This window comes from Lipomyces doorenjongii, assembly GCF_038497915.1.
Source record: "Lipomyces doorenjongii strain NRRL Y-27504 unplaced genomic scaffold V1508scaffold_73, whole genome shotgun sequence".
Taxonomy (NCBI): domain Eukaryota; kingdom Fungi; phylum Ascomycota; class Lipomycetes; order Lipomycetales; family Lipomycetaceae; genus Lipomyces; species Lipomyces doorenjongii.
Window position 1 is genome coordinate 1 of NW_027118140.1, and position 65938 is coordinate 65938.

The 65938-nt window shown below is 47.4% G+C and overlaps 24 protein-coding genes across 24 annotated transcripts in view; 14 read left to right on the forward strand and 10 right to left on the reverse strand.

The window, feature by feature from the left end:
- Positions 1–1908: 1908 nt before the first annotated feature.
- On the reverse strand, positions 1909–2591 carry V1508DRAFT_441743 (uncharacterized protein; the record flags this gene model as incomplete). The annotated part of the gene is made up of 1 exon (XM_066942301.1): positions 1909–2591. The coding sequence occupies one exon, from the start codon at positions 2589–2591 to the stop codon at positions 2031–2033; it is 561 nt and encodes a 186-aa protein (XP_066793384.1). The 3' UTR covers positions 1909–2030.
- Positions 2592–4118: 1527 nt separating this feature from the next.
- Positions 4119–5054, forward strand: V1508DRAFT_360003 (uncharacterized protein; the record flags this gene model as incomplete). Its single annotated transcript, XM_066937128.1, has 1 exon — positions 4119–5054. One exon carries the CDS (start codon positions 4119–4121, stop codon positions 5052–5054), a length of 936 nt encoding a protein of 311 aa, XP_066793385.1.
- Positions 5055–9890: 4836 nt separating this feature from the next.
- On the forward strand, positions 9891–10196 carry V1508DRAFT_424779 (uncharacterized protein; the record flags this gene model as incomplete). The annotated part of the gene is made up of 2 exons (XM_066941339.1): positions 9891–10027; positions 10085–10196. Coding segments are annotated over exons 1-2 (220 nt in total), but the record flags the coding sequence as incomplete, so codon positions are not given.
- An 8-nt stretch (positions 10197–10204) lies between these two features.
- V1508DRAFT_451725 (uncharacterized protein) lies at positions 10205–11065 on the forward strand (the record flags this gene model as incomplete). The annotated part of the gene is made up of 1 exon (XM_066942511.1): positions 10205–11065. Exon 1 carries the CDS (start codon positions 10382–10384, stop codon positions 11063–11065), a length of 684 nt encoding a protein of 227 aa, XP_066793387.1. The 5' UTR covers positions 10205–10381.
- A 982-nt stretch (positions 11066–12047) lies between these two features.
- Positions 12048–13210, reverse strand: V1508DRAFT_424780 (HNH endonuclease-domain-containing protein). The gene is made up of 3 exons (XM_066941340.1): positions 12908–13210; positions 12503–12855; positions 12048–12439 (listed from the first exon to the last, which is right to left on the reverse strand). The coding sequence occupies exons 1-3, from the start codon at positions 13146–13148 to the stop codon at positions 12113–12115; spliced, it is 921 nt and encodes a 306-aa protein (XP_066793388.1). The 5' UTR covers positions 13149–13210; the 3' UTR covers positions 12048–12112.
- Positions 13211–14158: 948 nt separating this feature from the next.
- Positions 14159–14607, forward strand: V1508DRAFT_268627 (uncharacterized protein). Its single transcript, XM_066936471.1, has one exon. The coding sequence runs from the start codon at positions 14269–14271 to the stop codon at positions 14494–14496; it is 228 nt and encodes a 75-aa protein (XP_066793389.1). The 5' UTR covers positions 14159–14268; the 3' UTR covers positions 14497–14607.
- Positions 14608–16890: 2283 nt separating this feature from the next.
- Positions 16891–17833, reverse strand: V1508DRAFT_406324 (HNH endonuclease-domain-containing protein; the record flags this gene model as incomplete). Its single annotated transcript, XM_066938768.1, has 2 exons — positions 16891–17534; positions 17587–17833. 2 exons carry the CDS (start codon positions 17831–17833, stop codon positions 16891–16893), a joined length of 891 nt encoding a protein of 296 aa, XP_066793390.1.
- Positions 17834–18926: 1093 nt separating this feature from the next.
- V1508DRAFT_424790 (uncharacterized protein) lies at positions 18927–19537 on the forward strand (the record flags this gene model as incomplete). The annotated part of the gene is made up of 4 exons (XM_066941341.1): positions 18927–19124; positions 19160–19399; positions 19422–19467; positions 19501–19537. Coding segments are annotated over exons 1-4 (385 nt in total), but the record flags the coding sequence as incomplete, so codon positions are not given.
- A 2592-nt stretch (positions 19538–22129) lies between these two features.
- On the forward strand, positions 22130–24343 carry V1508DRAFT_424797 (Metallo-dependent phosphatase-like protein). Its single transcript, XM_066941342.1, has 4 exons — positions 22130–23014; positions 23062–23226; positions 23281–23371; positions 23440–24343. The coding sequence occupies exons 1-4, from the start codon at positions 22477–22479 to the stop codon at positions 24083–24085; spliced, it is 1440 nt and encodes a 479-aa protein (XP_066793392.1). The 5' UTR covers positions 22130–22476; the 3' UTR covers positions 24086–24343.
- A 911-nt stretch (positions 24344–25254) lies between these two features.
- V1508DRAFT_399857 (uncharacterized protein) lies at positions 25255–25735 on the forward strand (the record flags this gene model as incomplete). The annotated part of the gene is made up of 2 exons (XM_066938287.1): positions 25255–25315; positions 25368–25735. The coding sequence occupies 2 exons, from the start codon at positions 25255–25257 to the stop codon at positions 25733–25735; spliced, it is 429 nt and encodes a 142-aa protein (XP_066793393.1).
- Positions 25736–27983: 2248 nt separating this feature from the next.
- On the forward strand, positions 27984–28754 carry V1508DRAFT_360006 (uncharacterized protein; the record flags this gene model as incomplete). Its single annotated transcript, XM_066937129.1, has 1 exon — positions 27984–28754. A coding segment is annotated over one exon (771 nt), but the record flags the coding sequence as incomplete, so codon positions are not given.
- A 161-nt stretch (positions 28755–28915) lies between these two features.
- On the forward strand, positions 28916–31836 carry V1508DRAFT_406327 (P-loop containing nucleoside triphosphate hydrolase protein; the record flags this gene model as incomplete). The annotated part of the gene is made up of 8 exons (XM_066938769.1): positions 28916–29130; positions 29256–29291; positions 29339–29757; positions 30103–30134; positions 30164–30683; positions 30755–30823; positions 30905–30931; positions 31019–31836. 8 exons carry the CDS (start codon positions 28916–28918, stop codon positions 31834–31836), a joined length of 2136 nt encoding a protein of 711 aa, XP_066793395.1.
- A 2398-nt stretch (positions 31837–34234) lies between these two features.
- Positions 34235–34648, forward strand: V1508DRAFT_434858 (uncharacterized protein; the record flags this gene model as incomplete). Its single annotated transcript, XM_066942046.1, has 1 exon — positions 34235–34648. One exon carries the CDS (start codon positions 34235–34237, stop codon positions 34646–34648), a length of 414 nt encoding a protein of 137 aa, XP_066793396.1.
- A 719-nt stretch (positions 34649–35367) lies between these two features.
- Positions 35368–38687, reverse strand: V1508DRAFT_457775 (uncharacterized protein; the record flags this gene model as incomplete). Its single annotated transcript, XM_066942693.1, has 11 exons — positions 38606–38687; positions 38469–38521; positions 38293–38356; positions 38124–38237; positions 37938–37972; positions 37760–37915; positions 37464–37501; positions 36409–36622; positions 35875–36256; positions 35704–35768; positions 35368–35628 (listed from the first exon to the last, which is right to left on the reverse strand). The coding sequence occupies exons 1-11, from the start codon at positions 38652–38654 to the stop codon at positions 35368–35370; spliced, it is 1431 nt and encodes a 476-aa protein (XP_066793397.1). The 5' UTR covers positions 38655–38687.
- On the reverse strand, positions 38638–40519 carry V1508DRAFT_441753 (general substrate transporter; the record flags this gene model as incomplete). Its single annotated transcript, XM_066942302.1, has 2 exons — positions 38638–40248; positions 40302–40519. 2 exons carry the CDS (start codon positions 40517–40519, stop codon positions 38898–38900), a joined length of 1569 nt encoding a protein of 522 aa, XP_066793398.1. The 3' UTR covers positions 38638–38897.
- Positions 40520–41945: 1426 nt separating this feature from the next.
- On the forward strand, positions 41946–43129 carry V1508DRAFT_457777 (uncharacterized protein). Its single transcript, XM_066942694.1, has 4 exons — positions 41946–42126; positions 42154–42337; positions 42360–42547; positions 42632–43129. The coding sequence occupies exons 1-4, from the start codon at positions 42076–42078 to the stop codon at positions 42860–42862; spliced, it is 654 nt and encodes a 217-aa protein (XP_066793399.1). The 5' UTR covers positions 41946–42075; the 3' UTR covers positions 42863–43129.
- Positions 43130–45756: 2627 nt separating this feature from the next.
- On the forward strand, positions 45757–46456 carry V1508DRAFT_451745 (uncharacterized protein; the record flags this gene model as incomplete). The annotated part of the gene is made up of 2 exons (XM_066942512.1): positions 45757–45987; positions 46048–46456. The coding sequence occupies exons 1-2, from the start codon at positions 45935–45937 to the stop codon at positions 46454–46456; spliced, it is 462 nt and encodes a 153-aa protein (XP_066793400.1). The 5' UTR covers positions 45757–45934.
- A 2788-nt stretch (positions 46457–49244) lies between these two features.
- On the reverse strand, positions 49245–51398 carry V1508DRAFT_375926 (uncharacterized protein). The gene is made up of 2 exons (XM_066937588.1): positions 51352–51398; positions 49245–51284 (listed from the first exon to the last, which is right to left on the reverse strand). The coding sequence occupies exon 2, from the start codon at positions 50905–50907 to the stop codon at positions 49399–49401; it is 1509 nt and encodes a 502-aa protein (XP_066793401.1). The 5' UTR covers positions 50908–51284; positions 51352–51398; the 3' UTR covers positions 49245–49398.
- A 156-nt stretch (positions 51399–51554) lies between these two features.
- Positions 51555–53677, forward strand: V1508DRAFT_441755 (MFS general substrate transporter). Its single transcript, XM_066942303.1, has 3 exons — positions 51555–53184; positions 53233–53277; positions 53329–53677. The coding sequence occupies exons 1-3, from the start codon at positions 51717–51719 to the stop codon at positions 53523–53525; spliced, it is 1710 nt and encodes a 569-aa protein (XP_066793402.1). The 5' UTR covers positions 51555–51716; the 3' UTR covers positions 53526–53677.
- Positions 53678–55996: 2319 nt separating this feature from the next.
- V1508DRAFT_434865 (general substrate transporter) lies at positions 55997–57570 on the reverse strand (the record flags this gene model as incomplete). The annotated part of the gene is made up of 4 exons (XM_066942047.1): positions 55997–56871; positions 56916–56997; positions 57023–57299; positions 57353–57570. The coding sequence occupies 4 exons, from the start codon at positions 57568–57570 to the stop codon at positions 55997–55999; spliced, it is 1452 nt and encodes a 483-aa protein (XP_066793403.1).
- A 1143-nt stretch (positions 57571–58713) lies between these two features.
- V1508DRAFT_399868 (fungal-specific transcription factor domain-containing protein) lies at positions 58714–60989 on the reverse strand (the record flags this gene model as incomplete). The annotated part of the gene is made up of 3 exons (XM_066938288.1): positions 58714–60724; positions 60776–60846; positions 60906–60989. The coding sequence occupies 3 exons, from the start codon at positions 60987–60989 to the stop codon at positions 58714–58716; spliced, it is 2166 nt and encodes a 721-aa protein (XP_066793404.1).
- A 1186-nt stretch (positions 60990–62175) lies between these two features.
- On the reverse strand, positions 62176–63211 carry V1508DRAFT_441759 (uncharacterized protein; the record flags this gene model as incomplete). The annotated part of the gene is made up of 2 exons (XM_066942304.1): positions 62176–62801; positions 62860–63211. 2 exons carry the CDS (start codon positions 63209–63211, stop codon positions 62389–62391), a joined length of 765 nt encoding a protein of 254 aa, XP_066793405.1. The 3' UTR covers positions 62176–62388.
- Positions 63212–64063: 852 nt separating this feature from the next.
- Positions 64064–64240, reverse strand: V1508DRAFT_359999 (uncharacterized protein; the record flags this gene model as incomplete). The annotated part of the gene is made up of 1 exon (XM_066937127.1): positions 64064–64240. The coding sequence occupies one exon, from the start codon at positions 64238–64240 to the stop codon at positions 64064–64066; it is 177 nt and encodes a 58-aa protein (XP_066793406.1).
- Positions 64241–64772: 532 nt separating this feature from the next.
- The window catches only part of V1508DRAFT_464067 (uncharacterized protein), a 2401-nt gene continuing 1235 nt past the window's right edge, over positions 64773–65938 (forward strand). The window contains exons 1-2 of the mRNA XM_066942888.1: positions 64773–65045; positions 65095–65938. The exon at positions 65095–65938 is cut by the window's right edge and continues 277 nt beyond it. Of these exons, the coding sequence (XP_066793407.1) occupies positions 64990–65045; positions 65095–65938 (900 nt within the window). The 5' untranslated portion in view covers positions 64773–64989. The remainder of the gene's footprint in view (positions 65046–65094) is intronic.

The window sequence follows — 65938 nt, forward strand, 5'->3', positions numbered from 1 at the left end:
AGGCCGTTAGAATTCACAGAGCTGCATGGACCGCATAGCGGCGAGAACTTAGCGGCGGCAGTTAAAAATATGCTCAGAGAGCTGGATCTAGAGCGCAAGCTACTTACAATTACGGGTGACAACGCCAGTAACAACGAACGCATGGCTCTGCAACTATATCACGACTTACAGCAAAATCTGGATGATGAGCCTCTCTTCCGTGGTCCAGATAGTTATATTCGTTGCCTCGCCCATATTCTTAATCTGATTGTTAAGGATATTCTCGAGCGTTGCAGTCCGGCACGGTGGAGGATGCCAATAATGTATGCGATAGGTTTATGGACGGAGAGCCGTGATCTGTGGTAGCTCAAGAACCTCTGGCTAAACTTCGTATCCTAGCTCTATGGATTCATCGCAGCCCGCAAAGGAAGCAAAAGTGGAACGACGTATGCAAAATTAACAACCTCCCGGACAAATTCACCGAGTATGATGTTGACACTCGGTGGAATTCAACACAGAGGTGAGGCGCATACGGCCGGAATTACTTCTACAGTGTAAGATCGTGCAGCACTAATCTCAGTCTGGCTTCAAGGGCGGGAGGCTGGTATTAAAAATGCCGAGCAAATCGGACAACTAATGCTATAACTGGCGAATAATATTCGATATTCGTATCCGACGCCGGGGGATTGGCCGAGATCGTATTCGACGCCGATAATCGGTCGAATAATATTCGTCAAGTCGAATATCGTCACCAGCCCTACTTACTGCGAATAAATTGGTAATGCGACGATGCTACTACTGACGATTTGTTCATTCATTATATAACAAAGCGGTCTTTCCAAACTTGAGACCCAATAGAAGATTCGTCGACATTAACAGCCCTATACAGAAACATCTTGGCGGGGCCCTTAGAGTCACCCTTACGTTCACGTGAGTTTGGTGGTCTGGTTGGGAAGGCTACGGGAACTAGTCAGTTCTTGGTTTGCGAGTCTGGGTTTTAGGCGCTACCATTTTACTCCTGAACGAGTTGCAGAGGGTTAACACATCCTCCAAGGATATGCTGGCCGATATGTTGACAAAAGCTCTGCCTCATGCTACATTTGAGCACTTACGAAACAATTTATGTCTCCGGAATGAGAGTCACGCTTGAGGGAAAATCTTCAACCGTGACTTCCGAGAGAGGTTAGGTGCCGCTACATCTTTTGCCTGTCTCATTCATTTGTTGTTTACTGTTAGTTCTTCCTTTTGCATTGTGTGTTACATTAATTGTTTTATGCCAACAAAACTTTTTACACGTCCATTTCGCCAGCAAGCAGTTGATACGGAGAGGAACCGGTGCAGAATATCTCGCTCGCCAGTGGTTCACAGTCAACTATTGTGAGCTCTCTTGAACTAGTACCAGAGGATAGATTGCCGGATCGCCTCTCAACCATTGTCTAGGACATTGACTGAGGAGGGTCAATGGCTTGACATCTCGTCACCAGTCCTGACAGGAATTTTTGTCAATGTCACGAAGGCCTTCGAATCACTGGCTTTGTGAACTGTCTGAAGTTACACTCTAAACCAACAGTGGAGGCCTAAGCGATCCAAGAAGCTCAGGAACGATCAGCTGATAACTTGTAAGCACCGTCAGAATTGGTAAATGAAAGACTGTTAGTTCAACATTTCTATTTACCCCAACCAATATGTCCGGGTGTTAGGGTTTACACAGAAAGCTCATAGTTTGAGTGCAAGCAATGATAGAGAGAGTGGTACTCAGCCAGCAATCACGACAATGTGGAAACAAAAGGAGACCGTAAATTTCAGGGTTATTGAGCAGGGCGATGGCGGATGCGGATCGGCCTTTTTGAAGTTGGGAGATATATATCCGCATGTGTGTCCGCGTGTCGACAGTATGTTTTTATATGCTTCTAGAATTTCTTATTCGTTTTAGGGGCACACCCATTACTTACAAATATCAAGCGTAGAAATTACATAGAAATTATTGATTTGGGCGGGGCCTGGAATGTCGAAATCGACACCCATAAAAGAACATCTTTTTCATGCGTAATTTAGCTGTCCGCAGGATTAGCACGGCTGGTGCATGTGAACGGCTCGTCCTTCCAGTAGGTGTCGTGCTGCTCGTCGTAGATGATCGGGTAGTTGGTTGTCGGATCGCAGAGCGCGTCAATCTGGGCTTGGTCTGCAGAGCTGATGGTGAACCAGTACATGTTGGTGTCTGGGAGGACCCTCTGGCACTTGTAGAAGAACCCCTTTACACCAGGACCAAACACATCACTCCGGAAGTCGGCGGCCAGCTTACTGTTGAGGTTGATATTGTCGCAGTCAGCCTTCATACCCTCGATGCTGGTGGTATCACCCGCCACTGTCGTATATCCCTTGGCTGTGTGCGTACCAAACGCCGTCCAGGTCAACGCCGGCAGGGCGATATGCTCAGCAACATCAGAAAGTAACGGGCAGCAGGGTGCGGCTGCCGCCGTCTGTGTCGTAGTGTTGGTGTTCGCACAGCATCCCTCGATGGCGACACTGATACCCAAAGTCACCAGCAAAAGGGGCACGCCCTTTTTAAAGGACGAGGATGTCACGCTGCGCTTCATTCCGGGAAGGCCCATGGCCGACTGCCAGATTGCAAGGAAATGCTTACTGATCCTTGAAGACTACGACCACGGTATCCCGCTCACCAGCACGCAATAGCTACCAGCACTGATCAAGGACGCCTCCGGTCTGATCTGGGTCCGGAGCTTGGACGAATGAGGTTAAAAGTGTAAATACAAAAGCTGGTTTTGGCAGCTTTAAGGACTGAGAGATAGTGGTGATATATATGAAAGCCTCAAGGATCTCCGGCAGTTTTGTAATCTCTCAAAACATTACAGGGTGTTGGAGTATATTCATCCTTCACTTCCATATTACGTCGGAGTATATGATCCGGAGTATATGATCAACCTTCGTTTTCATATCACATAGCTACGTCATTATGCCGATCTACGAATGTCATGAGTTCTCCTCATAGGTAATGACGTCGTTACTAGACAAATGTGGTTTATCACATTTGTCATGAGTGATGAGAGTGCGGGGAGTGTGACGGATTACGACCCTAAAATTCTTCTCATTTGAGATGCTCATTCAAGTATCAATAAGCTGAAATTTCCTCGAGACTGGTTATTCATATTCAACGAGATCGTCAGCCTCATTTATCATTGTTCCATTCATTCTACTCATTGGTTTCTCATTCTTCCATGGCAGTTGACTGCTGCTACATTTCCATCGTCGCCCATACTTCCAAATCTAATAATTTCCGCGCTTACATTCTGGTGGCGGTGCAATTATGCCTGGACCGAAATACTCCAATTTCAAGATGTTCGTTGTCCGTCATTTGCTACTATTCAGATTGGAGCCTGAAACAGGCCCTACGTTTGCCTCACACCGTGCGGCTCATTACTATGCGATGTCCTGCCGTCGGGCCTGTGACACTCATGTTACATATATACGTGTTGGTCCTGACTGCCAGGCAAGGAAAAAGAATGTTGTGTTCTTGTTCTCTACCTTCTCAGCTTTTTTGTTTAACGTATATCTGGCCCTTCATACACCCAACCTAAGGCTTAAACAGCCCTGTGACACCGCCATACGCGGAACGTAATTGTCACGGGTTAGAATGTTGGGGCGCTCGGTGGCGCATGCCGCTTCGGGTAAGGAATGACACATCTCTCTCTGATTTAACGGCACATGCGTGCTCGGAGCAACCTCATGCAACACGAGCCATCGCTTGCTTCGTTATCACACACTCGTGGCCATCACGTCTTCGTCCAGCGCTCCATTCAACGGCTGCATGAATTAGACCAGGGTCGGGCGGGGATTATGCAGACAAGCTCTGCGATGCGAAGGGCTGGCGTATACGGGACGGCCCGCGATCTCTCGTTGGTATTCTGCTTATACTTTGTTTTGTTCTGGTGAGTGCGATGGGCTTGCAGATACCCGTTTATGCATCCATATAGGTACGACGGCAAAGTTCCAGCTAGGCGGGCATAAAAGATCGGAGCCATCTGCTGGTCGAACGCTTAATCTTCGCTCTTCGCTCTTGATTTCGTGGTCTTGCCTTACAACAGTGTTTTGATAATACCAATACAATGAAGTCGAAGTATATGCTACTATCACAGCCAAGGTCTACTATCGCGGTCCTGGCACTGGTTCTGGCTACAAATATCGTGTGCGCTCCGTGCACCTCGGACGATATTACAAATATGGATGTGAGTGGCTGTGATTGCCCTTCCCAGTTCCCTTCCCCTGTTACAGATTTGACATGTATCGGGCCGGCACAAGTTTGCTCGCAGACTTGTGGCAATCCTCAGATGACTGTACAATCTCGTTCACGGCTCATTCAATGTGGCCAAGGTTGCATAAATGCAAATTCGGCGTGTAATGGCTGCTATATATGGTTCCATAGCTTATGCTCCTGCATACGTGATTTGCAGCATTCATCAACAACAGGGTGTATTCCTAGTGACAACCTAAATCCAGGACATCCCAATCAGCCGGTATGGATGTTGCTGGATGCTGGAGATTTGATCACCACTACACAGCTATTGCCGGGAATCATACAATTGAACAACGCACGTGATCCAGATGGAGGTTGGCGACTGGGACAACGAGTGCTTCAACAAGGGCATTCGGGGCAGACGTATAATAGGCGGAGAGGATCCCTTGCTATGAACTCGGTTTCGACGAGATCTGAGGAGCAAGTTCACATACATGTGTGTGATAATCCAGCAAGTAATATTCGCAACAAGCTATCTTCCCTGTGGCGAGACAACTATAGAACCCTACAACCCGTGCCCCTGACAGCGGCCGAGGGCTTCAGACCGGGTTCTGAAATGTCTTGCCGCGTGTCACCTAATAGCGGTGCAGTGATTGATGTGGCACGTGATATAATTGGCTATCTAGGAAGTCTTGTCCCTCCTCCAGCAAGCTGCGCAGCATATTATGTGGGAGCTGGTGTTATCACTGACGCCAATGATTACACTTGGGCATGTGTTACCACAGGCACTAGATCTGCCGAGGAGCTTTTCTGTCATACATAAGAATGAGTGTGCCAATGATGGAGGAATAGTCAGTAACGATTGTTCATATTTTAGTGTGTTGTTTGAGCCTCGTGTGACTCAAAAATGTTCTATGTATTATTGTTACTTTAATTATTATCATATCTATTTCAACTCATGGTGTCGGCTCTAACGGCCGAGAACCATGGAATGGAGTCAGTGTTGAAGTAAAATCAAACCCTGAGGACACCCTGTAACTTTCCCTCGAAGTTTGTAGAATTGTTCACAAAAACGGATACGAATGATTGAGGATTTCTGGTCTAGTAATGCGAATAAGATAAAAGTATGTTATTCGTTGTACTATTACATAACCCTTCCCGGCGTGGCCCTCGTAAAAGCGTTTCCATCAATAACATCAATTTGCTCATGATATCAGGACTCAACGAGTGCCTCCACAAACCAAGAAGAACTCTGTCGCTGTTTTAGACAGTCTTCGACTGCCACATCAAAAAGTAATCCCTCCGTGGGAGCTCACTTTATTGCATGTCATTCTACCTGCGTCCTCGTCACTGCCGTCATTCACTGGGTAGTCGATTTTGTGAGAGGGGCGCCGAGAGCGTTGGAAACGTTAACGTAGAATTCAATCGTCAGCTTTTATAGATAAAAATAATTTCCTGTCATCCATCCCTGCGCTCACCAAACTACACAAACTGGTTCTCATTCGAACTGTCGACACTAAGCGCAGATGTGGAGAGGTTGTTCTCATCTTGCGGTGGAACGTGATGAAATTCGAAATGTAAATAGGCAAGGCACAGCGGAAGTAAGTTCGACTAGAACTTAGTGAAAGGGTTGCTGGATATCCGTAGACTGATTCCTTGAATCAACTATCGTATCCAACGTAATTACTACCTCTATATATACACTAGAATATCGTACGATAGTTTGAACTGAGTCTAATCCTTAATAAGAAGTGATTCTTTATACGAGGTAAGTATTCACATCTCGTATGAAGATAGTCTACTCAATATGGGTAAAATACCTCAGAATATCATTCTTTTGTAAGGATCAGCTCTTATGACATATTTCATAGTAATCTCATACGAGAATTACTCATGTGTCGTACGACAACCCTTAATGAAGTAGAGTGAGTAGAACTGAAAAAACGTCAAGTTTCTCTTTGGTACGGGCTATTATCTCAATATTGATAATGCATTTGATTGTACCTGAGTGACGTGTGCATAAGCTATAATAAGCTTTGGTGGCTGAGCTCAAAAAGCCACTTCCGCACTTCGCACTCTTATGATGACTGTTATACCTGTCATCATCAACTCTCATGACGTGTCCTTCTCTTTTGAATTACTTCATATACCTTAGCATAAACTTTATTCAAGACACACTTTACCTAGCTATTCTTGAGTCATAGTTGTCATTTCAACAGGAACGTTAGACTCTTTGCGTAATCGTGTGTAGGCTAATAAAATAGATATTGTGCAGACTTTGCGCTCCTGACAAAAGGCTTGTCTTATTCAAAGTAACGAGCACCTTTCACAGCTGCCCGAGTCGCATGAGAAGTCGCTGAAGGAGTGAAAGCAGTGGCTAGGTGGTCAGGAAGGAGAAGAGGAGTTACAGGTTTTAGGGGCTAACAGGAAAAATGCACTAGACGGCGCTGGGCTAGTCATCGAGGTGTAGATAGCTTCAACGTATCCATTCCACTGTCCATCCACTCCACTAATACTCCTCGTGGATCCATTCCATAGCGAAGTTGACCCTTAGCATCCACATCCATTCCACGGAACCCCTCGGCGGAATGGATGGAATGGAACGCCACACTGATGCAGCTGTTGGTAAGGATTATTTAGCGATTGCAGTTTCGGCGGTTGCTGTCGAGCGATGTTCAACCGAGGGAGAGACCTTCTTGGGTTGCGGAGGCACTCCTTGAATGGCGAGACAATGAGAAAGTTGATGCTATTGAGGGATTCTTATAGAAGAGAACTTGCCGATACTGAGTAATTTTTATTGTACTAGTATTTAATTTTACGAATATTACGAATAATCTACGAATAAAATTATTTTATTTGTATTCGATTGATAAGCAAGATTTTCAATTATTCGTATTCGTGCGAATATATTCGTTGTTCGTGGACAGCGCTAACGACACAACGAATGGAGCGGCAAAAGCACAGAAGAACACATCAACAAGCCCACCTAGGGTTCACCATCTTCCACAGGTACAACAGTCCTTCGCGGCAGTTTTTGGTTTCGCAGACAACTCACTTTTGACCACCCCATGTATTGCAAATGCCGACAAGCAACAGGGTGACATATAAATTAGAATCCTGGGCACGGGAATGCTGCCCTGAAGCCATTGCACCCAACGTTATCGGCGGTGCAGTCCCACGTAAAACTGCCAGTGAGGTCAAGCCCATATCCTCCGCCTGCATAATAAAACTGTGCGCCAAAGCCCTAAATTGGATCATTAATACTTGTGATGTCGACTGTATAAGGCAACTGTGAATCCATTGCTGCCAACCGAGACCTCTGGCATATACCCAATCACACTGCACTCATGTCGTACAATGCAGCTTCATATTGCAATATGCCTTCGGGGTTCGAGTTTAACGCCCGAGCATGGTAAACTGACAGGAACCTGGTCCCTGTCCAATGCAATTATTTGGGGGTGTCGTAACTACTAAATTGAGCAATTGCAAGCCCCAAGAGTGACATAATCAAAATGATTGACGTCAGCTATTACAAAATGTTGACGTACGAGGCATTTGCCGATCCAACCTAGGTTCGATCAGCCATCAAGTGAGGCTGCACGACGCGGACCTTCATGGGCAGATGAAGCCAAGCGCACAGATGTGTTTGGATACTCCGAGCGCCTCACGTAGCCGCACACGAAGCGGCTGAAGCGGCATATTTTTGGAGACTTCTTGCTAGACCCCTGAGCGTAGCCCTTAGCAAACTTGCCACATCGGGACAGAAGTGCGAGTAACCGCGGTCCTGGCTCACCTGCGTTCTTTTCATCATGTTGAGTTCAGACGAGACCCGTGTTCTTGTAGTATACGCAAACCTCCTGAGCGAATAAAATTTACTTTATAAATAACTATTCGTAAAACCGTCCAACCCGTTACGCCCCTCTGCGCGTCATCGGTCACGTAATCTTAATAATTTTTATATACTTAGACTAAGCCTGATTACTAGTGCTTGTGAATAGAAATAACTCAACGTAGTCGGGATGATGCGGTTGACTACGTCACCCGACCCCCGCATTTGTAATATTCTAGTGTGCAATAGCCCGGAAATGAGTGTCAAGTGCCAGAATTAGGGTTCAGGGTGCTTATATAACATGCGTACAAACAAAATTTGCATTATTCGCAATTATTCGTATTATTTCGGCTCTCAGGATATGTCAAGGGATTTATACTTTCGAGAGGGTGTCCTGATGGTCGTCAACAAGTTGAGAAGGATCCATGAGTCGTTGAGCTGTCTTAGTTTCCGGAATCTTCCACGTCTTACATAGGATAATCTAAAGTACAGACTGTCGATCTCCATTTCCATTGTCCCGACAATCCTGTGCAGGTGCATGATCGTCACACTACTCCGGGGCCTTGTTACAGAATACAGATCTCTGATCATTTCTAATTTGCTACAAATTTATAAATACCGTGTATATTGATAATGTCTGATTGATTTAACTGATATTTTCTTTAAATATCCATCTAACCATATGTCATTACATACTGTATCAGTAGAGCCATAACACTATGAAATACAATGCTCGGTTTCCTGTGGATGGCAAGAGACTCCAGTAGTTTCGTTTTAATTCATAATTGTCATGTTGTCTGTAGAGCCTGAAGTATGAAAATAGTGCAGACGATCGTTTTACATTGATCAGATCTACAGGAAATGACCTCAGTCTCGGAGTCCTTTATTTCCATCTTCACAGTAACGAACGGCTCTCGCACACGATGGACAATCTTAGCCTCTAGGGGCTTCAAGAACATGGGTTCCGTGATTGAAAAATACCCTGAAACCCTGAACCCTGAACTCTTTGTAATACTCTTTCTTGATTTGAACCTAATACCCCATAGTCAGTAAAGTGTTGCACCTCTGCGTTCCATTTCTCTCGGAATCATACCTGCAGCAGCCATTCCGCCATTTTGGACCTATTTTTGCTATACATTAGCGTTTTCAATGAAAATACATTTCAGGAATATATACCAGTTCTCCACCCACGATATAACACCGGGATTTATAAAAGGGTACATTCCGGCTCTGCCGTTACCGCATCATAAATGGTTTTGAAAGCCTCAAAATATTTTGGCACATTTTCCGGAGCGATAGTGATGGTTACTTGCAGGCTTATGCCCTTGAACGAGGAAGACATTTTGGGAATATTATCAGAAGTATTTTTTCTACTCCAATAATAATGGAAATGAAAGGGGGAAATTGAACTCTCGCGATTGATCATGGGCACATTTATTCACCGGCAGTCTGCCCTACGGCTGATAGGTTTTAGCACTTTGTGGATGGTTCAGCCCCCCTATCCGTGCCTTTGGGCACTGCAAATCCTGACGGACATAGGGGTTAACGGACTTTGCATAGCTCAGGTAGGTACGTAGTGGCGTACCTAATGAGGCAGGCACGCTAAGCGTCAGAGGATGAAACTCTAAACAGGCCATAGTTAAGCGCCGCATTACCCTGATTTACCGTGCCGATTCCAAGTGAAGTTCAGGGGGCTGAACCAAGACGCGAGATCCATGTCGGATAGTACCGGGACTTTTACGGCAATCCACTGGGGGCAACGGCAGAGTGCCATCACGGGTGCAATGGCTGCGGGACCATTTGTTAGTGCACTGTTTGCTGTAGTCTCGTTGGTGCAATCTACGTCGAATGGCGTTGCGATGCTGGTTGCTGGACGCGTTATATCTGGTCTCTGCATCGGGCTGACGGCCTCGCTCATACCCACATATGAGTCCGAAATCGCGCCGCACAAGATCCGTGGACGCATTGTCTTGTTTTAGCCATTGGCTGGGGCCATGGGAATCATGATTCAATATTTTATCCAGTACGGGTGCTCATTTATTAATTCGGCGGCCGCATACCGCGTACCGTGGGCGATCCAGGCAGGCCCCGCTGTTATCTTGTCTGTCGGCCTCTTCTGGTTCCCTCGCTCTCCACGTTGGCTCGCGAGCAAGGGCCGATGATGGGAGGAGGTTTTAAGGGTCCTTGCACGCTTGCGCACGGCAAACAATGGTGTCAACAACGCGTTTGTGTTAGCAGAATACAAGGAGATCGAGGACCGGGTCCGGCTCGACTTGTTGGACGTACCGTCCAATTCGATCCGTGACCTGTTCTCGGGGAAGATGCGCAGGCGCGTCTTTCTGGGGATGGCGATCCAAATATGGAGTCAGCTGACGGGAATCAACATAATGATGTATTATATTGTGTACATCCTCGAGTCCGCAGGCATTAGAAACGTGTTGCTCGCGTCGTCGGCCCAGTACATCATCAACGTCGCCATGACGATCCCTGCCATCCTGTGGGTCGACAAGTGGGGTCGCCGGCCCAGCCTCCTAGTTGGTGCGGTATCGATGGCTTTCTGGCTGTTTCTCATCGGCGGCCTGCTCAAGGCGTACAGTGAACCCAACCCCATCCCAAACCCGCCCACTACCTGGATAGTAGTCGACCATCCTGCCGTGAGCCGCGCCATTCTCGCCGGTTCCTGCATCACTGTGGGCTCCTTCGCCATATCTTGGGGCCCTGTATCCTGGATATACCAAGCCGAAGTTGTCCCACTGCACGTCCGTGCGAGATCTGTCGCTCTGTCGACCGCATCCAACTGGGCTTTCAATTTCGTTAGATTCATCCACAAATTCGTGAATTCCTGTCAGCGATGTCAGCAGCCGAAGGTTCCTCGACGCCTGCCTTTCGGAACGTTGCAGTCCCTACCGGTTCCAGAACGCTCGTGGACCTCGCTATCAATGCATAACGGACCTTACCGATATCTGATGGGTACGACTCCATTCTCGTGGTGGTTGATCGATTGACGTAAATGGCACAATTTATTGCGGTTACGAAGACAACCAAGACTTAGCCGATGTCTTTCTCAAGCACATCTTCGCGAATCATGGCGTTCCAACGGATATTATATCGGATTGGGGATCAGTATTCTTGTCGCGGTCAGTGTGTGCAGTAGTATGAGTCATACTGTAATACATATTACGGCTGTTGGCGGATGGCGGATATGGATGTTGAATAAATGAATTGGCGGATAATTGTCAAGGAATCAAGTAATCATATCGCAACCATTTGTTAGGGATATAGAGTTGTGGCATCAAGGTTTAGGACATCTAACTATAGGTTTCCCGTCCAGGTCTGCTTGTGAGTCAGTCTGCCGTCGAGTCTTGCCCGCCGTCATTACACAGACTCATTTAAATAGAAGGTGTGTTGCTAATAAAGTTTCCCTGAGTCGGGAATCGTCTGAAATATTGGGATGTTATTGGAAATAATGGAACAATGATGTGCAATGATAGGAGACCATAGGAGAGAATGGATATATATGTAACATAAATAGGACGAAATATCAATTAATGTGATTGGGTGCTGAGTAGAACAGAATATTCAGTTCTCTCATTCGCAGAAGCACAAAACTTGTCACTATAAAGGATTCCAGCAAAGTTTTCTTTGACGACATCACTTCTCTCTTATTGAGCATCCCTGAGCAAATGATTCGTCTGAAGACACGGCTGTTCTAAGCCGATAGGGAGAGAAATTGGCCCGTAAATGCTCGACAAATGAGATGATGGACTACTGAAAGGTTGTCTCCAAGCTATTATCTGTCCACAAGGCAGTGAAAATGTCGTTGTTGATATTCTTAATCATCGGTTTAAGGCAGACGACATAATATTCAAGATAGAGTTTGAATTACGAGCTGGAACGGCTTATCACCATCTTCGAACAGCTGAATTCCCAGAATTCATCTATAGGGGAAATCACTTGCCAGATTCATCACAATTTTATACCGCAGGGTTAGGAGATCAAATATAATATATTATGATTATATGCACAATTATCTAACGGTGCATACCATTGCTTCACTTTCCCAGGGGCTCTTCTATACTGTTAGTTCCCTGCGAGTCAAATGTGCCTCTCAAACGTGCATTGAGTTGAAACTCCATCCAATCTCCAGCATTTGTCCCATTCCGAATAGTCCCAAGCATGTCACTCCCGGGCGGAAAGTCATCTTCAAAAGTTGGTTCACCTGCACCTCTCATATTTGCGAATACAGCATGTCTGAAGTGCCACCGAAGTAGACCGTCGCTCACTCGTCTATCATCCAGAGGGTTGCGACAAATAGGGTCGACGGTTCTACCACTTAGGTCCAGAAAATCTTCGAGAAAGCATATGATCCTGTAATCATCCTACATATCAATCTCATCAGTATTTCACCATCTTTTCATCGTATCCTCCAAATAATCGCGTACATCGGGATTGATTGAGATTTGATACTGGTCAAATAACTTATGGACGATCGACGACAATAATAAACCGTTCTGAACAGAGTTCAATGCATCCCCATCTTGCGCGTTGGTAATCCACCTTCTGTAATTGTGTGCGGTGAACTCTGCTTCGAGTGCCAGCGGAAAGATATGGGCGGCTTCAAAGCCATACCATCTGCCGTAAAGCGCTTGGGGATTCCTCAAACCCGATATCACGCATCGACCGTCCCGTTCTCGAACGGCCTTCGTAAATGACTTTAGTCTCCCAGATGCTGATAGCGAGGATATCGTGGAACTTGTCCGCGGACAATAGCGTTCGTCAGTAACGACTATTGTTCCTTCTTAGTGTCAGCACTCTTCCGGTAGTAGATATTTGCCGCGATTGAATACCTTCGCTCTCAATATCATAGTCACCTGCCTCCAGCAGTTGATCGGTATATTGGACCTTTGCGCGAGGAGACCTTCGGTAGACATCATAGGAAGTAGTCGAGACTATCAAAATCTCTAACATCGACAAGAAAGTCCTTTGCGTTATAGTATCATTCCGCCATAGACCGCCGATGGCGTGCTGCGGATCTGAAGCTGCAAAGATGTGGACATCGCGACCTTCACTCCGATCTGCCGTCATCATCACTGTCAGACTGAGGTTTAAGATAATAGGGACGTGATAGTCTGGGAGCACATTTTCACCTGATGAGGGTGTAGTGGTTATTGTTTATAGACGGCCATTTTCGAAATTCCGATCACCCTAACCCTCAGAAGTGTGACGACGTAACTGATAATTAGAAACTATTACGGAGATTACGTCATGCAACTCATCTACAAAATCAAAGCGACTAGGTATCAGAAGTCGAAGGGGACGGGAAACATATTCTGAATACCTGTTTCCATGGATCAATGTAAAGGCGAACTTAGGGATTTTCAGTGATTTGTGCTCAGATACTTCCGATTACGGTCGAACGGATCGCATTACTGCTCGATTCACCCGAAGACAATAGTTTTGTCCGAGTCTACGTACTGGGTGTCACGTACGTGATGTAATCGTTGCGACGATATGATAGGCGTGTGATTACTCTTTCTGAATTTGATGTACGAGGGATGGTCAGTTTGATAAGACTCCACTATATCGACGAACCAACAGTATCCACAAGCGCACCACCAAACAACGAACAACACACACAATTACACTACAAAGACATGGCTAGCAGCCATAAAATGAAGGGTAGATCAAATACAAAGCTATTCTGTTCAAGGTTTTTCTTTCCCGTCCAGTCCGCCCTCGAGTCTAGTCCGCAGTCATTACACAGAGGACTCATGTGAAAAGAGGGAGTGTTGGTAATAAAGATTCTCTGAGTCCCGAATTGTCGGAAATATTGGGAATTATTGGAAATAATGGAAATATGATGTGCAATGATAGGAGATAATCTATAGGATATAGATGTAATATAAGTAGGAATGAAATATCGACAGAGGTAGTTCGTTGGTGAACAGAACAGTATCATTTGGTTCTCCTCTTCGCGCAAGTACAACATTGCTATTATAATGGATTCGAGCGAAATTTTGTTGATGCCATCACTTTCATTCCTGAGCACATCTTTGGTCAGAAGACGTGGGTGAGTCAGGGAACTCGCTCATTTAATATCCCATGTCTCCCAGATCTACACTGAGCGCATGGGGTGATGCTTTTGTACGTGCGACTTCTGACTAGCTGCGGATGAATATTCGCGCGCGGATGACCGCATTCCCGACGCATGTCCGAAATTGCACTAGAGGAGGGTTACAAGGTGCATATTCTGATGACATGCATTACAGACGTTCAGGGCCACGACGAAGAGGTGTTTGAGAGTCGTCTAGAATGTGCGCACAATTCCGACCTCATTTATGTTCAACTGCGCCAGGCAGAGATAGACGAACCTGATCCTTCGTTGGCGATTGTTCGAGCTGGCCATAACGTCATTGTCAAGACACTTCTTTCGTAGCAGTCGCTTTGACGACAACTGGGCCTGCTACTCCTCCCTCAATGCAAGGTTTCACAACAGCTATTCATTTCATTCCCGGTATTTTCCCGCCCTGTTTGTCTGCTGGAATGCTACGTGGTTTTCTGAGCTATACTCTTCGAACGCTAAGTGCGAAGATGTGGACGGTGACAATTATGCGCGGCAAGATTGAAACATAACTCTTTGGCTCGCAGCGATGCGCAAATCATTGCCGTGTAAGCAACCACCACCATATTCGACGCCAAAATGCACGTTCATCATCTGCAATATAGTGGCCGCTCCAGGAACGGAGCATGCCGAGTGACTCAGCAATTGATGACCACGTTGACCCATGAGATCGAATTCCAATGATCATCGGGCACGACCTCAAAACAAAAGTAAAGGAGCACTTCGAATCAATGGTACCATTTTTGTCATACGACGAAATTGAAGTCTTCCGCGTCTGGATTTCGGAAGACAAGAAAATAGATTTCAACTGGAAAGACGCGAAAGCCGTATTCATTGACGCTACATTGATCGCTTGTATAAGAAGAACGAGGCCCATATCGCTATTTACTAGTGCAAACGCGGGATGTGGGAGACAAACAGGTATCAATTTTATTGTAAATCAAAAATTGAATATGTTCGTAGATACCCTAACCCCACGTAATTGTGCTGAACCAAGGTAACTTAAATCTTCTGCTACCGCGTCACGCGTCAGTTAATCCGTCATTGTCATATCGCTCTTACTGGCACCACCATTCCATATCCATCTTCTAACTTTATTTTCAGGCCAACTATAATAACTTTCGACCGACCTTCTTCTCGGTGCTGTGCCTTGGTGCTTTCCGTCATTATGAGTGCTGCGAGCTCCCCAGAACCAGTTCCAATCTCTGTCGACGAAAGATGACCGAACTCTGCGAACTTTCGTCGCCCGATTCTTCTGTATCCTCATCAACTGCACCCACTGCATCATCAACACCGGCCCATGATCCCGATCCCCGATCATTTGGAGACGCGTCTTTGGCGCCATTTTCCAGGCTGGGTGTGGTCAGAAAGAAGTAACGATAATCACTCGTGGGCTTGGGAATATGGGTACGACATACAACGTCACGACGAGCACAGATGGGTTTGCACGCGGTGTATTCAGAAGAACGACTTTCTCACGATACAATCCATGTCTGCCGAGTGTGGAAGACTGTTCTCAGCCTCAGGGCAGATGGTTGTCCCTCAACGGAGTAATCTTCAGGCGCGAACAATAGGGATGTGTCAAGTGTTGAGGTCATGGTTTCATGTTGGTATTACCAGTGACCTAAATCCTTTGTTCCTTTCAATCATGGAGGAGAAAAGACAGCTTGAGAGCATGCACCTCAACGATGACGAGTTCAGAAGACAGGAGCTATCATGGCTTATTGGTAAGGCGCAGGGACTGGCTGCTCAAGAGATAATTGGTCAACGGAAAATGGCAGAGAGGCTGCCTGCATGGTAGTACGGTAATTTTACTCAAGAATACTTCAAAATTGGCGGAGCATCTTAGGCGGGCTTCTTCTGAGGAGACGGTGACAGTCATAGTGGGTCACCCCATACACTGAAGTCAACTACACTTACACCATCCACATTTGAGGCGTCCGTTGATACACTACATTCAAGTCTCGCTTATTAATATACACTTACTCTACACAGAGAAAAATATGTAGTTGATTGGATCTCTGTGGACCGGCCTGTCCATGGACTTTATCACTGGGTTACCGCTATGTGAGGGACATGATTCTATCCTTGTTGTGGTTGATCGTTTTCCCAAACTGGCCCATTCTATCGCGACCGAATCATCTCTTTCATCCGGGCCCCACGTAGAACTGGCCTTGAATGACTCGCAAGACCCCGTGGCTACCAGGATTGAGATCCGTCATAGACCTAATATATGATGTAAGCATTGCAAAGCTATCAATATCTGACCCGTTGATCCTTGACCTTGGGCCTTGCTAATTGTCAATGCATATATTGTGAATTGCATTCGTGTGTCACTTGCATCATTTCTTGGGCGGTTGTCGTTGAGCCTCCTGTGATGTTTGCGTTCGCTTCTGTGAGTGGTGACGGTAATGGCCATACATGCAATTATCCAGTTCTTCCAAAAACTCATGCTCTTTTGCAAGGTGGATAGGATACTATGAACAGCCTCATAACGATCAGTGTCACACGTCACTTACGCAGGGTGACGCGCGGATCAAGTGCAATTGGGCCACTAAAATCTGTGGCTCACGGGGCCTTGCAGGTGCTCAATAAATTTTGTTCAATGCTAATGCTTTACAATGTTCACTTGGGTATGATAATTTCACCGGTGCTCATCTTCAGACACTTTAGCGATAACGCAATTCTACTTGCCCATGACACACTTCCTTAAACGAGGGATAACCCACCCAGCCTTGAGAAAAGTTCTGCCTCCATCCTTTTCACTGCTGCTGGCCCGCTGAGGATCTCCCCAACCATATCACTTCCAGGTGGGAAGTCAGTCTCAAAAACTGGTTCCCCAGCACCTCTCATATTAGCCAACACTGTTTGACGAAAGTGCCACCGTAGGAGCTCATCCCGTACACTTCGCTCATTACTCGGATCTCGACAAACTGGGTCAAGGGTTCGCCCACCCACGTTGAAAATGTCGTCCCTGAAAGCAATTATCCTGTAATCATCATCTGGATTGATGGAGATGCTAAAGTTGTCAAACTTTTCATGGATATGGGAGAGCAAAAGCACACCATTCTGGCATGAGTTTATCCCCGTGTCGTGCTCTCCGTCTCTATTTGTAATCCACCGAGAAAATCCATTCCTGATGAACCATTCTTCGCCGGAGAGTGGGAATATATGGGCAGCATGATAGCTCGACCAATCATTCGAATCAACAAGCCTGCTAGGGATGGCAATGCCAGTTATCACGCACTTCCTATCTCTCTCACGAACGCGCTGTCGAAACGTTTCATCTCTGCCAGTGACCGTGTGCGAGAGTACACGTGTAATGGAAAACTCACTTGTAAGTAATATTCTGCCTGCTTCAATCTCAGTAACCGCTACAACTTCGAATTAAATGAACCATATTACCTCGGGGAGAATCGGGTTTTATGTCGTACTTGCCTGGTTGAAGAGGCTCGTCGGTAGGTCCCAGCGGTACCTCGATACCTCGCAAGTATACTTCATATGGATGCGCCGAAATGATGAGAATCCCAAGCGCGAAAAGAAACGTTTTTTCTGTAATAGATGGTGTCAAAATCAGTCCACCCAGAGCTTTATCGGGCCGTGATATGTCGTAAAAATGGACATCTCGACCTAAAGATCTGTCGGAGGACATGGCATGTCAATTTACTGAGTCTCCAAGTAAGTGAATGAGATGTGTAACTGGAAAATAATATACGTCAAACGGCAATTGAGATAAACGGTGAACCTCAAATGACGACGAAGGGTCTAGAGCTTTGGTTAGTATCTCTTCATTGAGGGTAAGGGTACCAGGGACGTGTCCGCAAGTATGATAATACCTTTGTGAGCCAGGGTCAGGGTTCGATTATTCACGTGCAACTTCCGAATGTCGACACATCGACTCCAAGGAAACTCAGCCAGAGACATACACAGCACACACACACTCTCCCGCTTCCCGCCCACGCGCGACTAAATAAATTTTCAATAATCCTGTAGGAAACAGAGGGCCTCTTAAGGATCGGCACGGATGCACGGATAACGGATATATCCACGGATAATTACGGATACGGATAGACATTAGGCGGATACGGAAAGGGATAAAGCAATCTTATTAGTCATATCCGTGGATATTATCCACGGATATCTACGGATAAGACACATAAATAAAGTTATCTTGCAAATTATTATCGAGAGAGGTATTAAATTTTTCTGCTGTGTCGGGAAATATTGCCATAAAGAGCAACCAGGTTTACGGAGTAGATTTTCGAAGAGCGTCGTAATCGTCCAGCATTCGCAGCGCAGCTTCTGAGCCGCAGTATCGACTGACCGGATCCGGCGATGTGATTTATCGGTGGCTGATTAATATTCGCGCCAAGTCACCTATCGCTGTGGTCCCAAAGTGGATCTTGCATATGTATTACTTTATGTTCTGTTCTTTGCGCGGTTTTTGCCATTATCGACTGCCCATATCCGGAGATGTGGTCTCGGAAGTGGATTCTATTGGCTCTTCTATTGGTCCCAACAGTGGATCTTGCATATGTATTCCCTTCAAGACTTTATGCGATGTAAAACCACTTCCTTCCACAATATAGTGAATGAGAAGTCTAATATATATAAGACGCCGAGACGGCCCACAAACTGAGATGGATCAAGGTCTTTAATTTGACAGTGATAAAGCAAAGCTATTGGATCATTGTCGTTTCCCAAAGTAACATGGACTCCAGTTATCAATATGAGAATACACAACACGCCCGCCTAGAGCGAAGCGTCTTGATTATCATGCGCTGAATACCGGCACTGATAGTGAAGGCGACTCTGACGAAGGTCCACGATCCCGTTCTCGTCGCCGCCTTGCGGCGAGTCAGACAAGTACAGCATTTTCAGATGACATTATATCCCCTTTTGAATCTGCTTCCCAAGTTCTCGCAAGCGATGCTGACAGCCATGTGTCCCTTTCGCCAGTCATTCGAAGAAAACCTAGGCCGCCAAAGTCATGGGCTTGGGAGCACTTCCACACTACCAGGCTCGAAACCACATATATCCACAAGGCAACTAACAAGAGTCGCTCGGACATGCTGATTGTGTGCACTCGCTGTTCGTGGTCTACTACGGAGGCTGTTCTTCAAGGGTCATCAGGAAATCTGAGCACACATCTCTCATCAAGGCACGGGATACTGAAGAACCCTGGCACGCCTGCTCCTAGAACTTCAAGCGATATCACGTCCATTTTTCAGCAAACCTAGTAGGTCAGTTCAAGAGCGACTAGAGGAAAACATATTGCATTGGATAGTTGAAGAATCAGAACCTTTTACGGCAGTGGAGGCTCAAACATTTCAACGAATATTCCATGATCTGCCAGGTATCGAATTACCCATCAAATCCGCGAGCACGGTAAAGCGCCGCCTCGTCGCAAGGTTCGAAGAGAGTCGAGAAAATCTTAAGCGTGAATTAGATGCGACCTGTATCACCATCGGGTTGTCGGTGGACGTATGGACCAGCAAAAATCATCTCGCCATACTTGGTGTCGTGGGTCATTGGCTGACACCAGAATTCGTTTATAATGAACGTGTTCTGGAATTCCAAGAGCTAGAGGCGACTCATATGTCGCCGACCTCCTGGAGGAGCTTGACCTCGACCGCAAACTGTTAAAAATAACAGGAGACAACGCGTCAAACAAAGAGGCTATGATTTCCGAATTATATGCAAACCTGTTAACAAAATTCGACACTGCTGAGAATCCATTTGGCAATAACGAGCGACCGGTAATGCGGTTCGAGGGACTGTCGAGCTACATTAGATGCATCGTACATGTACTAAATTTGATAGTAGGCGACATCCTGAGCGCGTTGAAGACAGGAGATATCCAAAACGCGAATCGGGCCCGCGATGATCTCAGTGCCAATAAGGACCTTGATCCTGACCTGTCTCCTTTGGCTAGATTGCGCATAATTGTCCTTTGGATAGACCGAAGTCCGCAACGACGTAACCGATGGAAGAAGCTATGCAGGCTGGACGAGCTTCCTGAGAAAATTATTCAATACGCATACGGTGGAATTCAACATATCAGATGTTGAAAGAAAGTCTTGAATTATACAAACAGATTGAGCGCTTCATGGTGGTTGAACCCTTGGGTCTGCCTTCGTTCACAGTGAAAGATTGGAATCAACTTCGCCAATTAAGGAATATACTCGCCAAATTTGACGAATTTACCCATTTGGCTCGAAGGCTAACCCTCAGCTGAGTTTATCGATAGCCTTGTACTACGAGTTAGAAGAGCTCTTTCAAGATGCGAAGACAATGATGGACTGTTCAAAGATACTGACCCTGCGTTGGTAAAAGCTGTTGAAGCCGGATTAAAAAAGTACAGCCGCAATCAAGGCATGTGTCCGACATCGATCGGTACTTTGACGATGCTGTTATTAGCGTCGGAAACGCTGATGGTAACGAAGACTGGCTGTTTGAATGGTGGAACACTCACAAAGGGGAATATCCCCAAATGGCGCGAGCTGCTCGCGATTTCCTCCCCCTCCCTGCTTCTGAAGTTGCCTGTGAGCGGTTGTTTAGCCAGGGGAGAGACTTGCTTGGATTGCGCAGGCCTAGGATGGATGGGGAGACTATGAGGCTACTGGCTCTTTTAAAGAGTTCATATAGGTCGCAATAAAATCCATTTGCATTTCTGCGTTTCCTTGTCTTAATATTGTTAATAATTCCTTAAAATATTCATGCTCTAATTATTAGTTATTGATATATTGTTTATTTTCTAAGTATATTTTTATTTTATTTCGTATTTCTTAATTATAAATCTGATAATAAATTTTAGTTCTTATGATCCAGGCAGTCGATCAGAGTAAAAATAGAATCGGGCACGAAATGCGGAAACCCTAACAATAATAACAGGGTTATATATGCTGAATATAAACTGATCCATTACGTATATTAGACCAGCTCATCTGCAGAGCGAGGTGAGCCGCGTTCATATGTACGGATCGCCGGACCGATCTTAATGATTATACGACAGTCTTATTGACTCATAAGCTCAAGAAAGCGTTTTTAGCCCAGTTGAACGGTATATTCATGTTAGTGACGGTTGCAATATCCTTGATTCATTCTTTGTCATTCGTAAGCGAATATCCGTGGATCGGGTTCATCCATTTACACGGCGGACAACTCCGACAGTAACGATTTTCTTTCAGCGTCAAGGTCCGTGACAAACTAGAATACGCTCGTTTGAACTACCGTCTACCGATGTCAAAAACTTCCCATGCCGAGTTGTGTGCCGTGGGGCGAACTGGTGTCATCTACCAGAGGTGTATTCTAAGCAGATATAGCGAACACGTCCTACAACCCAACGCCCCATATTTGCGGTACTGCTTAGAGAACGAACACTGCCGGACGACGTCTGCTCGCTGACAGAGACACCTTCAAATTCGTCAACAACTGAGAAACGTAATTCGCGGTTTTCGGATACTAGCTTCCGTTCAATGATGTGCTAACGATTTCAGTAGCTCGGCGTTCCATTGCCGTCTTGAGTTCTCCAGGCGCTTTCGGGCACTTGGCTTAATGAACCTCGTGCGGTCATCCGTTGACCAGGTGTTCTTGCAGAATTTGCATTCGAAGAATGCCTTTCCGTCGTCATTCTTGATTGAAATGTAGCGAACACTTCGTCTTTCCTGATTGATACCAAATTTGTTACCGCTGAGCAGAGAGATTGAGTATCTGCCGTTATTGCAAATTAAACAATAGAAAATTTATCATTATTCCTAATAAAACTTAACTACATTTAAACTTTCAATGGATTTTGCATTTTTGCATACGCAAAATTCGCAAATTTTGCGCAAAATTTGGCAGAAAAAAAAGAATGAAATTTAATTTTGCAGCAAAATGCCCGTCCCTACTGACGTGGGAGTGCTTGCATCTGTCATGGCATACACGTGGAAACGCACCTGGACATGGTTGGTCTCCGATGCCCCACCACATGGATAAGCGATCTAACTTGCGTAAGCTTAGCTTCTCACCTGAAAGGCATCTTGGACACATGCATCAGGGTCTGGGCGTAAAGGGACGGGACCATCCCGTCAGGAACATCCAATAAGAAACGCTCAGTATGAGCATCCCTTCCTTTATTTTGAGTCTATGCATATCAAAGCCAACTTTCATGAGCGAACATGAGGGACGAGAGCTTGGGATGGCTGGACTCATTCGACTCCTGGCTGGGGAGTGGGTGGTGAGTTCAAATAAACGCTCCCGTCCTGTTTCGATTCATTCCTCCTTCTCATTTTCACTCATCTACGCCATCCAATGTTTTTTCCTCTGAGAGTTGTCGCCGTGGTAGCATTCACCGCTGCCGCTCTGGCTGCCCCAAAGGCCAACCCAGACTGGTGCAATGAGGATACTGCACCCTTCCAGATTCGCCTGGCCTATGCCGGTGATAGCGGCATGGCTGTCAGCTGGAACACGAAGCAGAAGTTGGCCAATCCTACTGTTTACTTCAGTAGAAATGGAATTCTTAACCGCTTCGCCCGATCTGACATCTCCGCCACCTATCCAACCTCTTCTACCTACAACAACCACGTTGTCATCACCGGCCTTAAGTCTGACACCACCTATTACTATATGCCCGAATGCGGTAATCAGACTTATACCTTCAAAACTGCGCGTCGCGCTGGCAGTAGTACCGAGTTTAGCTTCGCCATGGTAGGCGATATGGGCACCTTTGGCCCCGACGGTCTGAGCACTACGGTCGGCAAGGGCGCAAGCAACCCCCTTAAGCCTGGCGAGAAGACCACCATCGAGTCTCTGATGACACTCAAGGACAGCTATGACTTCGTCTGGCACGGTCCATTGCCCATCTTTAAATCGTTTTCATAAGCTAATTTTTCATAGTTGGTGACATTGCCTACGCCGATGCCTGGCTTAAGGAGGAGAAGGCGGGATACATTAGCCCAGTTAACAAAACTGATGGCGGCGCCGAATATGATAAAATTCTCAACGAGTTCTACGGCCAAGTTGCCCAAATATCCAGCATTCGTCCCTATATGGTTGGCCCTGGTTAGTTCCTAATTTCTCCAGCGCTTACTGAGTATTGACTAACATTTATCCAAGGAAACCACGAGGCAAATTGCGACAACGGAAGTGAGCTGGATATTTGCTTGCCTGGGCAGTTGAATTTTACGGGTTATCGTGCCCATTGGAAGTACGTATATGCAGGCGGCATTGCCCACTCCCTCGGTAGATTCGTGTTGAATGCTTACTTATGTCCAGCATGCCATCTGCTGAGTCCGGCGGAGTCGAGAATTTTTGGTATTCCTGGGACCACGGATCGGTGCACTTCATCCAATTCAACACCGAAACTGACTTCCCAAATGCGCCTGATGAGCCGGGTGGAGAGGGAGGCGAAGATGCTGGCCCGTTCGCTCCTAGCGGTAGCCAACTCGCTTGGTTGAAGAAGGATCTTGCCTCTGTGGACCGCAAGAAGACTCCCTGGGTTATTGCTTCCGGTCATCGTCCCTGGTACGTCAGCACGACTGAGTGCCTCGAGTGCCAGGCCGCATTCGAGCCATTTCTCCTCCAGTACGGTGTCGACCTCGTCCTTCACGGCCACAAGCACTTCTACGAACGTCATGCTGCTGTCGATAACGGTACGGCTCAAGAGATTGATGCTAACCCAACTGCTCCATGGTACATTGTGAATGGTGCTGCTGGTCACTATGACGGCCTCGACACTCCTTCTTTGCCCTATGTCCCCACCTCTCGCAAGGTTATCAGCGTATATGGATGGAGTTTGTTCACTGTTCATAACTGCACGCACTTGAGCACCCAGTTCATTGCTAGCGGTAATAGCTCCATCCTTGATACAGCAACCCTTATCAAGGATCGTACCTGCTACCGCCAGGGTGATTTCAAGTAAAGGATAGCATCAAGGAATTGGCTAAGCCAATGGAGCATCTGTAAGAACTCGGGGAACGTTCGAGTCCGATACTAACAAACTTATGAGGTGGCAAAGATCAGATAGTTTAGAATCTATTATTCGAGTACAACAAAGGAGTTGCAGCACCAGCTTATATGAATGTCAGAGCGGAAGTTTAGACCTCCATGGTCAACTAACTAAACGAAACAAGGAACGTAATTTCATATAGGATGCTGAAATAGAAGCATAATTAAACAGTCAAAATAGAACTGGCGGAGTCAGAGCCTTGACGTCCCCGGGCCCTTTTCAGAGTACGTTTTAGAGGGACGCTCGCGGGCTTCGTGCAGCGAATGCTGGGTGACAAAGATGTAAGGAAACTAAAGGGCTTACGGCACTCGCGCCCGAAACCGTAACATTATTTGCGGCTCTGCCACATCCCTGTGATACACGTGGGCTTATCCGATTGTGCACTGACGTGCAATAACCAGCAGTTAAATGATACTAAGCTAAATATGGTTAGCTCAAGCCTCTAATTGCCTGCGCCAGAATGCGACCCGAAAGCTCGTTTTATGGCATATTCACCCTAGCCATGCAAAGTAGGGCAGTCCCGCACAGTATAGTTGGTGGGTGCGAGGGCTCATTCGCCCAACTTCTCCCACACATATGTTGCATGCGCGAGCCTCGTGTAGAAGCCGACGGGGCGACGACGCTATTGAAAAAATTCCAGGGAAACGAATTGACATTAAATATTATGAAGTGGATCAATTGACTTTGAAATCCTCCTTTCGGGCTTGGACCGATTGGAAGGCCAACTTAGAGCGTGTTTGGGCAGGAGCCCCTTGGAAGTACCAACGCGACAACTTTAAAATTATTAAGTCTGTCTCGAAATGGACAAGGCCTGTAGGGCCCGTTGGAATGGTTATGTCCGAATTAACCCGGATAAAGAAGAAGACTACGCACACTTTTTAGGCTGGACACGCACACTCGTCCGCCATAATGTCAGCTTCGAAACTACCGTCTACGTGGAATACGAAAAGGCGACTCAACGAAACAATCAAAGTCCTGTAGACTTCGATGCTTATTTGAGTTCGATTGAAAGGGAATTACCAGAAGTTCCTGATTCCGTTTAAGCCAACCGCTTTTATGCGAAACTTAACGAGGATGTCGTCATGCAAATCAAGATCTCAGGACTCCAAATACTGCCTAACACTCGCACCGGAATGGTGGCCGGTATTTTCTTCCGATTCATTGTAAAGCAATATCAATTTGCTAACATTTATAGATTGCGCGTCGCTTGGCGGCATTGGATTCAGCTTCAATCCTGAGTGGAACGTACTTACGTGCAACTATTGCCGCCATATTGTGGACAAGTCCATGCTCAAGCAGCACCTCACCATGGTTCACAAATTGACTATTCAAGACGAGGGAGCAATGTGGCAGACTATTCGATCACACAGGATCAGGGCCCACCTTGTGGTTGTATGGGACGAGCGAACGGAACGGGAGCTGGATGACTACGAACACGCTGGAAGGACCGGATACCAGCCTCCCTTCCATAGCGCACCTTCATCTTCAAGTCCATATTTGAAAGGGACTTCACATCTTGGCCTAGTATATCGGCGTTCCATCGAGTCACCTCGTACTTGTTAGAAGGCTTCTGTGATGCCAACTGGGCTGGGCATCAGGATACAAAGAGATCCACCAGTGGCTATGTTTTTCAACTCAATTCAGGAACAGTCACCTGGCAATCGCAAAGACAGAAGCCTGTAGCTCTCTCTACCGCTGAAGCGGAGTATATGACGTTAAGTGGGGCAGCCAAGGAGGCAATCTACCTTCGTCATCTCTTACGGGAGTTGCGTTGTGCTCAAAACGAGCCAACCGTTATTTATGAGGATAATATGAGTTGTATTTCTATGGCAAATAACCCAACATTTCATGCAAGATCAAAACATATTGACATTCGTTATCATTTTGTCAGGGAACGTTTGGAAAGCAAGGAATTATTGTTGGTTTATGTTACGTACACGTGGATATTATGGAGACGCTTAGTGGTTATTTTAGTAGAAGCTTATTTTGGTTCTTTTGATGCGTTGTTGCGTTCAGGGGCAGACCCCCATTTTATAAAAGGTTCTTCTCTCCTCTCTGCTTGAGGGGGGGATATAGGCAATAATATATATGTCCGTTGTTGATAGTTTATAAGTCTACGGATGAAATGCTTGCAGATCTTTTCACCAAAGGACTACCTAGGGTCCGTTTTGAAGGTCTCAGACGTCATTTACAGATGACTCAGTGATGCTTTCACTGGCAGTGCAGCCTGAGGGGGAGTGTGAGAGATCGGTTTCTCAGAGGTAGATCAGTCTTCACTACCAGTGTGGTGGGTTCCTCTCTCGGTGTCTGTCCGAGATTCTGTGGTAGAGATCTCTCCGAGGTTTTTCTCCGCGGTCGATCCTTGAGTCAGGTGGTGGAGGGCTGCCCAACCTTCCTACATATGTAAAGTGAAGTTCAGGGGGCTGAACCAAGGCGCGAGGCGCGAATTTGTATAGTAATGAGCCGCACGGGCTAGGGTAAAAGTCGCGCCTCGGTCAGGGTGGCCGGTCAATGTACAAAACGGAGGCGCGAATTCTGAGTTTGCACTTCTGGCAAGTAGTCTGCACAGTTACTGCGGACACGTCTGTTAAAGCATTGCACAGTTACCCACACTTGTTCTGGGTGTATCTGACAAACACTCTGCACACTTATTTTTGCGCACATCCGCCAAAAAGCTTGCACACTTGTTCTGGACACTTGGAAGGCGCGAATTCTGAGTTTTCAATTCGCTGCAGGGCAAGGGTCAGAACTCTCCGGTATAGAGTTTTCACACTTGCGCCAGACAGGATCAGGAACCAGGGCAGCGTCCACATCTCGAAAAACTCGCCGCCGCTGATGGACCTATCTCAGTAAACCGCCAATCTCCACGACACTCATCGACTGCCGGACAGTGCTTCATTTGTTGACTTTGGACGTAGTAGACCCTGATCAAATGCTAATTATATGCCGTGCCAAGGTTATCCGTTCAAGCAGCACCGATGTAAAATAGTGATTACTGGCTGTTTGCCATTTTTGGGTTGATAACGCTGCTGAAAAAAATCCTGGAGTCCCCAGTCAAAGGGCTCGTCGTACAAAGCAAATCATGTCGCAAGGGTGTGAGTAGCGATGGCAAAGGGGGGATCTTCCATCGTCCTAATCAGGGTGCTGCTCTCCGGCGCCGCTCACCACTTGACATTCAAGCTATCTCCACTCTTTGAAGTATCGATTAACATCAATGCAAGATGTCGGCCGACGTGTTCGCTTTCGCCTGTGGGCACTGTGACCATGTTCCGTTCGAGAGCCCAGATAAACTTAACAAGCACATATCAAGCAGGCACCGACAAGCCAGCTCGTTCAACTACAATGGTGTCTCACATGTACTGATCGCGGCAGATGGAAAATACTTGTGCCCGAAATGTGGTGCCGCAATGGCAGGCGTCTACAATCTGAGACGTCACTTGGCTCGCGTGTGCGGACGGTCAGCGCACGCCTTCTCGACAGACCTGACGTTTCCTCTCGAATCCAATCAGAGATCGAAGATGCAGCAGCTCAACAAGACGCCGCCGTGGATTCAGTACGAATTAATAGTAGGTCCTGCTTAATCTATTTTCCCGCGAGTAGAGTATGCTAACGTATCCAGTTTGTTCACCGATCGATGATTTCCGGTTCGTGATTGAAAGTTCAGCATCTGGGCAAGTTCGTCAAGAGACCAGTCCAGCTGCTCCCGACGAAATCCCAGAGCGCGAAACGGTGACAACGGTTCTTAATCTCCAGGGTCTGAATTCCTACAACCTGTCACCCTTTCTGCTGGGAGCCGGATAAGCTAACCGTTATAGATCCCTGCACCCTCGACGACATTGGGTTCACGTACGAGAATACGTGGCAGGTCGCGATTTGTAATCAATGTCATTTTGTTGTCGATAGGGCAATGATTGTCGAGCACTTAAGGATCGTACATAGGCTCGACGTCCCGAACGCTAATGCTGTATTGCTAGTACTAAGTATGCACAGACTCAGACCGCATTTAGCCATTATATGGGATGACGCGATTGAGGATCAGCTCGATGAGTCTGATGATGAGGACCAAGGCACTCCGGGCTTTCATCCGCCGGCATTTCGACCAGGCTCTGCCCCGCTCCAGGGCATTCCAGTCCAGGACGGGTTTAAATGCCAACTCTGTGCGCAGAGGCTCCGTCAAGTTTGCGTAACTTCTAAGGAAGGCATGCGGACACATTACAGGAGGCATCATAAGGGTCAAGCGGTGGAGTACTACTCAGTTCAAGTACAAGCCCTGTATGGGCGTTCCAGAACTCAAGCCCAACTTTGCTTCGTTCAAGTGACACCGACTGACGCGGGCGACACGACGCCTCTTTCGACATTTGGGATTCCGGATGATATCCATTCAGTTCCAGGCCATAAGAGTACCGCAATGGAGAGAAAGGACCTCAACCAATTTGGAGTCAAGTTCCAAGGCTATACGTTACTCGACATTGTGGACTTGGGCGAGCTAGGTAAATCATTTACACAAAACACAGGACGACTCTTTCGAAATTCTCAAGGGCCTCTGCTTGCGGCTGTTGGAGGCGTCACGAGAGGACACTAGGGCTGGGTTCCAGCCTATGTTGGCGAAAGTGATGGTAGGCGAATCCGCCAAGTATGTTAACCTGACCGCCCGCGGATACCTCGCTAATTGGGTGGCACAGGGATTATTTCTACTTTGCAACAATCTGGGCTAAGGTACTCTGGCTTGCGTGGCTCGCGGTTATGGATATAGGAACACTCCATCGTCGCCTCGAGCTTACTGCAGAACAGACAGCTGGTGTCCACGATGTCATCTGCAGAGTTGAGGCATTGAAAGATTCGGGCAACATTGGTTCTGACCCAGACACCGCTGCTGTGGACAGTGTCACGTCGGTTTTGCGCCAACAGTTTGAAGTAGTGAACCGCCTGCTACCGTCTGGTGAAAGTGGAGTGTCACAGTACCTAGTACCTCGGGCCATTAACTTACTGTCATTCCGGCCAAACGGGTCTTTTGTAAGTTATACTTAAATCACTCACTTAACAGCAGCCATAAGGTATGCACGCAGAAGCACAATGTACCCAGAGTAGCTAAGTCCATCGACCCATCAATTGTCAACGAGTACGGATCCTTACAAGTTAGGTTTGCTTAGTCTAACTACAAAGTAGGGACGCAATTGATGAGGAGTGCCAGAGATTCCTTGTTCCGGGGAAGTCGACGTCCTTCTCGTACTGTGTACAGGTCCACGCGGCCTGTAATAAGTTCGGTCAAAAGCATACGGTGCCTACGATTACTTGGGCAACAGATGACTTCTCAGCGCTCAGGTTGCAGAATGGTTCAATCCTAACCATTACTGCTCTCAAACAGTTCATTTATGAGCAGTATACTATCGCCGAGGAGACAATTGGTGACCTTTGTCTCGGACTGCAGATGCCTGTGCATTTTGCCAGGGACCTAAAGGACGTTTGCAGTATAAATAAACCTGGGTATAGCTTTTTGACAGAGAGCTCGAATGACTTGCCGAGGCAATACCCGTGGGACAAAATGCTTAGCACTCCCAGCTTACGGTCACAATTTACTACTGCAGGTGAGATCTACACGCAACAAGAACAGACATATCTCAGGAATGCTACGCACTTGGAAGTTCTGTTTATCCTGATGCACGTTACGTATGGGTCCCCAGCGCGTATGACTGAAATCAACACCTGGAAACACGTCAACTCGGTTCATAACCCACGGAATGTCTATTGTCACTCGAGAGGCCTCATATTTCTCGGATTGTATAATAAGACGACGTCATTAACCGGGGTCGAGCGATTCATTGTGCATTTAGTCCCAGCCAGACTGGAGAAATTGTTTTTTGCTACCTTATCTACATAAGGCCATTCGAGAAGTAGGCTCTCTGGAATAGGTTCAAGCTAATCGCTAAGAGTTGGTGGATTACTGGCAGGTGCCCTCTACAAAGTGGCAAATCCTATTGCGAAGGATACCAGCAGTGCCTTTTCTCAGGAGTAAAGGGTAGGTTTGGGGCGGAGCGGCTAAGGAAGGTCATCGAGCACAGAACAGCGCAGTCTGCCGCGTTACACACGGCGTTGAACGCGCAAGGATTACGACAAGCGTTGATTGCGTTCTTGGACCAGTACGCTGGACTAGCCAAAGCTGTCGGGGTATTCGATGATGACTACGCTCAGGACGTCCAAAGTGGCCACTCGAGCCAGATGGCTGTGTCACACTACGCCATTAGTGACCAGATCTTGCCATCTACTAACAGGTATGATGTTCATGCCTTCATGTTGGTGAGCGAGGCATGGTTCCGCTTTCTAGGTGAGGATTCGCCAATGCAAGGTCTCAAGAGAAGCCTAGACACAGCACTGCCTTCACAAATTGGTCAATCTGTTGACCGTGATATTCCTGCCGTACGTGAAGTTGGCCCTAAAACAGTTGAGAAAACAATTGTTGTCAGAGAAGTCACAGAGATCTACCCTGAGGCGGTGGATGCGAAGTTGCTGCCCGGTACCCTATCAACTTTTCAGTTACTTTACGAATTACGGGGAGCAAAATCAACCTTCAGATCGCCTCTACAGGCCGTTCCATCCAGACGATAATCTCTAATCCTGGATATTCATACCTCGTGGTACTGCCGACTGGGGCGGGTAAGTCAGACATCATTTACCTGTCAGCCCTCTACGAATTTAGAAACAACAGGGTCACAGTTTTAGTTGTTCCCTTTGTAGCGCTTCGATACGACATAGTTGATAGAGGTGCGGCTCTCGGACTAAAGATAGTTCAATGGTCTCGGGACCTTGTCGCAAATGATGTTCTGGGAGCGCACACACTATTGGTGTCAGTCGAAAACTTAGATGGGGGCCATTTTAGACACATATTCTCAGAACTACTGTTCAAGAATGGTGGACATTCCCTAATAGCCAGGGTGATTTTCGACAAAGCCCATGCCATTCTTGGTCATTGGGACTTCAGGCCGAGTTTCCAGGCTATAGCACACATCACATGTTTCACTATTCCCATTGTACTGCTTAGCGCAACAGTTCCTCCAAATAGGCCCAACGATATCCGCAGAGTATACAGCCGTCTAGACCTGCGGGTAATTCGGGCACCAACAACAACACGTCCGAATATTGCGTACGAAGTACGCCAGGTACCAACCGATGCCTTACGTGATACACTACAACAGCTTATCGCAAGATTCTTTGACACCTGCCAAACAGCGGACAGGTCGTTGGTGTTCTGCATGTCGAAGGCAATGGTGAAGTCATTGTACGACGAATTTTCTGTGATGTACGAGAATATCTGCTTCTTTCATGGTGACCTCACTGTTGACGTTAAGGCTGACATCCTGAACAAATGGATGACGGGCACCTATAGGCTAGTGTTCACTACCAGTGGTTTTGGAGTAGGGATACATTATGACAACGTGCCAATGGTTATCCACTATGAAGGAATCTGGAGCTTGGTAGATTTTGTTCAAGAGTCAGGTAGGGCAGGAAGAAATAATAAGCCCGCAAAATCGATTGTTCTGCTGCGGAACAAGTGGCATCCAAATTATCAGAAGCTTTCTGATGGCGATGCGCAGGTAATTGATGACTTTATCAGCCCCAATGGCTTTTGTCGGAGGTATGATATTCCATTTGAATGGAAACTCTGCTAATCAATAAACTCTGCTAATCAATAACAAGATATATAATCGGTCAGTACATGGATATAGTTGGGTTCACTTGCATGACACATGTCTCAAACGTACAACTCTGTGATATTTGCACTGCAACTCAGGCAATCCTTACTCAATCACAAAAGCTACAAGGTCAGACACAGCAGCTCAAGTCATTTCAACTTCCGGAGGGGCCTACACCAGTAGCTAATCGATCTAAGCCTGATGCGACCGGCATGATGAAGGAGGGTATTAAAACTGCATTTAGTTGTATAATGACAGAGTATCAAGGGTGCGTCATGTGTGCTCTTGCTCGACAGGCCACTCCCCACGCAAATTATGACGCACTGACCATTTTGAACAGCCACGCTATCGCAACGTCCAGGTTTAAAGTCTTCGACGAACAGCTGTCTTTCGGGCATGCTGGTATATGCCATGGATGTGGATTGAACATGAAAATTCTGAATGGGCTACCAGAGCATGTGCCAGGCAAAGCATGCATATATACTGCTATCACTAGAATTGTATGCTACGAGATCTTTGTGAACGGAAGACTTTCAGCTTGTATAAAGGACATTGATCCCGAAACGACGCGGAGAATAGATGAGGGTACGATATGTTACAACTATGTACTATCTGCAATGCTAATGCAATAGCGTACTATGCGATCTACAAAATAAATTTTGGACAACCCAACGCCGAGGTCATCTAATTTAAAAAATAATAAGTGGGGCACAAAGCCAGAGGACGATAAATTATGGCAGTAAGAGACGAACGTTAGTTTGGAATGAATTTCAAGTAACTGAAGATCCTTATCTCTCAGAAATTTCACACAGCTTATCTGAATGCAAATCCAATTTTTTTAAACATGGATCATGCACCTGGCGCCATATTCTAGTGATATATAAATACAAGTCTAATTCCGTTCACCTAGCGAAAGTTTCTTCATTACTCGGCAGTTCCATTCTCGAGTAGTTGACTTTTTTCCGGTTAAATATTCATTACGCTGGGAATATGGGACTCTGTTCTGCTCGAGTCGTGATTCTCGGTGGCAGATGGGAAATTGTCAAATCAACGTGCTTCTCGGGATTCATTGGACATCCGTTCTCTATGCAACTGAATAATTAGCAGTCAGTTCTCCCAATATTACTAGTTTACGCATTTGTATTTGTTAACTTCATTAAAAAGAATAGCTCTGTAGTCTAGTGTCTATTTTCACACCCGGCTGCCGATGCATTGATTAGAGTCGCTGTCAAACATTTAGCCATTTGCGCCGCTGGTTGTGCGGGGTAGCCGACCCCAGTTTCACAAAAAAAAACTTGCCACAACAATGTTGAAACGAGAAGGAAATTGAAAAGAATCGTCCATTGAAACGTTCCTTTTGGCGAAAGAATCGTCAGTGTCGGTTTGTCAACAGATTCCCACTGAGTTGAGCCGCGGACAGTGCGAAGTCGCCAGCATCGAAAGTGGTAGGATCTTCTGACAATATTCCACATCTTCGATATCAACAAGGGAGATGCAGAATCGCGGAAGGAAACGAAGCGACGCGCAGTTGTCCTCGCGTGCGATCCGTGTCGGCGAAGAAAGACGCGTTGTGATGGACAGCGTCCATGCGAGACTTGTAAGTGGTATCGCAAATCTGAACACTGCAACTATTCGGAACCTCGCCAGCGACGGACATCATTCACCGGTATACAGCGTACGCTGCAAAGTTATGGGTGATATGGTCTAACAAGTTTTATTTAGGTTAATTGAGACACGTGAGCACTATCGAGCCATATTGCATCAGCTATTTCCAAATGTTGAAGTAGATAGTTTGACTAATCTGCGCGGGGTCAGTTGTTGGACTTACTAGATATTGGTCCTCAGCAGCAGAAACAAGAAGAACAGCAGCAACCGCTACCCGTTCGCTTTTCCTCCTTCTCAGGGGAATCGAGTGCGAGTCCTGCTGATGTCCACACGGAGAGTCTTGAAATTCTTCAGACTATGCCACTCGATGCGCCGAGTCCCTAAGATGCTAGTTCTAGTGATATTCCAAATGTAGCAGATGATGTCAACGCACTCTCATTTTCGGTCAAGCAGGCGTCAACATACCTAGGTATTTCTTCAGTCATGGCAGTCTGGGGGAGTTATTTGTTACCTGCATCCCGATGCGGAATCGTATTTTTCGCAAGACAAGAGATTCTTTTCTTCGCGAAAAGGTCAAGGAAGCGGCCAACGCATCAATTGCGATGTGGTTGGTCCAGAACAAGCTTTCTCTGAAAATCACTGTCTGTACCTAATTGATTGCTATTTCTCATCATTCCACAGACTTGCGCCGTTGGTAGACGAACAATCATTTCGCGAAACATATGCGGCCAAAAGCAGGACGGTCGGTAGATGGCTAGGGCTTCTCAATATGGTCCTCGCAGTGGGTAGTACTGCTGCCTCTAAGTCAGATGACCATACGCAAAAGCTTTACTTCAATAGGGCTACACAGTTTCTCGATCTCGATTCTCTAGGCTTGGCCAATTTGGAGACTGTGCAAGCCCTGGCTCTGATGGCTGGGTTTTACTTACACTACGTCCAACAGCCGAACCTTGCAATTACACTTATGAGTGCCGTATTACGCCTGACGACCGCGCTAGGACTACATCGGGAGTATATTCACGGACGGAAAGATACAAACGCGATGGACTGCTTGTTCGAACACCGTCGGCGAGTCTGGTGGAGCATTGTCGTACCGGACAGCTGGGCAAGTTTAGTGCTAGGAAGACCTTACTATGGGCAGATGGAACGACGCGATAACGACTCGGCTACCAGAGCATCTTAATGTACGTAAAGTGTGTCATATATTGATTCGAGGCCGTTGTGATCCATGCTAAATAAAGCTATTAATTTAGATCGAAGAGGGAGAGACAATATTGGTTTTTAGGCAGAATATTCGTTTTTGTCAGATAACAACTCAAATTGAAGACGCTCTCGCCATTTGCCCAGCGATGGAAGTGTCGAATCTGTCTGCACTCGATGCGCGTCTGGTAGATTGGTATCTGCAGCTTCCCTTGTCGGTACGGTTATACAGTTCAGTAAATTCTGCTGTTCAGAGCACCGAAGATCCGAGACTGACAGCGGTCAAGTCTGTCGTGCGTTGGCGATATTTGACGGCACGAATTATTCTGCATCGGCCCGCTTTGCTATGGTATACCATGTGCCGCATACCATTTGAGAAGTGTTCGGAGCACATGAGAGCCGCAATTGTGACTTGCAGGGAAGTGGCCAAAGAGACGGTGTATGATATTGCGTCTATGTGGAAGGGCCATAAGCCATCCCAGGTCAGCGGCTGGAACGCTACTTGGTTGCTCTATCACGCTTCAATGGTTCCATTGCTGACACTCTTATCCGAAAGTCTTGATGATGCTATTTCCGAATGCTGCCACCGACAGATTAAGCAATCCCTGGCTACCCTGGAAGACATGAGACATTGCTCACCGACCGCAGTGCGATCTTTAGAAGTCGTATCGACCATTTACGAGATATGTAAGGATCGTTTCTTCATGAGACTGTTTCCGCGTACATGCTGGCGTCGAAAAGAGCTTTGCGGACTTCATCAGCGAAGTCGTTGTACTTCACACCGACAGTAATAACGAGAACCTGGCGAGGCGACAACCAGAATGGCCATTTACCGACAAAGTACTCGACACTACCCATGATGACGCGGTGAATCATCACCGGTTGAGCGTACTGCGACTTTTTGACCATCATTGTTAGCAGCAGATTCGTAGACGTAGCGATATGGTATTCGAGATTGAATCGCTGCGACAACTAGTAATCCAGCTGAATGGTGGCACACTGGTAATATCTTCGCATAGTGTCCGCAATGTTGGTAACATCCACCTTGGGACTGTAGAATGCTCCGTCACCAGGGTTCAGCTCCCATGGAACTCCAAACTTATCTAGGGGACACTAAGCTGCTTCTCGGCATCAGTCCAGGTCTCGATTTCTCCCAAAATTTCTCTAGGGGGCCGGAAAGCTCCAACTTGAAAGTAAATCCAAATATACCATAGATGTGCTTCAGGAAATCCAATACTCCTGTGATCTCGTCCTCAATTTGATCTCGGGTACAGAAGATATGAATATCATACTGCTGGAATCCGCGCACAAGAGTGAGGCCGGTCAAAGCACCAGAGTACTCGTTTCTGTGGAGCACGCCAAAGTCAGCCATTGTCCATGGCAATTCTCGGTACGAGCGTTCGCGCGACTTGAAGATTAGGCAGTGGCTCGGGCAATTCATTCGCTTCAAAGCAAAAGTCTTCTTCTCCACACCAATAGCAAACATGTCATCCTTGTAGTGCCAGTGATCAGGCTTGGAATTGAATATATTCGGCGTGATAACCTCCTCGTAACCTCTCTTACGGCATTCGGACCGCATGAGCGCAGAAAACTATTCAATAATGCCATGAGGCAGCTACCGGATGACAACTCATGGAAGAAACATAAGTCACTGCTCACGACCAATCTTCCGGTGATCTCTTGGCAGCCTCTTCCAAGAATTTCGGGACTCGATCATATTCGTAGTGTCAGGGAAACTGACACCATAAATTCTCTGCGATCGTTCCCGGCGTCACCTAAAAAGTATGACGCAGACTTCTTCAGGACCTTAAACGCTTTGACATGGCCAGAGTTGGGAACGTGGGAGCCGACACATAAATCAATTAGTGGACCGCATCGATATACCGTCATGGAGGTTCCGTCCGGGATTTTCGAGCCGATAGTAGTCTGCTCGTAAATATTGTGGCTAAATATCTTCCTGATGCTCCTTGATAGCGCTCAGGGTGGCGATCCACTCCACTGATTTGTCCCCATCCATCCATTTTCCATCCATCCATTCCATCTTGCCTGGCGTTACTTAATCCATCCATCCATTTAAAGTGCCTGTGGAATGGATGGATGGACAGGGTTCGGGTTTTAGAGCTGGGGCTGCCCGTGGGCTGCGGCTACGGCTTCCGAACGCGGAGTTCTTGTGCTTCAACATTCCTACCATAAGACAGCAATATGACTGAACATGACAAGTCTAACAGCCAGACGACCAAAAATGCACCTTTAGCTACCTTAGAGGGAATTCAGGATGTCTGTACGAGAAGTTAGATGAGACGCCTGTTTATTATGCTACTGTTGCCCTTCATCCCGCGTATTGATGGGCATACTTCGAGAATTGGTGCGCCAACGAAACTTCATGGATTGATACAGCAAAGAAGCTCAGTCAGGGACTCTGGGACTCAGAATACAGGCATCTTAACGTCTCTTCTATACACAGCGTGCCGTTAGATGTCAAGCGGCGGAAGATCTTCCATACGAAATTCAACAAAAGTCGAGAAGAGAGTCCCCAGGCATCCCTGCTTTCTCATTCTCAACAGGCGTACACTACAACAGATGAATACGAGGAGTGGCAGCATTTACGACTGGACTCGGACCTGTTGTTGATCCGTTAGCGTATTGGCACGAGAAACGAAGTCTTTATCCCCGGCTAGCTCAAATGGCGCTCGACGTTTTCTCAGTTTTTGTTGCACCATGAGCGTATATGTGGAGAGGTTGTTCTCATCTTGCGGTGCAATGTTAGACTCTTCGCGTAATCGTATGGAGGCCAATACAATAGGTATTGTGCAGACTCTGCGCTCCGGGCAAAAGGCTGGTCTGATGCACAGTAACGAGCACCTTCTACAGCTGCCCGAGTTGCAAAAGAAGTCGCTCAAGGAGTGGAAGCAGTTGTTAGGTGGTCAGGAGGGAGAAGAGGAGCTACAGGTTTAGGGGCTAATTAAAGCGCTAGAGTGCGCTGGGCTGGTTATCGAGGTGTAGATAGCGTCAACGTATCCATTCCACTGTCCATCCATTCCACTGATACCCTTCGTGGATCCATTTCATCGCGAAATTGCCCCTTAGTGTCCACATCCATTATGGATCGCCACTGATGGCGCTCCTGGCATATAGTCTCGAGCGCCGAGAAATCCGCCTGCGACACAGCTCGGCCATTGTCAATAGACATCTCGTAGAAAAAGCCATCCTCAGTATGAGAACCCATGCAAAGATGGCAACCGTAGTGTCTCTCAGAGTGAGCACTGGAATACAAGATGAGCACTGGAATGCCAGAAAACGCGTTCGCCTGTGATTTAGTAAGCATGGCTCATTTTCTCTACAGGCTCACATCAAAATTAACACCTACCTTCTGGCATATCGAATCAAAACACTCAACGCTGCTGTCAATCTCAAACGGCCGGTCCAAATCCCACAAGATGTTGTTGACCTTGGAATACTAATCCGATCTGTCCAAGACTCGGGTGCAATGGTCATAGGAGTGGTTTCCCAGGCAGTTGCGATCTTTGTGGACCCGTCCTTCAGAGTGATAGTGATTTCAACCTGGGGATTCTCTGCAATTATGAGTCAGATACTGCATCTATACCACAGTCGCAAAAGACTATATACTAGCAACTTCCTCATCGTACTGCTTCTTCAGCTCCTCAAATATCCAAATCCATGTAGTTCGTGACTAATTGAGCCAAGGTACACCTCAAGAGAAGAAGACCCCTCAGCAGTACCATCAGCCTATCGTTCTTCGGCGCTAACGGCCTAGTAGGAGCGGACTCGGCTGGGCCGGGAACAGGCTTAATCTCAATGGACACATGTGCAAGTTTCGCGCCACTTTCTTGACCACCTCAGACGTCATTGGATCTGTGCACAGTTAGAACAGAAGAAAATGTTAAACTGTGATGAGTGCAGCCGCCGAAATATCAGGGACGTATGAGTAAATTGGAAGGATTTGACGCAAATTTCAGTATCAAATTCATGATGGGATGCCTCACAAATCTACAGATAGACAATGTTGAAAATATTGTAGTGGTATAGCACCGGTTGCCGGTATGCCCGCTGCGGATCTCCGATCAATGTAGACGGTGTCCGAAAGCTCAGTAATGGTACCGCTGAAGTCTGATACAATGCATTGTAGGCTCGATTCAGTAAGGTGTTGTCGGCGAGATAAAAATGTAGTCGACTACATATACTATCAAAAAAATCCACGGAAGGGAAATTGATCAAGAGCGGAAGATGATGTTCTCGTTGATGACACCCTTCGTCTCCATATGTGCCGAACGATTAATTCTCAAAACTCCCATTTCTATATCTTTCGCCAGCATATCAAGCTTATTCGATCCTCTCTGCCCTCCCAGGAACGATTTCCAAAGTGGCTCGCCGTATTCGAATATCTCGTCTAATTCCTCTAGCGTACGTTGCTTTGTTTCGGGAGCGGTAAACCAGACATGGATGAATGCGGCCATATTGAAGGACCCAAATACAAAGAACAAGCGCCACTGAATGCTGCGAAGCAGCGGCGGTACAGCGAAGCCTAATGCAAAATTAGAAGCCCAGTTCGAGGCAGTCGCGAGCGCGACAGATTTGGCGCGGATGCGCAGCGGAACTATTTCTGGTGGGTACATCCAACCCACGGGGCCCCAGGATAAGGCGAAAGTGGCAACAGCGAGATAGGCGCTCGCCAAGATAGCGCGGGTTGCTGCAGGGTGGCCGACGACTATCCATGTATATGGCTGGTTCAGGACAGGGTTGGGTTCGCCATAATGCATTAGTAGGCCCCCGGTCAGGAACAGCCAGAAACTCATGCCGATGGCGCCTATGAGAAGGGCAGGTCGCCGGCCCCATTTGTCCGTCCATAAGATAGATGGGATGGTCATGACCATGTTAATAATGTACTGGATTGACGACGCGAGCATCAAATTGGCGATGCCTGCGGACTCGAGGATGTACACGATGTAGTACATCATCACATTCATACCAGTCAGCTGACTCCACATTTGGACCGCCATGGAGAGCAAAACGCGCTTGCGTATCTTGCGTGAGAACAACTCGCGATAAGAGTTGGACTCCTCCTCACGTTCTTGACTGATCTGGTCTTCGACCTCCTTGTACTCTGCGAGGACCAGCGGGTCGTTGACGTCGTTGTTTGCCGAACGGAGGAATGCGAGGACTCGCAGGGCCTCGTCCCAGCGGTCCTTGCTGGCGAGCCACCTCGGCGAGCGGGGGAACCAAAAGAGGCCGACAAACAGAACAACTGCTGGAACCGTCTGGATGGCCCATGGCACGCGAAAAGAGGCAGTAGAGTCGAGAAATGAGCAACCGTATTCGATGAAGTACTGAACCAAAATGCCCCAAGTGATTGCGAACTGTTGCAATGAGACGATGCGTCCGCGGATCTTGCGAGGCGCAATTTCAGACTGATAGATGGGCACAAGTGAGGACGTCAAGCCGACACAGAGGCCGGCTAGCACCCGTCCAATAACCAGCATGACAATCCCATTTGACGCTGACTGAACTGCAGATCCGATGCACCATAGGGCGGCTCCGATTTGGATCGCGACCTTACGCGACAGCCTGCCCATACTCTGTCAGCTTCCCAACTTCAATATATTGACACAGCCACTTGCCTGTCACCGAGAAAACTAGACGACAGCGCTCCCACGAGCGAGCCCCCAGCCATTGCACTTGTGATGGCGCCCTGGTGCATTCCCAGTGGGTTGCTGTAGTAGTTCTGGTACTGGTCCGTTCCAATGACGCCCGACATGGAGGATATGTCGAACCCGAGGAGCGCACCGCCCAACGCTGCGAATGCAGATATTGTGTAGACATTGAGAAGACGTACCATAGCAGATACCTGATAGGATGCGTGTAGGTATGTCGCTTTGATATTGAAGTAGCCTACGGGAATGGGAAAAAAGTCATCTGCCTGCGACCCTAAAATACAGACGGCTGGGTAACTCGCTAGGCAGGTGCACAATATCATATCAGGGCAGGGGAGAGACACTGGCCGCCAGCTTTCGTTTAAACTTTACGTAAAATGATCTTTTACAATCCAGTTGAGGACAAATGATAATCTTGTGGATAATCTCTGAGCATAGGGCAAACGACTGTAATACTAGAAATAAGAAACATCGGTGGTAAAAGTCATTGCCGATACAACTGCCTTAGTCTACAGATTATTTTAACGCATTACAAGTAGGATGAGATGAACCGGCATTTAGCCCAAGCGAGACCGTCGATGCAGGGTTCACTGTGAATTGCACTCAAAGTGACGTCTACCGCGTTATTAGTTCTTCAGAACCGAGATCTGCCAAGAGCAGCCGCATCTTGCGCCTTGGAGACAAGGTGATCACATATATTTTCGTGATGGGAGGGGAATCATGGAATAGGCTTCGGGTGGTTGCGATGAGAGCACAGCGTGGAATGGCGAGGCCAGCGGAGCTAAACTGCGATGTCAGGCCACCTTGTAGGAAAACGCTATCTTGATTTTTATGATGAATGGTTAACATGCGGGGACGCCGCAATAGATGCGCCGAAAAGCTTTAGTTCTGTCCCGGGATACTATAGGTAGAATGGGAACCTTAAGGAACGCGGGGTTTAGATAGAATTCTGTGGTAAAATAGACGAAATGCTGATGTGATTAAGGTTCCGATAATGTGACACTTGTGCGGGCGTACCTTCAGAAAAACGCGGTACCCTAGATACTGTGTGGGGCCGCAGTTGGTGGCGCTTTTGCGTTGAGTTTCTTTGCCACAAATTGACACGGTACGGATAAAACTTACACCGATCGAGTGGCACTTGCACGGAGCCAGAAACCAGCGGCTGGAATGTGCCCCACCCAACGCACACATCGAGTGCAGACGGAAAACTTAACGCTGAGAAATACAAGAACTCACTGGCGGAGGAACTGTGTGACTGGTATCTGGATCGCTCCGCTCACATGCGAGCTGTAACCATGTAACCGGGGTGAGAATCCATACCGAATACGAAGACGGAAGTTGAGCTGAGATGCAGATAACAGCTTTTTTAACAAGGCATGACTTCGACTTAGCGTGTTGGAGTGATGTACTGGCTCACAACAAGTCTGGGTCCTTGAAACTGTTGACGGAGCCGCCATCGGTCCGCTGGCTGGTTCCGGAGTCTGGCGCTGGTGGCATCAGGAGTAACTATCATCGAGCCAACCAGCTGAGTGGCTTGGGGGTTTCACACTCGCGCATCATTGGGGTGCAATCGCACTGGGGTCTGGAAGCACAGAAAACAATACTAAATATCGCAGTCCGGTTACCGAATCTAGCAGCGCAGCGCCGTCTGATCCATCCTCAACAATAAAATGCATCTTTCGTTGTCGCAGCAACATTTTCGGGGTCCGTGGCACACCCGTTTTCATCAACTGCACCAAAAATGACCACCGTGTCTGTTCAGACTCCCCTAGCTGAAGACGGTTTGGCTTCCGTGTCGTCAGAGATGTCTCTTGAATAGTTTGTCGATGGCACTTTCACCTCTTCCACGAACGATGCCTCATCGGCTGTTGCTCAGGCTATGTCCCCAGCTTGTGGCAAGCGCAGTGAGTTTGACCTGTTCCGTCTTGACGGTCGTGTTGCTGTCATCACGGGCGGTGCCAGAGGTCTCGGGTACTCTATGACCGAGGGTCTCTGCGCTGCAGGTTGCCATTCTCGATCTGCAAGGCGATCTAGGAGAGAGAGCATGCGAGCAGCTTCACTGTGATTATGGTGTCAGTGCTAGATTCTATCGTCTCGACGTTCGCGATGAAGTCGCCGTGCAGGACGCTATGAATTTCGCCATCCACGATTTCGGGAGAATTGACATCCCCATACTCTCTGCAGGCGTCGGCCGAAGACTACTCCCCAGAAAAGTTCCGCCGAGTGATTGACATCAATTGAATGGTTCGTTTGTTTGTTCCAGGCCGCTGGCAAACACATGATCGCTTCTGGCCGAGGCGGTTGGGTCCATGTCTGCATCGATCGTCAACTGGCCCAATCCTCAATCCGATTATAGCGCATCCAAGGCCGGCGTTATTCATCTGATGAAGTCTCTATCCGCAAAATGGTCTCAGCATCGTATTCGATGCAATTCTATCTCCCCAGGCTATATGGATACTCCTCTTAACACCATTTACGAAGAAACGTACTTTCATGAGTGGAAGGCGCGAACTCCCATGGGCCGTTAGGCAATCCTGATGAACTGGCCGACTGCGCTCTATGGCTGGCATCCGATGTAAGCCGTCCGTATACAGAAGTTTCGGTCTATATGGTGGAAAATGGATATAGTTTGGTTGGAAGACTAATACACTCCATTGCGCACAGTTGTGGGTGCTAAGTGTTGTCATTATTAATCTTAATCTTAGTAGGAAGTAATTTAAGTATTGTGGAGTGGAACTCATTGTTATTTCATTATTATTAACCCACATTTTCAATGAAAACTAAAGTTCAATTTTTATTTGATACATTATAGTTTATTGTAGAGGGCTGAAGTCAAGGAAGCGAGACGGGAAGGTTTCAGACTTTTCCAGTGACCCTCCGTAACTGATGGAAGATATTTCATTCACTATTTATATTACATCTATATGTATTATCTCCTACATTTGTATATCGTATCCTTCCTTTTTCGTTATATTTCTTGTCATCGTATGTCGTATCCTTCCTTTTTTCGTTGTCCCTTCTCTAACCTTATTTCCTATCTAATAGAAACTTCCTATTCGACATTTACATTGGCCTGAAACTGTATATGGGATGCATTAATCTACCGAAAATTTAGTTCAACTCAATCCCCTTCATATCTATCATTTACCTATCAATCAAAGCATAACTTATCTGGAGCAAAAGTCCTGTATTTGGGCTCTGCTGGTCGATCTCAATTTATGCCATGAGTTTGTACCGTGACGAAACTATGTCCCGACGTGGAAAGGGGCAAAAATAAAAAATTCGCCACCGGATGTACCGTAGCAGTGGCACGCTAAGGCTCAATGCAGAATTGGTAGTCCAATTCGCTGCCGTTGCAAGAAATACAGATTTCGCGCGAATTCATAGCGAAACTATCGCGGTGGGAAAATCCAGCCATCGTCCCCAGGATAATGCGAAGGCGGCAATAGCGAGATATGAGCATTCTAGGACAGGACGGATTACATTAGTATGGCCCATAATTCTGATAATTATCCAAATATATGGTCATTTCACAAACGGGTACGGTTCACCATACCGCATAAGATAAGTTATCTATAATTTGGCTTGCGTAGAAGTGCGAACACATTTAAGACCTCAATCCAACGGTCCTTGCTTGTGAGCCACTGCGGCAAATGTGGGAACTGAAAGCCATATTGCTGAAGTGCTGGATCATGAGACTGTACGATAAAACCGACACACCATAAAACCCCGACCTTGCGCTACAACCTGTGTAGGTCATTAAACCGCCTTCCAACAACAAACCTTGACACTTACCAGTCACCTAGAACTATGCCAAACACGATCCATTGCTGTAGCGCTTGCAACGCTGCCCTGAAGCGTACCAAGTAAATTGCCGAAATAATTCTTATATGATGATGCCTGATATGGAAGATATATCGAAGCCAAGGAGCATGGTTCCAAGAGCCGCGAACGCTGGAATCGTACATCAATTTAGTAACTATACCATTGCGGATGTAGGGCAGGATGGCAGTGTGCAGGCCAGTGTGCATGAGCTAGACAACAACCTAAACAGTTTAGCTGGTGTAAGCTGGCTTTTCCGTTCCAATTGGGTGGCCGGGGTGTAAGAGAGCGGTAATTGCTGATATTCTGGTACGACACTGAACCTACGCTCTCTCTTCCTCACCCTCGCACGTGGCAAAATAAATCGCTTAGACTTCCAATGTCACTCTCGGCCATGGCAAACTAGACCTTGTCGATCATCACCACCCGCGTCCATCGCGGTCCTTCATTCCCTTGGCAATGGCGTCACGGTATTTCTTCACTTCTTAAGTACATCGAGTATTTGCTCTAAACTAATGATCTTACCAATATCCTCAGGTCCCCCCTAGACCTTCGTACTTGCAGTGGTTATAGCCTCTCGTCTTCACCGGCGGGACTTTCGTAATAACTTGGATCATTGTGAGTAACATATTGGGCGTATTTAGATTTGTGGTTCCACGCATTCGGCGATGCGATTTGGTATATGTATCTACTCTACCTTCGACTTTCTCTATCATAAGCAACGCAAGCGCTGGGTGACCCAATTGGCCGAATGTGCGTAAGGTGTACGAGTCTGACCTCAGCAAGCAATTATAATATTAAATTTTGCCACCGTCTGTTAATCGCAAAATCGACACCTTATACGGAAAACTTCAACATATTTAAAATTCGACTTTATCTATCCAGCTATTCATTTATATTAGAATAAAGCTGTCGCCTAGACAACGTTGCAACAAAGGCAGAGGAATATTGGAATCGTGGTCCTATCGTGGTCCTCCTGGGACGTAGATGCATTCTGAACAAATACTGATCGTTACGCTCGTTCTGCGTATCTAGTGTTCTCGTTGATACGAGCCTGGTTGTGGCCAAACAAAAACTGGGACACGACAACTGCCAGTGCACGAAAGATGAAAGGTACATGGCATCCGTCTTGCTGCGCACCAACAGCGATTACGGCCCTACGGGGCTGCGCTGCAATAGTTGTAGATCTCGACCTGTACAGCAGAAAGCGAAAAAGCGAAGCGTGGACTAGTCATGAGGAAGTGATATTGTGCTTTCTTCATTCGCGAGGTACAGTAGCGAATGCGAATTACGTAAACAAAAATATTCGGAATAACCAGTGACTGACTATTCGTTGCGTTGCTTATTTAGCCCGTGCCATTAGCTCACTGCGGAGCTGCCAGGCATTAGACTGCGGAAAAGGGAAGTCGAACTTCTTTCCGGCGTCTGCCAGACCCCGTACTATGCAATTTAAGCGCTAAAATATTTTAGGCATAGTACTTCTTGTTAGGCCTGTCCGGGCGTTCCTAATGTGGACCCCGCTCAGCCGTGCCGTTGGCAAAAAGCTTTTGATGCGCTGGAATTTAATCGCCGTACAGTGAACTTAGGTCGGGTCGCAACACACGTATTGCAGTATACAGTTGGTTTTTGTTAGTTGATTCTGCATTAGCATTCTCAGCATCCAGCAAACTCAGTTTCTGAGAGTGCATTCCGTGGTTCGTATCTGCGGTGGGGCATAAGTCACTAACCACCGATACAAGTCTCCCGCACCCCCAGAACACAGCTTTCAGAACGTCGACATGGACTCGCCAACTGATGGTCTATATGACAAGGAAATTAAACTTGGTCTAGGGTAACAGCCTACATTTGCACAACGTTTGAATACAGTTGACGACTAACGTTGAGTCATTAGGGAAACTGATCATGCTGAGAACGAGAAGGGATTCCCTCTCGAACGTATAGACTTGAATCACAATATCTCCGCAAAAATCAAAAATCCTCTGGCGGGAATTCCTACCTATGCTCTTTTACAACAAGTCGCCGAGTTCGCGGAAGAGAAGTGTATGAATGATATATTACCATTACTTCTAAAGGGTGCACTCGTCGCTCAGGACCCTCCCGCTTTTGAGAGTGTACCTGACCTCAAAGAAGAAGAGCTAGTAGTACTCCGCGACGAGACTCAGCACAAATGGAGGCAGCCTCTTTCTCTCTACCTCACAATTATCACGTGCTCAATTGGCGCGGCAGTACATGGTTGGGACCAGACAGGTTCAAATGGAGCAAATCTTTCCTTTCCAGAATTCAGACCCAAGCGATACTAATTATCATCGAAATACGTGGCTTGTCGGTCTAGTTAACTCAGCGCCCTATATTGCATCATTCGTACCAGTAGACCTCCCGACAAGTTACATTATAAACGTTCTCGAAACGTTTCGCATCTTGACAAAAATGGACGGCATGCTAGTCGACTCGACTTGAGGCCATCTATAAAGGTCAACCCCGTCTTTCATGTTCCTGTTGTCGAGCCTATCTCTACTACCCATCGATTCCTGCAGATGCCGGATACACCACCTCCTATCATTATGGACAATGATTAGGACACGCGGTCGAGCGTGCTCTGGGCTCCCGGAACCGTCGTGGCACTGGCGGTTTACACACTTAGTGAAGTTTGTCGAACACCATTAGTCAATTGGGAACGGGTGACAATCTTACGCACGCTCCTGACTTGGTCAAGTAATTTTTCAAGCGCAGCCTGCCTGATCGCCCGCGTAACCGCTACGGTGCTGGAAGCGTTGGTTTCAGAGCGGCGCCGGGCTACTGTAATGGATCTACAGAGAAATTGTCCCACTGCAAATTGCGAAAATAAGTTTGGCCGGAAAATGCTGTTTATAATGTGAGGAAAGATATATAGGATGCATTACTGCAAAAATACAGAACAATCTCTTCAATGGGCTCTACATCTATCGAAGTCCCGAAACAAAGGGAAGCTTTGCAAGTTCCTGCTGAAGTACCCGCATTTCCTCTTCTGTGATGGCGTCGACCCAGCGCTCCATATTTGCGGCAGTGATTTGAGAACGAACACTAGCAGTTGAAGTCTGCGTGCGCAATAATATAATCTGGTCAATCATTAGGGAACGTACATTGCCGGCATTCGAAATCGATGCTAATTTCCACTTCAATGTCGCGGTACTAATCTCAGCAACCCCTTCTTCCACTGACGTCTTGAGTTCTGCAGGTTGCTTTCGGGCACTTGGCGAGACACTTAATCCGTTGACCAGGTCTGCTTGCAGCTTTGCATTCGAATGTCATTTCGGTTTGTCTTTCGTTGATAAGAGCGAAACTCTTCATCCTTCATGATTGAGACGAGCGTGAGAGATTATGCAGATGACTTATTATTACAAACTAAAGAAACAAACAGGAATCTAACTTTAACCGTGCCCTTGATTGTCATGTTTAATTGCTTCGATGCCTCTTTCGATCGGCGACAGTGACGCAGTAGCAACTGAAGGAAGGAAAGAATTCCTACGTTAGGTCAAAAGTGCAGCAGATACGCGTAGACTTACTTCTAGATTCGGTAAAGCAGATACACGTAGACTTACTTCTAGATTCGGTAACAATACTGCGCATATCGCTATACTCTATCAACGGTGGGGGCTAATTAACGTAAAAGCCTAATTCTTGTGAAGCGGCAGGTACACAAGGTAGACAGATGCGCCGCACGCGGAGAAATTTTCACAGGCAGTACCGAGCCTTGGCTCAACGTCGGCGATACTTCTAGTAGCTCCACTAACTTGGAAATGTGGCCTGCACCTCGGCTTTTTAGGATGTGTCCCCACACGCAGCCATTCATTCAGTTAATGATTAGGAAATATTTCTCGAGAAAGTAAACTTACGTCGCATAACTAGAATCTTAAATCATGACGAGTGAGAGAGGGGTTTGCCAGGCTCGGAAAGTACAGACGTCTTCCCCTGCACAATCATTGCATTTCGATTCCTCGAATCATTGGGATCTGTGAACTTTTATAATTTTTATAACTCTGGTTTAATCCTTGATTTCTTAATCTCAACGGTGGCGTCATGATCAGGAATGGAGATACTGAATTGCATGAGCTCCTCAAAAACTGTTGAATTTGAAGTTTCTGCTAGATAGGAAAAAGGATAAAGATAGGACTCGTTTTGATGAAAAACGAAGGGTACGATAGGAGATATGATGAAAAGGGAAAGATACGATATACCGATAGTTTGCACTAGTCAACTGGAAGTGCCCGAACGGAGCTAACCCAGAAGACTTCTGGAAGATGTTATGGTTAGCAGCATGAGTGGCGATATCCTCCTCCTTGCGAGATATCAGTGACGCGCCGGTCCGCGAAATAGGTAGAAAGCTCTCTGCCAGATTGTGGGGCCTGAATGGCCAACTCATCAAATTGGAACCGTCGGGAATTTCCGACAGAACTGAATCAGCTATGGTAGCGAAGCAAACCGACAGTCGTACTTGTTACAATTGTGGCAAGGTTGGCCACCTTGCAAAGACCCTGAACCCTGAAACCTGAACTGCAGGTTACCCAAGAAGGGAGCTCAGCAAAGCAGTCTGAGACTCGACGAAATGTACAGCATGGTCCAGAGAATCGACCAAAAGCCAAGACCGATCATGCATTCCTAGCGCATGAAAAGAGAGGAAGAACCTAATGCACAGGCAAGAAACCGATTCCGGGAATACCGATTCGTCAAAGCGGTACCTTGACTCAGCAGCGTCGCACCGTTAAGATAAAGCCATAATGTATGATATACAATCCATATAGAAGTCCTAGTCGGTGATGGATCCTCCGTTGACATTCACCATCTTGGGCGAGCCGATATCGAAGTGGCAGATCAGAATGGGGACATAGATATTTTGAAACTCAGCAACGTACGCTACTCGAGCAGCTTTGCAACTAATCTTTGTCGGTCCGTCAAGTACTAAATGAGAAGAATATTCCCGAAATAGTTTTCGCCATGACGAAGTCGTCACCGATATGAATCTGCATTCAAGGCTACAGAAGTAAGTGTCACTCTCAGATACGCAGAACAGGAATTGCAGTATGGAAAGGTCAGTTAAGACGTGCAATGAACTGAGAATTGAGGTATTTTTCTATCATAATCTATCTCTACATTGTGCTTTTCTCGTAAACTCACTCCCTCATGACACATGCAAAGAAAACCTATCCATTACTCTCAGCCTCAGGTGTGCCTTTTTCGCCAAGCCAACAACTCCTAGCCATGGTGATTAGTCAATGTACTTGGGAAGCGTCTTCATGATGCCGTCCCGGGTAATATCCTCCATAGCCGTCGTGATCTCCTGGATAAACCTCTTGTCGCCGCGCAAGTCATCACCGAACAGGCTCTTGATACTGAGCAGCTCGGCCGGGTTGGTGCCTCCTGCACGAGCCTTAGCCTGAAGCTCCTCGCGCATCGGGTCGACAACCTCGAATGTCTTGCCGCTGTCGTCGACGCCATTAATATAACAGAACCAAGCAGCTGTACTGAAGCACAGTCGGCGGAACGGGCCAGTAACCCAAATAGCCTCGGCAATTGACGGCATGATAAACTGTGGAATCTTGCCAGAACCGTTGAGGCAGATACGGGGCAACTGGTCCATGATTGTTGGGTTGGAGAAGCGCTCAATAAGTGTGTTGCAATACTCATCGATATTAAAAGCCGGAATCTCGGGCAAGAGCGGCTTTACCTCCTCCTGCATCATCTGCCACATGAACCTGCGGAATAGCGGGTTCTCCATAACCTGGTGAACGTATTTAAAGCCTGCCAGCTGACCTGGGTAGCCGAGGGCTGAGTGGCTGCCGTTGAGGAGGCGTAGCTTGTACTTCTCAAACTGCTCGACATCGTGGACATTCTTGACAACCTGAACACCAACCTTGTCAAGCGGTGGACGGCCATCAGAGAACTGGTCCTCGATGACCCATTGCATGAAAGGCTCCGTGACAACTGGCCATGCGTCCTCGATGTCGAAGTCGTCTGCAAGTGCTGCTTTGTCGGTGGCTGATGTCTGAGGTGTGATACGATCAACCATAGCATTAGGGAAGGCACCTTGCTTGGTAATCCACTTCGCGATCTCAGGGTTCCGCAGGCGCGCAAATGACTCAAGCATATGGCGCGAAATAGAGCCGTTCTTCTGCATATTATCACACGACATGACAGTGAATGGCTTGAGTCCTTGCTGGTGGCGTCGTTCCAGGGCGGCGTAGAGGAAGCCGAAAGTGGTGCGTGGTGCCTTCTTGTTGGCCGGGTCAAGATCGAACTGAATATCAGGGTGCTCACTTTGCAGCTCATGTGTGTTCTCGTTGTAGTAGTAACCGCTCTCAGTAATAGTGAGTGATACAATGTGTGTATCAGGATGCGCCATCTTGGCGATGACGGCCTCGCGATCATCAGGTGCAAAGAGGTAGGAGTTAATACTGCCAATAACATGGGCAGAGCTGCCCTGGGCTGAACGCTCAATAACGGTATAGAGGTGATCCTGCGATCTCAATACATCGCGCATAGCAGCGTCAAAGGGCTGCAACCCAACACCGCAAATTGCGTAGTCAGTAATGCCGTGCTTCTGCATCAACTGGTCGATATAGACAGCCAGGTGAGCTCGGTGGAAGCCGCCGACGCCAATATGGACAATTCCCTCCTTGACGGCGCCACCGCGCTGATAGGTTGGGACCTTGACCTGCGCCTCACCTGTTGCCGAAATTTGGGACAGGTTCTTGCTGTTGAGCTTGAGGGGTGCCATTATGATCAGACAAATTGGATGAATGACAAGGACGAGCCTGCGAGTGATGAAGGATTTGCTGAGACTGAATCGATGTGTGCGGCTCACCGCCGGTTTTGACTGCTGATCACCGGGAATTTATAGAAAACAGCATTACATCATGCGGCAGGAATAAAATAGGGGTTCCTGTGAAGTGGTGGAGATGAACTTGCCTTTTCTAACCGTGCTTTCGAATTGACGATAAGCGCATGAAGCGGATAGTGCAGACATCCATTTTCACTGATTCTCCTCTGGCGCCTCTCCTCAGCGTTACTCTGATCCAGATTTTAGCTGCAATAATGCTCATACGCTCATACTTGACCATAGTTGTTTCGGAATTTTGAATTTTTTCTTTTTTTAGGACAGAGGAGGTTTTGGGGGAAAAGGTGGGTTCGCTAAGGTTGTGGGGGGGGGAGGGGAGGTGCTGGTTCGGGAAGGTTTCCTCATCAGGAAACGATATATCGTAATGCTAGCCAGCGCGACGAAATAGAAAGCTGGGAAGCCGTGCCGCCAAGACCGAGGCATGGACCGTAAGGCTTGCCGAGCGTTCACATCTAAGTTTATTACGTTACTACGGTCATGCTAAAGTACCTTCTTTACCTTGGGAAACGGTCTCCACAGGGCTCACTGTCCCTTGGGCTGACTGCTGATTAAAAAAAGTTCGCCCAACTATACAACCAATCCCATACCCTTCCTCTTTTTCTTTCCTCCCCTCCGGTTATTCTTTCCTCTTGTCAACTTCGTTCAGGATTCGGTCAGACTCCTCGAACCTATCCATCGACAGACACAGGATGGTCGAGAGACCTTCCAACGAGCTCGTCACAACGGAGGACAAGGTGCACACATCCGAGGGCTTGTCATCCGCTGACATACATGGCATCGTGAGCCTCACCGGCCACAACAATTGCACCGATCATGAGAAGCGCCATCAGTTCGACGGCGCTACTAAGGCTACTGTGGACCAAGTGGAACACTTCGGGGCAGTTGGGAAGATTGTTCTCACCGAGGAAAGCTGCTATGAAGAACTGGGCTTCTGCTTCCCGACTTGGAAGAAATGGATGATTATCTCAGTGATCTTTCTGGTTCAGTTGTCTATGAATTTCAATACCAGTTTGTATTCCAACGGCCTCGCGGGCATTTCGGAGGAATTCGGCGTTAGCATGCAGGCAGCGAGGTGCGGTGCGATGATTTATTTGGTGACCTATGCCTTTGGCTGCGAGCTCTGGGCACCCTGGAGTGAGGAGCTAGGACGCAAACCCATCCTCCAACTCAGTATGCTGCTTGTCAACATCTGGCAGTTACCGGTAGCCCTTGCGCCCAACTTTGCCACAATCATGGTTGGCCGTGCCTTGGGAGGACTCAGTTTAGCCGGTGGATCAGTCACCCTGGGCATGGTGGCCGATATGTGGGACGCCGACACACAACAGTATGCTGTTGCTTGCGTCGTCTTCTCCTCGGTGGCGGGGTCTGTCGTCGGGCCCGTCGTGGGTGGTTTCGTCGAGGAATACCTGGCATGGCGTTGGACCATCTGGATCCAGCTCATATTTGGGGGGGTTGTCCAAATTGTTCATCTGCTGGCAGTTCCTGAGACCCGAACCACGATCATGCTGGGCCAGATTGCCAAGAAGAGAAGAAAGAATGGGGAGAATATCTACGGACCATATGAGATAATTCCTTGGAAGGAACGCTTCTCCCTGAAGGAGATTTGCATCACTTGGATCCGGCCCTTCAAGATGTTCGTGACGGAACCTATTGTGTTGACTCTGTCGTTGCTGAGCGGTTTCAGCGACGCGCTGATCTTTATGTTCATCCAGTCATTCGGGCTAGTCTATGACCAGTGGGGATTTGATACCGTCGCCCTGGGCCTCTCGTTCATACCGATTCTGGTGGGCTACCTGATTGCCTGGCTCTCGTTCTACCCTGTGATACAGAGGAACATGGCTGAGCGACGCCGCAAGCCTGACGATGAACAGGCACAGTATGAATCCCGGCTGTGGTGGCTGCTCTACACCGTGCCCTTCCTGCCTATTGGCCTGATCGGGTTTTCCTGGACCAGCGTCGGACCTCCTGTTCACTGGATGGGAACCATGGTGTTTTCAGCTATGGTAGGAATTGCCAACTGCAGTATCTACATGACCACCATTGACTACATGGTGTGCGCCTACGGTCCATATGCTGCCTCGGCTACCGGAGGCAACGGCTTCGCCAGAGATATCCTGGCCGGTATCCTCACAATCCCCGCCACTCCCTTTTTCGAGAGTATGTCTTACCACCTCTCTGTCGGACATTAACTAACAGAGACCGCAGATATCGGCGGGGATCGTCATCTACAGTACGCTTCAACCATTCTATGTAAGTTTCCTGAGGATTCTCAGTCTGGTTCAACCATTTGACATCAAATAGTCTGCATTTCCGTGGTCCTGGTGGTTTCGGTGTATATAATCTACTGGTACGGACCAGCCCTTCGCAAGCGTTCGCCATTTGCCCAGCAGCTCTCTTCTTCCCAAATGGAGGGACCTTCTCACAGTCGGCGGGCATCCGCAATTATGCCTCGGTCCAAGCTTGGGTCTCGCCGGAATAGTCTGACTTATCATCAGTGAGCAGTCTGACTTGGGCTCAAACATCGACATCGCGACGGAGGCCATGTAGCATCTTAGTATCATCTTTTGCATCTTTGCAAGTGTGCACGGCGTGAGATTGACCGGATTCTGACCCGGTCGTTGACAGATAAAATACAATAAATAGAATATATGATAAGTATCTCTTCACGTCAAAATTAAGAATGTTATTCTATCCATAACTTACGTAATCTGCCATGAGTTAATATGTACATATAGGTCATCTCTAGGTCTTCTGAACGGTGCATGGGTGACCTAATTGTAGTAATTAACCATCTCTTATTGAGCAGTTCAGACAGCATAACCAATGCTTTCCTCATACTCTTACATGAATTACACTGATTTTTCGCGAAACAAACTTGTTTTTCCCACCAAATGCTAGAACATAATACCGAAATACTCTGGAAAAGTCTCTCTGATCTGCAAGTTTCGCGCATTTGCTAGACACTGAACCGCAGTTTCGAGGCGGCAGCCAGAAACGTGGCATTTTGCGGCAGCAGGCGATCCACAGTTGCCTAGTCCGATGAGCACGTGTTCCTTTCCAAATGTCTCAAAACGATTGCAGGCCAATCAGATCCTGCATGATTAGACGAAACTAGCGACTTTCAATGGCGAGGGTGGAATAGAAACAAAGAAGAGATGAGAAAACAGGGGAAAGTGTACTTCAACAGGATGGTATATTGTGAGAGGCTACACGCTGAAGTCTCCGCACTTGCTTACGTCCCTCGATAGGCTCTGTAGGACCCCGACACCTTAACCTTATTTCCGATAACTGGGCATGCGCTATTGGACGGATTCCCACACCTTAACCCTATTTCCGAAAATTGGACACCGCCTTATTGGACGCCGTACATATAGAGCTGATCGTTGATTCGTTTTCTTCTCTACTCTTGCACTTTCTTTTCTTCATCGTATTTAGTGGACACCTAGTCAGCGAAAAATTGCACAAGGTTACCCCATCGGGATTCGATCGTTCCTTCTTTTCTAAGCGTGAGGCGCTTATAAGATGTACCGGCTCTTTACGGGATTATAGTCCGAGCAAAAGTGTAACAGGAACCCTGAACCCTGAACTCTAAACATATAAGTAGTGGTTCAGGGGGCTGAACCATGTCCGACTGTCCGACTGTTCCATAGTAATGAGCCGCACACAGGCAGGGTAAGTGGCCCTCATGGTCCAGGGTCGTGGGTCAGTATAGTAAACGATGTCCGACTGTCTGACTAAGGCAAGGGTAGCAATGTCCGACTGCTGTTCGCCTACTGTCCGGCTGCTTAGGTCCGACTGCTGACTACGGTCAGAATGCTTGTTCCGGGGCCAGAATCGCGAGATCAGAAATATCACTAAAAAAAACCGAAATTAAAGCAATTAGTCAATTGTAAAGAGAAAATTCCGGCGGTCCGAATGGCATAATTTTTATAATCGTTTAAGTACGTTGGACATATCAAACACTGTTTAAAGCTTATGAGTTCACGATTTAGAGCGGTAATTAACGATGAATAGAGCAGCAAGTCCTGCGAGTTTCGAACACAAATTCTTTCCGGCAATCTTTGAGGGCTCTCACAGCCACGCAGAATGTAATTATTGTCTATATCGCAATTGCTAATGGTAGTTTCGTTCATCATAGGTCGTGGAGTCCCGCAATCTCGAGGCAGCCAAGAGAGACAAACAGCTCGCCAATCTTGAGAGCGCTAGAAGGGTCAAGCTGCGCCAGTCTCTTCTGGCGAAGCGTAATTTGGCATAACCTGCCCAGCTGTTTACTGTTTTGCTCTGTTGCTATGATTCAACAAATATATAGTAGTAACGTAGCTGAATGGAACAAGCTCCTCTTGTACACTGTCGCAGTGACTTGCATCTAGTGACTGTCCCAGAGAACTCGCTATGTTGCTCTAGCGGGTTCAGAGCGGCTGCAGAGTCTGATCGATCGAGCGACTCTGACCAAACTGTTTAGACCCTGGTAAGGGGTTTGCCACTTACATTGTTCACTGACTCGCTCAGCCCAGCCGTCGGAGTGACGCACACAATTTGTAGGAGAGGCTCTGCAAACTGCCAACAGAGCGGCTCTGACCAAACATTAGGGTACGATCAGAACTTTTGCTATAGGGGCAAGGTTGATCACCCAATTTGGTCAATTACTATTTCCAAGGATCGGAAGTGGGTACCTGACTCCAATAATAATGAGAGTTCAGTACGTGTCAGCCATTTGGCAAAATTTCACAACCGATGTGATATGCGAGTATCATCGTGCGGTTTGGTACTTAGCAATAGTCTATAGGGCTCACCTAAAGTTAAATAAAATTGCCCCAATGACGCCTTGAATTCAGTTAATCATCCGATTCGTACAAAAAATTTTTTTTAATGCAAATACTCAAGGTTTTGTGCCAAAGAGGAGAAAAACAATAGTGGCGGTCACCAGCCTACTCGCTATCTGATTGTCATACATCTCGATATGCGCAGATTACCGAATCGGCCGATGAATCCTCAAAATCCCCATCTCAATATCGTCCGCCAACTTATCGAGAATATTCGTATCCCCTTTGTTCAGGAACGACTTCCACAGCGGCCCGCCGTGCTCGAATATCTCATCCATTTCCTCCAGCGTGCGTTGCTTCGTCTCGGGCGCAGCAAACAAGACATGGATGAACGCCATGATGTTGAAGGACCCGAATATGAAGAACATGCGCCAACTGATGGAGCGGAGCAGCGGCGGAACCGAGATGCCCAGTACAAGATTGGTTGCCCAATTGCAAGCTGTCGCGAGGGAAACAGATTTTGCGCGGATCCGGATCGGGACAATTTCCGGAGGGTACATCCAGCCTACGGGGCCCCAAGTTGCGCCAAAAGCACCAATGAAGAGGTAACAGCAGCTTTGAATGGCGCGGGTCGCGGCTGGATGGTCAACGAGTATCCAAGTGTAGGGCTGATTCCGGACGGGGTTGGGTTCGCCGTACTGCATTAGCAGGCCACCAACGACGTAGAGCCAGAACCCCATAACGATTGACCCGATGAGGAGTGAGGGACGGCGGCCCCACTGGTCCGTCCATACGATGCAGGGAATCGTCATGAGCATTTCGATAATGTACGGGATCGATCCGAGGAGCATTGAGTTAGCGACGCCTCCGGATTTCAGCACATACACGATGTAATAATTTATCACGTTTGCACCACAGAGCTGACTCCAAACCTGGATCGACATTGAGAGGAAGACGCGACTGCGCATTTTCTTTGAGAAGAGCTCCTGGAGCGAGTTGGACCCTTCGCAGCGCTCGAGATGGATCTGGTCTTCGATCTCTTTGTACTCTGCGAGCACGAGGGGGTCATTAATGTCGCCTTCTGCCGAGCGTAGAAACGCGAGCACCCGCAAAGCTTCATCTCACCGATCATTGCGCGCGAGCCACCGCGGCGAGCGGGGGAGCCAGAAGAAGCCGATAAACAGGATAATGGCTGGGACAGACTGAACTGCCCATGGCAGCCGGAATGAGACCTCAGAGTCGAGAAACGAGCATCCATACTCGACGAGATACTGAATCAAAATGCCCGAGGTGATAGCGAGTTGTTGGAGTGCGACGATGCGTCCACGGAACCTGCGTGGGGCGATTTCCGACTGATATATGGGCACGAGCGAAGAGGTCAGCCCGACGCAAATACCGGCTATTGCCCGTCCAACAGCTAACATTTCGATACCATTCGACGTAGACTGCACCGCGGCGCCAATGCACCAGAAAATCATACCGCACTGGATGGCGACTTTGCGCGATAACCTGTCGAAGTATTGTTGATGTATTGCTAACAAACTGAACTTTGCAAGACTCACTTGTCACCGAGGAAACTAGAGGATAGCGCGCCTAAGATTGAGCCCGCGGCCATAGCGCTTGTGATACCTCCCTGTCGCATCCCCAGCGGATTGCCGTAGTAATTCTTGTATTGATCGGTACCCAGAATACCGGAAACGGACGAGATATCCAACCCCAACAGCACGCCACCAAGCGCCGCAAATCCCGATATTGTGTACACGTTTAGAAAGCGAATCATAACGGACGAGGGAAGCGGTGCCTGCGAGCGGCAATTGGCTGCCCGGGGAACATAAATGAGCTGTTTATGAGGTATTCTTGTACTAACTGTAAACCAAGCCTTTTTATGCAAGCGAATCAATCAAGTAGTCAGTAACTTAGGATGGCCCTAATGAGACTAATAGCCACGCTGCACATGGTTATGTATGAAATCGGCGGTACGAGTTGCCGCCTTGAGAAATGCCCTAGCCCTGGACTTTACGTCCATGACACCTGACAGGCGATTCCAACATTGGGGTGTTTAACTAACCTTAAATTTCAGTTCGCTAGGCACATCGCCAAATTTCGCCACCCTGGGTGCAGAGCCATCTCTAGAACTACTCAAGCACAAGTGGCTTTGGTGTGAAATATCGCAGACGAAATCACTGAAGGCGTTCAAGTGTTCCTGTGCATGCCACGGGAATACGAGAATACGAGGCACGGTCCTAAGAATTCTGGCGATACCAAGATGGTATGCAGCTGGGCAGCCTCAGAGAAGTCGTCTTACAGGACGCGAGTGGACTGTGATATATAAGTGAGGACTCGATGACAAATGGCAGTATTACAGGTTGTCTAGCGATCACAACTATCAGACTCGTCACGTGGATGCGCGATCTTTTCCTATGCATCGTATTAATATTAACCGGCCATAAGAGTCACGTCAATCCCGAATTCGACTGGTATTGCACCAAACACTATACTATTCCTCTTTGCATCCCGCCTCGCTGAAGTGTAAATACAAGTTTGGGCGTGAGCCCGGCCCGGCTGTTGCGATTTTTTGTGGCGGTGTGAGGAAAAAGTAGAGTTGTGTTTTGCGCCATAACCATTGGGTAATTTTTACGTACAATATTGAACATTCTGCTAACTATTACATATTCCGTAGAAATTGTGCCAAGCCAGCTGGTGCCAGGCTGGAATAGTTGGGATACTCGCGTACTCAACTAAAGTCAAGTCCTTCAATGTTCCAAATGCATGCCCCATTACATGTTCCAAGCAAATAAATCTGAAAAAATAAGTGTTCACGGCCAGCCGGATCCTGCTCGTATATCAAAACTCCTATTCCTTCAAATACTTGACCGACTCGTTGCCGTCCGTGGGGACCCAGGAATTGCAAATGCTGACTGTGTTAGCGAAAGGCGGCACTGCTACTAGGTGCCACCGCCGTCTCTTCAAACTGCATATCCTGAAGCCATAGTTCTGACGATCCGGCAAAACCATCTAGCACAAGAGCGTGTTCTAAGAAACTAGTCGGGTTAGGCAAATCTGAGAACATTTCTAAGAACTGCGTTTCCAATGAAGGTGTGGCGACGGAAGCCGGTAGTGCTGTTCCAAATATTGGTGTTGACACGAAACTATTGGCAAGCATACTGTTTGCTCTAGTCGATGTTGTGGGCACAGATGTCGGACTAGTAGATGACGGCAGTGGAAACACTGGCTCCACTGAATCCTTAGTCTGCGTCCGCGCCGTCGATTTCTTCTTTGAAGTAGAACGCCGCGATGGCTTTGTAGGAGACGGTCCAGGTACAGCAAACAGTAGAGGAGGCCGGACTGATGCAGAGAGTCCGGACGGGGCGGCCATGGCTTCTTGGAGGGCTTCTCTATTGGCATGATCTTCTTCCAACTTGCGGAACACGGACCTTGCCATGCCACCCATGGCCTCTGCAAACCACCACGTCGTTGCAAGGTCGTCCAACACCGCACAACTTTCATGCCACCCGGCTATAGCCTCTGGGGAAGGATATAGTCGTAGGTAAACGGTAAATGTGAGCGACACGGCGTAAGGCACGACCGAGAATGGAGGAAGTTGTGATTGCGTCCGCACGATGTGGAGAATTTGCGAAGTCGAATGTAACAAAATCGAAGCGTTAGCCTCAGGGGCCTCCGGAGCGCGCTTGTGAGCCAATATGCACGCAGCATGGCGAAGAAGTTGCAAGAAAGAGGCAAATGGCGAGTTAACATCATCTGGTCCGTATGTCACCTGTAAGTCAACTTCCAGAGGTAGTGTAGATCCAAGCGGTCGATACATCATGATCACGCGATCGAGAACCTGACAAACCTCGTAAAGCTTACTGAGCCAGCCTTCTTCATTTGACCGCAATCCAGTAACTCCAACGTCATCCAGTCGGGAAATAACGGGACGAGCAGATACGCACGCCGACATGCGATCGAGGCACCAAAGACACCACCACACGCGGCGTATGGCTGCTTGGTCAGGATGCGAACGTCGCTCGTGATGTAGACCGAGGAAGTGCGCGTAATGGAAGGCTTGCTCCAAATCCGAGCATGATTTTTGCAAGCCATCGGAACCTTCGCAATGCAGCGACAAAAGGGCGAGGGCACGAACAACGGTCAGTTTATCGCGGTCGATGTCTGCGTAAATAAGAGCACGAATTTTGGCAGCAGTAAGGGACGCAAAATGCCGAGTGGACCGAAGGTGGATAAACTTTCGAGCAGAAGAATGACGACAGGCAGCCAGCTGCACTGCGTGAAGGAGTAGTATAGGGCATTCATCACGCTCGTGTTGGCGTAAGAATGTGGCTTTGTCAAGTAACGGCATGAGAGGATGTACATATTCGAAAAACACGTTGATCAAACCTTCTCTATCTTGCCGCGGAGGAAGGTCAAAAGCGTTCAGGGAGTCGAGATATGCTACAAGATGCTGGTTGATAGGTTGATGCATTGACGCACCTTTAACCCAGACACCTATGCGATCTTTCTCCATGTCGCGAATTGTTAAAAGGACAGACGCTGGGTCAAGATCTCCAATAAATCGCGTGGAGCCGATGTCATTCGTTTCAGTCGATGTCACGGGTTTCATTCCATTTGTGGTTGAGGACGAAGTTGAACGTATTGGTTGACCAGACGAGGACGCATGAGCTGCCGGAGTAGCAACATTATCGTAAAAGGTCGTTGCGGTAGACAACACGATAGGAGAAACCTCAGAAGTAGACGAGAAAGCAATACTTCGCTTGCCGTTAGTCACATTGATCGGTTCCGCCAGACTCGTGCTGACTCCAGCAACGGTCAACGAGACAGACACTCGAGCAGCTTTAACAATACGTTCCGTAGCTGCTCTTGTATCATCCAAGTCGTCGATAGGGGCTCGGTCATCATTTGTCGTAACGAAAGTCACCAGACTAGCAGACGATTAATGGTGAATGCAAGTTATAACCGTAAACAACAATTACCTGCACGGAATATTTTGTTTCATACAAGGAGCACAGCGGTCATGGTTCTTAAAGGGAGGTTCGCATCGTTTCTGTATGATAGAGTCAGATCACACAAAAAGTTGAGAAAATTCGCCCTGACAACACGTACTCGTCTCCTCTTGCACTGTTCACAGGCTTTGTGGGCGCGCTGTCGCTTGCGGTAGCCTTCGTCATTCGCAGGAAACACGAACATGAAAGGCCGGTCCCGAGAAATCGACGGAATTCTTGATTGTTGAATTGTACTGTGAGTGTCCGTAGAATTCTGTCGGCGACATGTGCCGGGCCCGCGTCTGCCGTGCTATTGGATGTTTCGCGCTGTGCCGTTAGCGTCAGCAAGTGATACACTACTATAAATTACTGCGATTCGCGTACCAATGCAGTATTCTCCTTAATGAAGTGGCCCTTTACCAAATGTTGTGACGCATATTGTAGCTGTAGCTTATTGCAATTTACATTCGGGTTATCCTAGACTAAATTCTACAATTGCCCATTATTAAGAAATATCGGACACTTCAGAGCCAGCGGAAGTTTGACTACATAAGCCGCCGTACCGCTTTTCTCCATCCGGGTTAGGGTAACGTTAATCACGAGCGCCTTCCTGTATTTGGGTGGTTCCGGAAGTCAACTGCGCCGGGTGTGGCGTAGAAATCGACATCAGGGGACGCGGGGAATCAGCCTGCCCGGGAATATTCGCCTCCTCGGCGTGGTCGTAGGGCCTGTGAACGTCGCCGTGTCTAGATCTGGCCGCTTTCTCCTAGTTTCTGGGGAGCAGGTCAGGATGTAGACCCACCGCGGGTCGCTTACCGATTTAGGACTCATAGCCGGCTAGCTCGGGTTAGCGTGTGTTCACTTCACAGCCGCGGCGTGTAGTAAACGATCGGCGCTCGCTGCTGATGACGAGAGCTTTTGAAAGCCATCTAATCTACTTATTATACCAGTCTTACAGAATCCTATCGGTTGGGCATCATGAAACCATCACTAAATAAGTGAGTCAAAATAGAAGATACCTACCACAAATGGAATAAATTTTTTCGCCATGTCGCGGTTCAGATTATATCCTAGACTTAACGGCGAAAAACTACAACGATTGGTGAGCCATCAACAGGATTGAATTAGCAGTACTCGGAAAATCATAAATACATACAGCTGTGCAATCTGTGGATGTCTTGCGCTATATAGTCGACTTTGTTATTGTTAGAAGGTTTATGTGGTGTTCGATTGTTTCAGGCGGCTAATAACTTTACGCACATATTTATTTGGGAGGATCAGGTTCGGGTAAAACCTTAGGAAATGCGCTCTCTGTTTAATGCATATCAAGAATGAAGTCGCAGACGATAGAATAATATAATTTTACAGAAATATATGTCCACTTGCTCTCTGGCGAGTCTTAGCATGCAATAAACAACGATAGCCTCAAATTTTTCAGCTGCTTCATCAAACAACCGAGTAGGCAAGTAAGTGGTTGCTCAACAGCCGATGTTCATGGAAAACATGATCTATCAAGGGTTTCGTTGCTCCATATTGGGATTTGGGCAGGCTCTTCACTGCAATATGATCGTTAAGATATGCAATTGATACTCGTCTGCCGAGCGTTAGTGGAGTTCCTCCCGAGGGACATACGTCAGCTTCTGGAAGAAATATTTTCGTGAATACTCTTGATAGTGGTTGCTACCATCGGCATCGGTGACTGCGGTTCTTGTTTCCATGATTGGCGTTGGAGATCCGCGACTGCTGATCTTGCGAGCACCCTTCTTTCGACGTAAGAGCCTGGTGGCGTTGCCAACGTAACAACGTTCAGGCGCGATAAACGAGTGCGTTTGTGGTACTATTACTTGCTTATATTTTGCCTTGAATCCGTGTTTCAAATTAGGATCTTTTGATTCGTCCTTGCATAGGATGTACGCAAGTCTCAATTTCCCAAGATCAGATAAAGGCGAGGAAATAGAAGAAAGTGTGCTTCGTGTGCTTGAAGTGATCCTTGTGCTTGGATAAGTCGTTAATTCTGCTAAAATGAGGTTACCACACCCAGGTACGATCACGGTCGTCCGATGAAGTTAGCATACTAGGTAGGATCACGGTCGTCATGGTTCCGGCAGCACCATCAGGTGGCGAAGGGTGGTTTGCTGGAAAGTAAGCAGAAATCAAGGAATGGTGTGAACCAGGTGCTTTCCAAATCGTAGAGACAGTGAAGTTCGTAGACCTGACGGGCACCTCGATTAAATTTGCAATTGCTATTCTCGAGGAAGCGATCGCATCTTGAAAACTGCGACCTTGCGAGCGGGACTCTGGCCCTGGTAGTTTTAGTGTATTACTTTGAGCAAGCTGATGCTCGACTGCCTTGCTGTTCTCGATACTATCTCTGGACTGACCGATGAAACCCTGCATAATTACCGTAGACGATATGAAGTATGTCATTGCGATGCAGATAAATTATGGAGTGAATATGGTTGCCACTGGCAATGCGATTTAGTTAGGTCACCACTAATCAAAGTATCCGATTGGAGCACAGTGATAATGGGCGTGTCTTGTCACCGAGAAACCTATCTTTACCAATCTAACCGTGCCAGATCATATTTTCACATGCTCCAGAATGAACTTTATCGCTTGGCGACTACATTAGATTTTCGGCGGCATTCTTTACTATTGCAGGGCTGCACAGGAAGTGCTTTTTGTCATAACTAAATCGCTTGCATAAGAGGTTCTATGGCATGTTGGGTCTTGCATCTGCACAGAAGTTGTTGTGCATCCTTTCTGGAGGCACATTGGTAGTCATAGCATAATGGGTACCTTCATAAACGAAGGCCGTCAGTTACATTGCCACGGCTCGTGTGTAAATTATGCATGAGTCCGCCGGTTTGGGAAACGTAGGTCAGCATCCAGCCCCATTTCAGTCCCAACCGAATGTGCGTGATATATTGCCGTTTTAGGATAATGTCTTACATTAACCCTGACTGTCCTCACTCAAACGGCAGAGAGTTTGGTACTACCGAAAGGGTACTACTAAAAAGTTTCTCCGCGCGCCCCGCACGCGCATAGTCTAGACGCCGACCCGAGCGGGGCAGAGAGAATAAAGGTCAGCAGGTGACATGTCTCGATAGGCGTCACAATAGGAATTAAGCTTACGTGAATTTACCATGCAGTCATAATTATTCTGTAATGTGGTCCGAGTGTGCAGGGGTGCAGCATCACCTTACTAATGGCGAACGGTTTCATGCCGAACGTATAGCATAACTGGCATTGGAAACACTTGCCTTTCGCCAAGAAAACTTATAAAAGCGATCCAAACACAAACACCTTGGCGCGTACCAAGAGTGGACTTTTGAAATAGATCTTATACTGCTCCGTACCGATAATACCTAATATGGAATATATGTCAAAGCCAATGAACATGCCTTCAAGTGCCGCGAATGCTGATATCGTATATGCATTTAGAAACTGCGCCATTGTGAATGTGGGACAAGATGCGCTGTATGCGAGCCGGTGTGGTGCCTCATACAATGAGACAGATAAGTTTTTGTGAGCAAAATTTAGCTGATCATGTGACCTTAACACCAATACCTGATCCGCTGGAATAAACTGCTTCACAACTACCGGGACGCAAAATGCACAGGTACGTGCGAAACGACGATATCGCGGGAAAATCTCAGGTCTGGATTGCGCATGCAGACTGATATGGTCGTACGTTCAGCAGTGGGGCAGTGCCGGCAATCATCCAACAGAATCAGAGTTTCCACACTCTCTGACGGAGGTCCGGATCAACTGCACAGGCGGGGCCGAGTCGTCGCCGGAAGTTCCAAAGTAGCTTAACATGAGGGGTTTGTAAGCTCAACGCCAACTTCGGAACATTTTTCTGGACCCGTGGTACCATTGGTTGACGGGTTTCAGGATTTTACCCCCCGGATAGCGAAATCCGTCATCAGCGGAAACTCATTTCTCGTAGTTGGCGTGGCGCGGTTTACAGTTTCCACTTATTTGTGATTCTCCTTAGAACTATTGGAAACGTAGTTACTGACACCGCCGTCATTCTTCCCCACACATCACCCAGTGTTTGTAATCGGCTAAATTAGATTACCCCGCAACCCCAGTGCATTTCAAAGTGCTTGCTGGCTGTTTTCCGTACCATATAAGCAGCCGATCTCTCCGGATTAATGATTTTCATTCCATCAATTACTTCGCTTCGATAAGTCACCAGAATGAGCTCGCAAATAACTACACCTGTCCGTGACAAGGAGAATGACCATGTCCTCATGTACGCAACGATCGTAGCTCTTATTTCCGCAAACTAACTTTAGTCATAGGGGAAAAGATTTTGAGAACGAAAAGGGTTTGCCAGTTGAACATATTGACTTGAATAACAACGTCTCCGCCAAGATCCAAAATCCTTTGGCCGGTATTCCAACTAGTGATCTCTTGGACCAGGTTAACGCATTTGCAGAAGATAAATGCATGAACGACATATTGCCCCTGCTTCTAAAGGGTGCTCTCGTCGCTCAGGACCCTGCCGCGTTTGAAAGAGTTCCCGACCTCACGGACGAAGAGCGAGTAGTTCTCCACAACGAAGTTGAACACAGGTGGAGGCAGCCCCTCGTTCTCTACTTAACTATAATCACATGCTCCATTGGCGCAGCCGTACAAGGCTGGGACCAGACAGGTTCAAATGGAGCAAATCTGTCCTTTCCAGTGGCGTTTGGTATTCCTGACTCCGACCCAAACGATCCTAATATTCACCGAAATACTTGGCTTGTTGGCCTGGTTAATTCCGCTCCCTATATCGCAGCCTCTTTATTTGGTTGCTGGCTTACCGATCCACTGAACAATTATTTTGGTCGTCGTGGTACCATATTTCTTGCTGCAGTATTTTGTGTAGTAACTCCTATTGGGTCCGGATTTACACAGACGTGGGAGCAACTTTTTGCTTGCCGTCTTCTTTTGGGACTTGGAATGGGCGTGAAAGCTTCTACTATCCCTATCTATGCTGCAGAAAATGCTCCAGCAGCGATTCGCGGCGGCTTGGTAATGAGTTGGCAGATGTGGACAGCCTTTGGTATTTTTCTTGGTTTCTGCGCTAACCTTGCTGTATACAATGTTGGTGCAATAGCTTGGCGTCTTCAGCTCGGTTCAGCGTTCATCCCCGCCGTTCCT

Excerpts from the sequence above, each read along its gene's own strand:
- V1508DRAFT_268627 (XM_066936471.1), top strand. The coding sequence starts at position 14,269 with ATGTCCGAAATTGCACTAGAGGAGGGTTACAAGGTGCATATTCTGATG.
- V1508DRAFT_375926 (XM_066937588.1), bottom strand. The coding sequence starts at position 50,907 with ATGGCACCCCTCAAGCTCAACAGCAAGAACCTGTCCCAAATTTCGGCA.
- V1508DRAFT_424797 (XM_066941342.1), top strand. The coding sequence starts at position 22,477 with ATGTTTTTTCCTCTGAGAGTTGTCGCCGTGGTAGCATTCACCGCTGCC. Across the intron at positions 23,015-23,061 it reads CTATGACTTCGTCTGGCACG|TTGGTGACATTGCCTACGCC; the intron begins GTCCATTGCCCA and ends AATTTTTCATAG. Across the intron at positions 23,372-23,439 it reads GGTTATCGTGCCCATTGGAA|CATGCCATCTGCTGAGTCCG; the intron begins GTACGTATATGC and ends ACTTATGTCCAG.
- V1508DRAFT_424780 (XM_066941340.1), bottom strand. The coding sequence starts at position 13,148 with ATGATGACGGCAGATCGGAGTGAAGGTCGCGATGTCCACATCTTTGCA. Across the intron at positions 12,856-12,907 it reads CTATGATATTGAGAGCGAAG|GAACAATAGTCGTTACTGAC; the intron begins GTATTCAATCGC and ends GACACTAAGAAG. Across the intron at positions 12,440-12,502 it reads AAATCTCAATCAATCCCGAT|GATGATTACAGGATCATATG; the intron begins GTACGCGATTAT and ends ATTGATATGTAG.
- V1508DRAFT_457777 (XM_066942694.1), top strand. The coding sequence starts at position 42,076 with ATGACCACCGTGTCTGTTCAGACTCCCCTAGCTGAAGACGGTTTGGCT. Across the intron at positions 42,127-42,153 it reads CTGAAGACGGTTTGGCTTCC|TTTGTCGATGGCACTTTCAC; the intron begins GTGTCGTCAGAG and ends TCTCTTGAATAG. Across the intron at positions 42,548-42,631 it reads GAAGACTACTCCCCAGAAAA|GCGGTTGGGTCCATGTCTGC; the intron begins GTTCCGCCGAGT and ends CTTCTGGCCGAG.
- V1508DRAFT_441755 (XM_066942303.1), top strand. The coding sequence starts at position 51,717 with ATGGTCGAGAGACCTTCCAACGAGCTCGTCACAACGGAGGACAAGGTG. Across the intron at positions 53,185-53,232 it reads CGCCACTCCCTTTTTCGAGA|ATATCGGCGGGGATCGTCAT; the intron begins GTATGTCTTACC and ends CAGAGACCGCAG. Across the intron at positions 53,278-53,328 it reads GTACGCTTCAACCATTCTAT|TCTGCATTTCCGTGGTCCTG; the intron begins GTAAGTTTCCTG and ends GACATCAAATAG.